The 58435-nt window shown below is 31.9% G+C and overlaps 3 protein-coding genes across 4 annotated transcripts; 2 read left to right on the top strand and 1 right to left on the bottom strand.

Annotated features, from left to right (window-relative positions):
- Positions 1–11593: 11593 nt before the first annotated feature.
- LOC147064056 (post-GPI attachment to proteins factor 2-like) lies at positions 11594–21713 on the bottom strand. Of its 2 annotated transcripts, XM_085959213.1 has the most exons (6): positions 21299–21682; positions 21013–21144; positions 16880–17041; positions 15942–16047; positions 15094–15300; positions 11594–12565 (listed from the first exon to the last, which is right to left on the bottom strand). In XM_085959213.1, the coding sequence occupies exons 1-6, from the start codon at positions 21371–21373 to the stop codon at positions 12429–12431; spliced, it is 819 nt and encodes a 272-aa protein (XP_085815339.1). In that variant the 5' UTR covers positions 21374–21682; the 3' UTR covers positions 11594–12428. The 2 variants fall into 2 exon arrangements, with proteins under 2 accessions (XP_085815339.1, XP_085815340.1); XM_085959214.1 differs by lacking the exon at positions 21013–21144 and having other exon boundaries at positions 21299–21713.
- A 267-nt stretch (positions 21714–21980) lies between these two features.
- LOC147064055 (mitochondrial inner membrane protease subunit 1) lies at positions 21981–25593 on the top strand. The gene is made up of 2 exons (XM_085958917.1): positions 21981–22174; positions 22345–25593. Exons 1-2 carry the CDS (start codon positions 22070–22072, stop codon positions 22693–22695), a joined length of 456 nt encoding a protein of 151 aa, XP_085815043.1. The 5' UTR covers positions 21981–22069; the 3' UTR covers positions 22696–25593.
- A 9625-nt stretch (positions 25594–35218) lies between these two features.
- On the top strand, positions 35219–53994 carry ZnT63C (solute carrier family 30 member 1). Its single transcript, XM_085959212.1, has 9 exons — positions 35219–35450; positions 38133–38314; positions 39527–39749; positions 40022–40249; positions 41925–42100; positions 43875–43987; positions 49190–49313; positions 49740–49844; positions 52949–53994. The coding sequence occupies exons 2-9, from the start codon at positions 38138–38140 to the stop codon at positions 53108–53110; spliced, it is 1308 nt and encodes a 435-aa protein (XP_085815338.1). The 5' UTR covers positions 35219–35450; positions 38133–38137; the 3' UTR covers positions 53111–53994.
- Positions 53995–58435: the final 4441 nt, after the last annotated feature.

Below are 58435 nucleotides of genomic sequence, written 5' to 3'. Positions count from 1 at the left end.
ATTTAAAAAAAAAGTCACCGCCCATCCCATTTAAGGTTACATGTAAATTGTACGTAATGCATTTCACCGTGGCACAGTTTGCGGTGAGCTTTCTATCGGAAAGAGATGACCGTATACTATAAGATAAGGTATCCAATTTTATTAGATTCAATATGAATATTAATTCAATTATCATAGCCGATTGTGGCAAAATTCATAAATTCAATAATGAAAACCTAACCTAACAAAAAATTATCCAGTAATCGGCTATTTCCAAAATTTGTTTCCACTGGCTTCCTGTAAACCGACAAGAACCATGTTTTATTTAGACATTAATTTTATCTCAGTACTATACGACCTAAAGAGGTTGAACAGTCTTTAATATACGACCATATATTATTACCCATACAATATTTCGGATACGGTGAACTGTGTATGTACCTACAGATTTCCAGACACGCCCATTTATTCATGTATTTAGGTATTATTATTTGATTTAAATGCACACAAAGAGTAAAAAAAACTATTCATGATATAAAACGACAGGTACCTAGACACATATTACTTTAATAAACACTTAATATGAAAGTTTTAATTTTTTTTCAACTTTTGTAATTTTGATATAAGGTGAGTTAGGGTAAGTGCGGCATAGAAATCGATTAGATGAACTTTAAGTGGATGGTGATTCTTAACGGATTGTAATATCTCTTTGAAAATTTTGTTGACTTCTAAACAATTTATCCCTTTTTCAATCACTGTAATCATTACATTAAAATATTTAATGGTTACTCATAATTCAAACGTTTTAATGTAACAAGCGTCTAGTTGCATTATCTCTCAAAATATTGTCAATAAACGAAATATGACAACATAAGTATTATCGAATGTTTGAAGTACAATATTTTGATAGTTCATGCATGTAAATTTCATTAAGAAATAGAATATATTTAATGAAATCAAAAAAGTTGGGTAAGTGCGGCATACTTAGTACTAGGGATGTGACTGTGGTAAAATAAAAAGAACAAATATTTTTTTTGATATTTTATTTGCCGGAACGTTTTATGTGTAGGTACAACATAAAATCCTTATAAGTTGATTATTCTTTAATTGTAATACGAAAACACAAAATCGATAAAAATAGTTTTGAAAAATCACATGTCAAAGATTTGAATAAGTTACATACAACGTAAAATCGTTAACAGTTACTTATTCATTAATTGTAATTGGAACACATATAAAATTTACCATAATCGATAAAAATAGTTTTGAAAAATCTTGGGTTTGGGTTTTATCAGTCCATTCATCCCATACATACTTCCCCTTAAATACGATCAGGGGTGAAATTTTATCCCCTTTCGCATTGCATCCTAATAATACTGCCGTATTCTCTTTTCCTGCAGAACTGATCGTCCTTGTGGAAGGAAATCCAATTTCACCCAGAACTTTGGTTCTACTTGGGTCTTTTGGAAAACTAGTTTCATTAATATTATATATATTTTCTGGTCTATTTTGAAGGCACAGGTTTGTAAGTATACCTCCAAGTAGATCATAGTATTCGTTGATAATAAAGGATCACAAATTTTCTTCCTTGCATATTCGACGGCTTGAGGTTTTTTTCGGGAATTCCATTTTTGAATGGTGTTTTCAAATTATTTTTTTACAACATATTGCGAAACTAGTTCAATAACTTCTTTTTTCGTTAAAGCAAATCCATATTTCTCCATAACGTGTAAATTCTCTGCAATTTTTCCTTCAATTTCATGTGATAGAGCTGATGTTCGTCCCATAGTTTTTGACTTTGCACCTCGCCTCCCAATTATGTGAGACATAATGGTCATCCTCGGTATTTTATATTGGTTAGAAGCTTGGTAACCATTTAGACGACAACTTTTTACTTCTTCAACTGCTTCAAAGAGTTCGTCCTTTGTATAAGAAGCACCCCCTTTTGTCTTCCGAACATAATTTCCTGGGAATTTGGAATCTGAAACAAATTATTCTCCAATTTAACTAAAATATTGATAAAAGTGAATTTGTCAATATAAAATATAGTGACTATATGCGAAATTAAATTCATTTATTACATGTCGAGGAAATCAATGTGATAAAAAATATCTAGCCCCACAAAATAAATAAATAAATAAAAAAATTGTATATACCCACTGAAATCGGTTATGTACATTATTGCTTATAGTATTGTACGTAGGTATAGGCTAGAATCTGAAATAAATAATAAGTACTAAATAAAATGAGGCGTAGAGTTACAAAACCCGCTCTGGGCCATTTAAAAAAAAATAGTTTTGAAATTGTATCATTCGTTAATATGAATGACAATGAATTTTAATTCAATTACCTATGTTTATTAATATATCGTTCTCGTAGATTAGCTTAGCTGTAATAACGATACATAGTTAACAATGCTGTGCTATCTTGTAGAAATTCCGTTATTTTTATAATACGTTTTTACAATAAATTTAAAAAATCCCACTATTACCTATTTGTATATAAAAAGTAGACTTTTATTTGTCGGATTTGGTTTTCTGAATTTAATACTATAAAATAACTAATATACCTAAGTAGATTATAAATAATATTGCTTAAAAATATTATCATTTTATTTTTACATTTAATAAATAGGTTGGTGGGTAAGGTAGGTTTCCCACATTCATGGAATTTGAGTGACATGTAATGGGGTGATTAATTATTTAAAGGCAGGGACTTAATTCCGCTGGGTTTTTTCATTTATGCTCTTGATATTATTAAATGTGTTATTGTTATTCTAAATAAATAATAATGCTTTATATCAACACAAAGCATTTTATTTCCAAGACAAGTACATACCTACTACTATTTTAAAAAAAATATTACATACCAGTACAACAGCTAAATATGTAGGTGCAATGCGAAAATTATACAGCTGCCAGTAGGTAAGAATGGCTACAAAATATTTTCTAGATAAAGTAGATTCTAAAATATATTACATACTTAATTAAAATAAATACGGACCTCTACTGAACTATCATCTCCTGTCGACAATGTACCACTGTGCACCAAACAGCGCTCTTTTTTAAAAATTCCGCGTCGAATGCCGCTCTGTCAGGTAGCGACTGACAAAGACCGCTCTTGGGATAATTAAATTGGATGTTAAATAAATACGGCTTATACATTGGATTTGACATTTTATTATACTTATACCGTATGTAACGGAAGAAATATAACATCTAAAATTACACTTAAATTATCATAATATCCCCAAAACAGTTTTTCGTGATTTACTTAAAACTCAAAAAAGTCTCTGGAGCGGGTTTAGTAACTCTACGCCTCAAATTAGAAGTTGTGAAAAATGCTACACATTAGTTACAAAAATTAATATTTTATGATTGCATGGCACATCACTAGCTAAAACTTATCCATACAAAAATATAACAGTGCATGGGGGAAGAGCGTCGGACGCTCTTACCCCAATGATATTTTTTGGCGGGGGAAGTGTGTCTAGTCTAATAAAACATAATCATTGGCAATAATCGCAAATATTAAATTTAGACAACAAAATATCATTTAAGATAAAGGTACTTACCAAAAATCACTTGTTTAGGACGAAAGATTGTCGAGATACAGATCGATTAAAGAAACGTGTCGATCTCGACCGTTGACTTCAAATAACTGACAATATTTGAAATGTCATACTGACCTTAAACAATGCTATTATACTGCCATCTTTGGATGGTGTGTGTGTATTTACATGTGTAATAGATACCCACAGATGTCACAACTTATATTTAAAACACTAAAAAGTTATTGACTATAGACGCTCTTACCCCGTAGACGCACTTACCCTAACTCACCTTACTTACAACATATTTATCGTAACAGACATTTTCAATTGAATAACACAATAATAACGAAATATATGTGCATATTGTTGCGTACATAAAAATTTACTTTGATAAAAAACTAACTGGTTGGTGATATTTGTACTTATTTATTAAATATTTATTATATAGATAAGTACGTTATGAGATGGGGTAACTTTATCACTGAAAAATTTGCTATGTTTAAAATTCATCAACTGTAGGTGTCAAAAAAGGTTCTCTATCGATGACAAATTTTGAATTGCTTGTGATCGCTTCATAAATGAAGAAAGTGAATAACTTTAAAATGAATTATTTTCAATACAATATTATTTATCATCATCAGCTGTGGTATACACCAATATAGTATATATTTTTTATCGAAATACAAGATTTTGTACACACGGCGGCTGATGTAGCGTAGCCATCTATGAAACTATGGGTTGCGGGTTCAATCCGGCAGATGGGAAAAATAATGCATATTGTTTTTTCAGCGTGTACCTACTCGATCTACTGAATGAAGTTAGTGGGTTGGGCGAATGGACTAAATAATAATTATTCCTCATAAAGAATGGTACGTTAATAGGTGGGTATAACTTGCACTTCGTAGAGATATATGTTTTCAAATTAGGACTGAAAATTGTATCCATCTAACTATCATTATTTTATGTATGCGTATTGTTCTTAAATCAGTTGTTTGAGACAATTCAGTGGCGTAACAGAATATAGGAAGCTCCATAAAGACAATGTTTTACTTAACTCCCTTTTTATTTAAAGGATATTGTGTACATATAGAATTATTAATCCAAGACGTTCACAAATGATATGTTATTTAAATAAGAGTAATTGAAGCAATTTATAAGAATACCTAATAAAAAGCAACATGTATACGTCTCTAGTCAGAGTATTGATAAGTCGCGCAGCCCTTGTTATCGGTAGGTACTTGAAGTAATATAATATATATTATAAGTATGAGTATTTCATGCATTATTGTTATTTTTAAGTTAATAAGTAAGGAATTCAAAGATATAATATTACATACCTATGTATAAGTAAGTAGATATTTAATATACAACAAATATACGAAATGTACAATAAGAGCTTTAGAAAATTATAAATCATCAAATTAACTATTTTTTTATTCAACGAATAATTCACAAGATTTGACAATGTAACATTTTTAATTGAAGATAGCTACATAGTTTGAAAGCACATCAAAGAAAACTGAAAAGATCTTATTAAAAAATAATACGATGCCCAGCAGGATACAAACCTGCGCCCACTGGATTCGCGCCAATGTGCTCTGCCAACTAAGCTACCTGCGTTATATTCAATTGCGATGTAAATCATTCATCACAAATATATTCAGCTAAGCTGAAATTTAAGAGATACATCCCTCCACAGCTATTATATATTTTCATATGATACATTTATTTTAAATATGTTAACATATTATTATAAATATTATTAGCTACCGCAATGGGAAATTTTGTTGAATAAATTCATATGAATAGTCTGTAGGTAGATACAAGTTTGACATACTGTCCACGTATTATGATGACGAAGAGTTTTGATTCTTGGAGTAAAACATGCAGAGTTGTTCGAGGTAGATTGTAGATTTACCCAAGGGCCAAAACATCCTCCATGCAAATAACATCATATTAAATAATAGTAATTTGGTTTGCAGAATTACTTAGTGTTTTATCAAAATCTATTGTGATATTTCAGCCAAAATACATAGTAGAGTGCACAAAATGTAGAATCGAGTGCGATGATGGCATCGCATGCACAAGTAAAATCACTGCCATTTGAATTCACACATTCAGTTCGGATGCGATGATCTCTGGAAGTTCTCACATACTTGTTATTTTTTTCTCCGCCGTAGATCACATTAAACAGTTAATGAACTACTGTGACTGTATTCTTCAATAATTTGTCTAAATAAGTAGGTACTAAACTATACTAATACCATCGCTTCTACATAATGAAAATTCCTCGGTATTCATAAAGATACTATAACAATAATATTTATTTCATAATTCATTGTACCTACTACATCGTACACCTATTTTTCTGAAAAACATAGGTTCCATAAATTATTAACGCATTTTTTAATTAAAAAATGTTGTAATATTAGAGTTCGTCCCCAAAAAAAAAGATCTCCGGCTGACCGGAGTCTAATTATCACCGATTTTGATAAATATAACAATTCATGTGACAGAAAGGAGTAGAATCACGTTGAGGAGGCCTTTATCCAGCAGTGGATTGGTCCAGATTGATGATGATAAGGACAATAAAAATAGGTAGATATTAAGTATACAATATCACAAATTTTGATAACAAAAAAAATTCGTATAACCAATAGGAGTAGCATCAATATAAATATTATTTATTATAATATCACCTGTTGTTATAGGTATACTGTCTTTCACGTAGTAATATCAGATTTTTTAATAAATAAAAATATCTTTTATTCTTTGACGAAAGAAGACAACTTTGACTTCAGTACATTCAAATTTGCCATATCATGACTACATTTTAACCTATGGAAATTGGTAGCCTCAAATATCTTTAGGTAATTATTTAATAAAAAGAATAGTGTGCGAAAAGCCATAAAGGAGTATTTAAAAAAATCAAATTTGGAATATCAAGTTTATCTATGGAATAAATGCTGTCAGACAATGTGAGAATTGTTCCAAAATTATAGTTTTTTCACCAGAAAAAAATTATGTTCGCCAATGCGTACATACTATAATTTTAATTAAAATAACTGGTTCCAATTTGTCAATAAAGGATAAGAGGGTCTTGAGTGATGAAAACGATGAAAAGCGAATCGTATACGGTATGTAAGAATATGTGGATTTTAAATGTCACGTTTCCGTAAAATCATCGGATATTTTTTAAACCTGTTCGATTCAATCGGTAGATAATTCGGCAGCACACAGATCAAAGTGAAGATGTGAAATTATCGATAAAATGTTGTTTAAGTTTTAGTGCGTTTTCTAAAATGTCTTAGGATAATAATAGTATTAGATAATATTTTAAATAATTTGCAGCTGAGTTAATAACCATTTTCTCAGCAGCACTTTGAAGTTTTTGGTCCCCATATTAATACGGATTTCCTTAATGTCATTCATTGAAATAAACAGTTTTTTCTTGTTCATTTCACACAAAGCTTATGAAGGTAGAGATTGGAGAAAAGACATAATAGATATTTGAGTGTGATGGATTAGGTTTGATGATTAATGATTAAAAAACTGAAAAGATCAATTATAATATTTACTTTAATGAAGAAAAAGTCAAATTACATGTTACATAATATGTATTAGAATTTACATTTGAGGAGCTTCCAAACAGGCTCCTGTAATATCTTATTATATTCCATAGAGACAACCGTCGACTATATAAGGCAAAATGTTAAAATTTCAATGGAATATATTGTTTACACTGTTTTCAAAAATATAATAGCTAAGGTACTACCGTAGTCATCTTACAATAAAAATTAGTAACTAATGACTAATCTTCTACCTTTGGTGATAAGCATTTCAAAATATATTTGAATCAATAAATTCTAGCTACAATGTATTTTTATACATTACAAAAATTTGTAATATCATTATGTATAGGTAATACCATCAGTCAACCTCCGAATAAATTATTAAATCACAAATAATAAAAATAAATGACTTAGAAAATAATAAATAATATTATTATCATAAATTAGGTACATAAATGAGTTTTGAGATTAATTTTCATAAAATATATATAATTATATTATATTCCCAGTCAGATAGGATAATCACGAATAAGTATATATAAGTTATTCAAAAATAAAAATATTTATAAATTTAATATCATTACCTCCTAATCTGACCAATTTCAAATGGTTTTCTTTTACAGTAAAACCTCGATTATCCTGGCCAACAAAAACCTTTTTTACTTTGGAAAATCATTTTTTCACACTTACTTTGAAAATTTCATGATTCATTCATGTTTGTTTTGCGCATAATCGAGGTTCTGATTTAATAACCTCCCTCCTTGCGTCACATTCTCAATTATGAAACATTTTTAACCTCCCCCCTCGTTGAAAAAATAATTACTGACGATTCCACTTAATCGGGCCACCACTTAATTGGGACAGTCGCTTCTTTTGGCCAAAACCCAAAGAACAGAAACAAAACCAAGGAGCTAACAGTAACTTAAATTGCTTAACTGAGACAGTAAATTTAAGATCACTATACATATTATTGTACACATAAAAATTTAATGTGTGATTTCATAAATACCAGCACTTCAATTACAAATTGCGTTGCACATGTTTACCTATCATGTTGGTGTGGCGCTGCGCCGGTTGTAAGGCCTCTAGGAGTCTACCACTATCATATCAAATTCAGTTCCCACTACACTGTCTCGCGTGTGCAACGTAAGTTTATATTTTCTGTTTGTCACTTTTATTAAAAAAATTATGTTGCTTGCCATTGCATGAAATAACTCATTTTTTTTTTGAAAGAAAAATATTTATTGTTTAATTCGTGCAAATGGGGTAATCGCTCAATTGGGCCAAAATGCCCTAGTCCTGATGTGTCACAATAAAGTGGAATCGACTGTAGTTGAAAATGATTCGATTCTAGTACACATAGATTATTTTATTCTCAGAAAAAATGAGTTTATAATATTTTGTTGGCTTTGTGACATTGCATTTTCTACAACCGATCTAACCCTTTGTCATAAATTGTCACATTATATCAGACCCCTTTCCCCGCTAGTGATACCATACATAGACGACTCCCAAGCAGACTTGTACATAACTTTTGTTACATTCATTAAATTAATTTTGGCAACATTGTATTGTGTCATTATATTCTAAAGACTTTATAACCGGGGGAGAGGTTTTCAGATCATTGTTAGCATCACAGTCAAATACAATGAAAAATAGCAAAAAACACATGTTTCTGGAAATGTATTAGTAATTAAATTAATGTGGTAAATTACCATTTTAGTATACGGGCCCCAGAGATTGCAGCCACGGTGGCCTAATTGCTAATGAAGAGTATACAGAATAATGGCACTTGTAACAAATTGAAATTAGTGAAAAAGTATACATATAAAAGTCCCAAATTTTAAATTTATATATTTTTTTTAATATCCTCAAAATTCAAATGTTAATTAAAAATATACATACCTACTCATATTTCTCTGGATTAAAATTCCCTTAGATGTGTTACCCATAGAATAATAAATAACTTCCCCTTTCACTAGTTTCAATTTGGTTTTGCAAACAGCAAACTTTTGTATAAGTAACCCACTTACCTTGTGATAAAAAATTATTTTCAAAATATATTGACAAATAGTATTATAATATATCATTGTAGTAACAGGGTTATCTTTACGGACAATAGAAAAACATCTTCATTTAGAGAATCAAAGCAATTTTACACATTAAAAATTTTGTTAAAAAATATATTGTTAAGTAGAATGAAATAGTTTTTATATCTGTTAGAAATAAAATACCATCACTCCCGCTATATAAAACGGAGCACATGGATCTCCAGTGTGATAGAATGCAAAAAGTCTTTACAAACATTGTTTGATGGGCATTTTGAATATTTTTGTTCACCCTACGGTGGATGACAAAAAAAAAAATATCACAAATTAGGATAGGATATATAGGATAACACTAATGGTTCAAATACATTATCATCACGTTACGTGCTGTCACAATAAGCTGCCGCTACGGGAAAAAAAGTCGTTTATCTCGGTATTTAAAATGTCATCAGACTGGTGCGCCCATCCCGTGGCACATTTTGAACCTTTAAACGAACATTGTCAGTTAGCACAATCTGCCGAAATCGCCAGAACAACAATGAGGTCACCTCACGCGTACCGCGCTACACCATGAACCGCACTGGTCTGGGAACGTTTTTTTCTATTTTCTGCAGGCCTGCACATTTTCGACTCGCGTGTTCTTTGTTTTTAGTAGTTTTCTCAGTGGATTTTCTATAAAATTATTATCTATGCCTGCTGTTTACGTCTATTATCTATGGTCTACTGGTTCGGTTCTGTTCAAATTATTATTTATGGATGCACTATCGCAAGTAATTTTAACGTACGCACAAGTAGAAACTAAAATCATTTGAAATTAGCATGAATAATAAATAATAACTCAAAATACTAATACATTAGAGTCGGCACTCTCCATCATTGAATTTATAGAGATAGTGATAATTCCAAAAATTCAGCGGAATGACGAAACCGTAGACAAAATTTGTCGCCGTGCCAGCACGTGACATGATCATAATGCAATCGCTGCTTATAGTGTCTTTTAATAATATTTAATAATAAAAGTTGTTTACATATTTATGAGAAAGGAATAATGTTAAAAGCAAAAACACGTAAAAAATATTCTTTCTAAATACAGGCACAACATCTGAAAAGTATTTAATATTTATTATCTTAACTAAAAATTGTATAAAGTATTGTTGTTTTTTTAAATACGTAACCATAATATTAATTCTAATGTTAATTAGTTTACTTACGTGCAATTACACAACACAAATAATAACAACTCCTAGAGCTTTCCTAAATACAATACAGTAGAACCTCGTTAATAAGAACACGGATAATTCGAAATTTTCGCGAAAAAAAAGTCCCTCGGACATTATTTTCATATAAAACCATACCTTTAATTCGAACCATATAAAAATATTCAATAAATCGTAATAAAGTACACTATTTCATGAGCCAGTCATTGAAAATTGTGACAGACTTTTCGTAAAACATCATAAATTACTTATTTTAAGAAGATAATAAAAATAATCCTGACATTTTATGACCCATAAACACACACGGAACCGGAAATTTGGTAGGCACATCTATGATCGTAAACAATATTGATGAAAATCAAAAAAAAATTTTTTTTTAATTTTAATATTTTTCCCCCATACATTTCATAATTCGTAATTCGATTTTCGGTCCCGTGGAATTCGTATTAACGAGGTTTTACTGTATGTTATGTACCCGAAATAAAAATACTTACAACTTTATCGATTCTTAAATAGTTCAAATCTCACTTTTAAGAAATTAAATTAATATTACAGTGTTACCTCGACTAGAACTACGGCTGTGACAAACGTTATCTCAAATTGACTAGAAGGCTTTTAAGCGTAAACAAAGTTCTGGAACTGCTAAAAAATTTCATCCAGCGATAACGTCATACGGCTATATATTTGAAATGTTTTATTTTATCGCAATTAGTCACGTGTAAGACCTGCAAGCGTTCGAAATATAATGAATCAAGTAGAAAATAAAATTTTATGAAGATTCTAAATATGCAAAGGTTACTGTTATATGTTATACGGCCAATAATATTATTACTGAGACAGAATTAATTAAATCGTATTAGAAAGTTTTAAAGATAGATTCGGATATTTTATTTACTCACTAAAAGAAAAATAATATTGATTATATAATTTGGAACGTACATTTTTTTAGCTAGGAACTACAAAGTGGGAATTTTTTTAAATGGAATTATACTACAATTTATTATTAATTGATTGAATTTTGTAGGTATCATATTTTTACTATTTAAATAAAAAAAACAGTACTAAATATACTGTATATATATATATTATAATTATTTTCGAACTCCTAAAATTATAGGTTTCAAAGCTTTATTTCATTAATATAGCAGTCATGTTTATACATATGGTATGCATTATGAAATTTAATATTCTATTCGTTTTACTGACCTCTAATTTGAATTTTTTGATTGAATTTCAATTGCTTAAAATATGAACGTGTGCCACTATTTAAACACACGCATCTTTAAGTATATAATATTACTATTTTCGTAAAATGAAAACAATAACGAAGGTAGAGTTAATATTTGGGGTTTTAAATATTCTAGAGCCGATGCCCTACGATGAATTATAACATACTATGCCATTTCTGTCAACAGAAAGTCTTATTACAATTTATTTGTCAACATAACATACACAGAGAGGGCAGGTACCGTAATAATAAATTTTGTATTCACTAATGACTAAGGCTATCCAGTCTTTCAAAAAATACTTTGACAGCCAATTATAATATACAGGAAAGATTAAGTCAATTTTAAAACAGCGAATTTATTTAAAAATTTGTCGACCTATCATTATTAAGGAAGCCTACATTAGTTTTTTTTTAAATGTGTAATAAAACTATTTAAAGTTTTGACTATGCGATTTTAGTACGGAAGCAATTAATCTCTAATGGAAGGCGAGAGATAAAGTGAAAATAAATATTGATTCTTAATTATTCAATATTCATTATTCATAATGTTGCATCGACAAAAAAATGCGAGAATAATATTAAAAGGTCAGAATAAATATATTTTGTTATTTGGACCCAAAATAGAAAAACCACCTTTTTCCGTCGTACCAAAACTTACAAAGCCGGATTAAATAATTTTTCACAATGTTTTCTTTACTTTTAAATTTATTGCCGAAACAAAGTGTAAACTCAGGATATTATAAAAAGTTAAAGGAAAGATGAAGTAGCGATAAATATAAGAAAAGATATGCATAAGAGACAATAATAGCTACGTCACAGTCCAAACACACCCTATTCTTCTTTTTTATGGTGCTCAACAAATTGAGCCACTTGGATCTGATGACGCGGAAAGTCTAGAATCACTGTTGCGTGAAATGCCATATTGGAACAGGCAATTATGTATTCGCATAATGAGAACCAACTGAATGCTAGAAAAGAAAAACATCAATATTAAATTTATTAATCAAATACCACATCGATAACATTTTTACTGTTGTATATATCAGAAGTGCGTTTGAAACCGTATCCGGAAATTCGTACGTAAACAGTTCACCGCAGGACACTTATTCGTGCGCCGCAGTACGTGAAACATGAGTTCGTGTAACATTTAATCAAATGACGAGTTCTTCGTTGAACATTTCACCATGGAGTATATTTGTACGTATGCTACAATATGTGGCAAATTTTATGAGATGTCTTTACTAGGTTAGGTTAGGTTAGGGTTAATCTAATTGGAACAGTACTATTTGAAAACTATCGCCGCATTTTGTAAGATACGTACAAGTGAAATCTTCAACAAAGAACTCGTCATTTGATAAAATGTTATACGAACTCATGTTTCACGTACTGCGGCGCACGAATAAGTGTCCCATGATGAACTGCATACGTACAATTTACATGTAACCGTTTGAAACATTTCATTTAAACTTTTAATTTACCCACTGGAAATATTCAATATTGATTAACCCTCGAAATATCCACTGGCTACAAAGTCTCTTGACAAGTGAATTACCTGACAGCTCACGCTACCTTTGCTCCTAAGTAAAAATAATTTTGCTTTTTAAAATTTGTCAGTCAGTTAAAACCATAAGACATTTTAGACTACCGGTCCATAAAAAGTATCTTCATTGACTTTGACGCCCTCGCAGGGGCTTCACCTTTTCTATGCCTCACTATGGCAGTATCTGACAGGCCGCAGATTTTAAAGACACACATTAAATGTAGAGCAAAGCTCTTACTAAAATGGCTATTATACCGATAAATTGTGTCTTGGTATTTCATAATTATGATTAACAGATGTCACTACCAGTGACGTTCCTAGACAAAATGCCGCCCCTAAGCAGTGCCAAAATGCCAACACATTTTTTTATACAGAACTTTTTATCATCCTTTCATGACTCCAATATCTAAGAAATGTGTTTTATGGATACATTACTAACAAGATATATACTTACCACTAAATCTAATTTAAATGTCATCTCTGCTTCAATGTATAATATTGCGAGTTTACGGTTTCAGATAGGTAACTAGGTACATTAAAAAATATACTTAACAACTTCCAAAACTCGCGAATAACTGGCAAACATATTTGGATAAATTTTAAAATCAGGTATGCCCATGTCATTGCTGTTTACCAAGAACGTGACGTCCAAAGACAGCGGAAGTATACTAGACATCGTGAACCCGACAAAAAAATCATGTGAAAACTTTTATAGTAGGTACCTAATTAATACATTTTGTTGCCAACCAGTGAGCTGATTTTTTTAAAATGGAAAGACATTTCCGTTATTACTTATATATCTACCTAATGATTCTCCTCAATTTGCCGCCCTTTGGGTAACTGCCGCCCCCAAGCGACGCTCAATCTGCTTACCCCCACGGGACGTCATTGGTCACTACGTGTTTAATTTTTTGGATTATGCAAAACAATCGACAATGGCTTAGTAATTTGAGTTTAAGTCGGACGAGATAACTCGAGAAATTTGAATGTGTGGCCTGTCGATCACGGTCTCATAGATCGAGAAAACTCGCTGAAGGCATAGAACCAGTCAATCCCCAGACCATTTCCCTGGTGGTGCGACCTAGTATCTAGTGATTAGGCAGAGTACTTTGTAGTGTCTTTTCCAGGGTTGTCAATAAATTTTATTAAATTAATAGAATATGCATATGCCATTTACTTTGAAAAGAACAAAAAAACATTAAACCAATAGGCGCGTACTGACTGAGAGAGCAGCCTCGAGCATTTGCTTCGTGAAAATCAGGAGTGAGGCAGCTCGCGAGACAGCTCGCAACAAAATTAACGCGAGACAGCCGCACGCAGCACCTTTAGGCATCGATAAACCAATAACGATTGGCTCGGTCGTGGCAACGCTCGGGCGAAGCAGCGCGTGCGTTTGCCTCGAGCGAGTCGCGTACTGACTGACTGAACATTTTGCCTCGCCAGGCTTTTACATATATTTTCTATGGCGAAGCTGACTCACGACCACGCTAAGCTGCTCGCTCAGTCAGTATGCACCTATTCAGTTCTAAAGTGAACCACTCCAGAGTAGTTTAGTAGAAACAAGATTTAAAGTTAACTTCTCTATTCTTCATATGCATAGTACTTTTAGGTATATGAATTGTGCGTGATGTCTTTTTTTAATGTCAGTAATTTATTAGAAAAATCAATATTATGAAATAAAATATTATCCAAATTTGAGTTTTAAAATAAAAATTTTCCATAATATGTTAAAGAAATCGTAACTTTTTAATTAAAGTTATAGTAATACTTACTTGTCTTATATATTTATTTACCTACTAGATGGCATTACCAACACAAAAACAACAAAAACTGGACTTTATTCGTATTAGTACTGGACAACAAAAAAATCACGAAAGATTAAATTTGATTGATTATTTAAAACATAAAGACATATCGAAGACTAACATTTACTTAATAAATGTAATGGCTACGTACCCATCGGTCTACACAGAAATCGATGCCGCAAGAAAAACACAACCAGTCCAATGGTGGAAATGACTGATATGAAAAATAAGACCCATACAGTTCTATTTCCGTTAAGTGGCTTCTTGCCATCTTGTGTCATGCTGCCGACACTCGCCCGGCACCACATGTGCAATAATGACGACATCATGAACACAATGAATATCTTCTCATGTACGGCTGAAAATATAAAAGACATTACATACTTATAACATTTAGGTAAGTTTTCCAACAGCCATTATTAGTTAATATAATATTAATCTAAATTGTAGTAAATTACGAGATTTAATAAATTTGGTGGGCAATATACATTTAGAGATCAAGCAAATTAATATTATTAATATTTATTGGCTTTCAAGATTTTGTCGTATCTGAAATATCGACTGTTGGAGGAATAACCATAATAATTATGGGTATTATTATTATACAGAGTTAACGTTGTTCGGACTACCTTCATCTTCAATCAGTCTGTATATTGTCGGCTGTTTGCCTTCTTTTTACATTTTATTTAAAAGGTTTCATTAGAAACTATTAATTTTTTGTATATATTGTGTGACCCATCAATCACAACTAGTAAAATAATTCTACTTTCAAAGACATTTATTTACGAAAACATCTTATGATGTAGAGTCCGATTTCTATAAGCTGGCGTACACGTCATTACGGTTCTTTTATGAACTAGTGAAACTAAATTCCTAAATTCCTCCTGCTTCAGCATGTTAACACTGCATTACGTCCGCCTCACGCCGACTCCATCGTCGATGCGACGCTAGCGACGCGATGACGTGTATGCCAGCTTATAGAAATATGTATACACTTACGATAATTTTCCCTATTCGAAACATATGTAACCCCAGTAAGAGCACACACTTCAAGCAAGTTCAGCCAATAGCAAGCGTCTCCGAGTTTTCTCATTTTCGTCTTGTGCTGAAATTTTGACATAATATTATTTTATTGTTACCCATCAGAGATGTCAACATAGTACATTTTTTCAAGCAGGCCCGGTCTTAGGGCAATTGGGTTGATTGAGCCTAATCGCAAGGCCCGTGAATAAAAAGAATGAGACAATAAATTAAAGTTGTTTTTAAATTTCAATCAAATATTAGAGAAAGAAGATAACATTTATAAAAAAAAAAAAAAAAAAACCCTTATGCAGTAGAATCTTAGGACTCTCGAAAATACTTGAAAATGACATAAGGCTATTAATGACAACTACTGAAAAACAAATTCAAAATAAGCTCATTGGCATCGTAAAAGATGCAGTAACGGGGTCTGTTTCCAATGACGAATAATCAGCAGCATACGTTTCTCAAACATGGTTTGTACTAACTTAATTATTTATATGAGAAAGATATCGAGTTGTGCTTGGATATGATTAGTGTATTTTTGTACCTAATAAACTTGACAGTGTATGTGTTAATCAAGCCCTCAGAATGACCCATGGGGATAAAATGACACACAATTTTCTGACCCACATCGTCAAACTTTGTCACTATTTGTGAACTCCCCCCGAAAAACTCATTGAAAATTTTCAACTAAGAAAAAATTTGTTTATTTTTTGTTGGTTCTGTGATGTAATGTTCTCTATTGATCCCCCCCCTATCCTCATCGTTACAAATCATCACATCATATAAGACCTCTTTGCTTCCCTTAGGGCGTGATGTCATATATGGACGACCCCATATTTATATCAACTTGCTTTAATTAAATTTCAAAATAACTGATGTCTTCTGGAATTATTAATTAATAATTAACAAACCTCCAGATTTGTAATAAGGTTGGACCGCTGAACATGATATGTGTGGTAAAGAGATCCAATCAAAAAACGTGGGCCCAGATGCAGAGCCACACAGATGCGCCACAAATATCTTTGAGGACTTATGCCAGTAATGGCACTTATTGAAGGAATTATATTGTAGACCTGTAACAAAAAATAAATCCATCAATTATAAAATTATGATTCACATAATCAATTATTTTCTTTCCATTACTGACAAAGACTAAGGTTCAGATGCATAGAATGTCAAGTTAATGTCAAGATGTTAAATTGAAATAACGACGAAAACCATACAAAACCATCAAAATTGATGCATTTTTTTTAAAAATTCGGATTGCTCAATTATTATTAAAATATCATTTAATTGACATACAATAGTAAAAGTATGAAAACCGCACAATTAGTTTATATAAACTTTAAATGGTTGCTTTAACAGTGGTTATACCTAACATTGTATATTATATTTTTTTATTGACATTGCTAGTCCTTCATGTATGCATATAATATAATCGGAACCCAAAGTATTTTTGTTTTGTCAGAAACAAGTAAACGATATTAAAAACTGTATTTCGCTGCTAGTGGTGCTTTGGCGCACATTGCATGTTGGCATTGCATACCGTAACACGCAACATGTTGTCATTAAACAGTTAACACTATTTACCTGAATAATGGCTGATTACTGTTTAGGGATTAGTACACATTCTATGCATCTCGGCCTAATATTGCAGCGAAGGGAGGTAATTCAAATTAGATGAAGTGGTTACTGTAATTTGTAAAGGGGTGAAGAGTCAAAAAGTCACATCAAGCGAGCAAAGATTATAAGCTTGTAAGATAATTGCTTTAATTTAATATAAAGGATAATTATTTCATTATGCATATTACATATGCTTATAAAATTAAATGAACCAAGTAGAAATCAGAAATTTTACAATTGAAAAGAAAAACTTTAAACATGCAAAACGGAAATATTAAAAATTATGATGAAAGCATCGTGCATACAAAGAAATATTGTATAATAATATAATGTAACACTATTATAAACTAAACCACAATAATTATTTGCGACTCACTTTATATAGCATTATAGCACCTTTACAAGTACATGGATTTATTTGCAGCAGTAGTGTGTATCTATCGCGATAGTAACTGTTTACACGTAGAAGTGCTGACTGTCTCGCCATTCTCATTCTTCAAAAGTAAGCTAGACGCGATGTTGTCATTTTATAGTACTATTTGAAAGGTCGTGAAAATCAGTTAACCTCAAAATGAGTCTGTGCGATGTGGTTCGTTTTTTTACCGACAGGTTTGCCACTATTGTTGGGAATGGGACGATTTGGCACCGCGAACTGGCCGCGGGCGATTGGCCGCCGGTACAATCGGACGACGGCCCAATTGGCCGCCGGGAGGATTGGACGCTGCACGGTTTAATTAAATGCGCAAAGGAGTAAACGTACATAACGATTTGTTGGAGTAAGTAAGCAAGTCAGTTTAATATGCTTCTATCTTCTCACTAGTTGTACCTTATACATTTCGCGCTTGACACATTTTTAATGCGGATTGAGAATAATTATTATGCCTTATGATGTTTATTAAAAGAAAATAATTCTTCCCTCCTTAGAACTTAAAGATGTGTATAATCAATTAATTTATTGTGTATACATGGGTACTTATTTGTATTTACAACAAATATTAAAAATAATGTTAGATGTTAGAATGAAAATAAAATTATATTTCAGCGTTTTATCAACATAATATTATAATAAAGCTTGAACATGTATATTATTATGCATAAATACGTATTTTAAGATATTATGAAATTACAAACAAAATATTCAGTAAGTTATCTGCTAAGTATAAATGTTTCAGTAGTTTGATTGATAAACTACTTAGGTACTTACTTGACAGGTACCTACCCAATTTTTATAATATTGATTTAGATTGAGAATTATTATGCCTTACGATGTTTATTAAAATAAAGGAAGTTTTTCGTTGTTAGATTTAAATATATTTTACAAATCAATCAATATTTGCGTGATTTTATATTACATTTACAATTATTTGATTCTTTTGGGGTCCGCTTGTATCCGCAGCCAGTTCGCGGCACCAAATCGTCCTAGACCCCTATCGTTTTCCTGTGCAGGCCCAGATATAGAACAAATCCCAACTGTCGTGTGAAAATTCAGATGCTTCCGAACTTTTTTGATTCATCCATGCAATCTTGCAACTTGCATGATAATACATGTTCACATGTGCATTTTCTTGTTATGGCCGCGATAACACGCATTGTCAGCAGTAAATCCATGCGCGTGTAAACGGGGTATTATGGTGAGACTAATAAATACACTCGCAATGTTAATGTGAAAAGGTTGGAGTGGAGATCACCTCTCAGTTGATCACGGATAGCCACTGATGATGATGTTTGACTTAGTATGATTCAGGAATTATTTAACAATGGACAGATACTTGAAAATATAAAATACAATATAAAAAAATATATTAAACTTGATTAAAACAAATATCAATTAAGCGTGTAGGCAGGGGTGGATTGGTAGCCAGAGACCAGCCGAAGTTTTATTACATACAACATTGAAGAGATAACTACAGTCGAACTTGGTTATTACGATCACGGAAATAGCGAAATCTCGGATGTAATGAGGAAACATTCGTAGACATTTTAGTTTATGATTTTCTCCATACATTTATTCACTTTTATAACGAGCTACTACGGGTGTACCGAGCAAACCTGTTAATGTGTCGATCATTTAAAAACAACATTTTCGACCCTAAGCTATAAAATCTGACTGGGCAGTTAACTAGACTGATGCCGCCAGGATCGGATTACGTTTATGACACTAGTTAAGTACCTAATTGGTGTTTTTGCCGACAACATTGAAAAACTATCCACGCCAGTGTTGCCATCTTTTTCTATATTGATTATAGTACAAAAGTCTTAAAATTATAGAATTTAAAAAAAAAACTATAGTACAGGAACATTTTTCGTCTTGAATCCTTCAAAATTATAGTATTTTTGGCATATTTGCATAAAATTATAGTATTTTACATTTTTTGCGGATTCAAAATTATAGTATTGTACTATAATTATTGTACGGTTGGCAACACTGATCCACGCATATGGTTGAAATTGCATGTAAAAAATCCAAGCTTTGTGAAGTCAGTAGGTAGCTAACAGCGCCGGCAGCTCAGCACTTCATTACAATAAACAACTTCTTTTGTAGTTTATGATTGCCATGCTTGTTTCGGGGATGTTTATGATGGTTTTCAGATTTTTTATGTTCTATGCTTAAAGAGAACGTGGCGCGATAAATAACAATATAACGAGTAATGCTTATAACGAGCAAATTCAGTCAGTCCCATCTTCCTCGTAATAACCAAGTTCGACTGTAAGTATATTATTTTAAAAACAAAATGTGGCATGAAAATTAATGAAACCTAATATTGAATATTCAAAAGCTCGGCTCGGCTTGGTCATGATAAAAATGAAATAAACACGACATGGCGCTAGAAATTACTGAGTATGATTTCAATCAACAGTTTCAAATTTCTGTGATGTCATATTTATTTGGAATCTATACAATTATGATTTGGAATAAAAATGTTTAGCAAATAAGTAATTTTGCTTTTGGACTCGTCTACCGGGAGTTATCCCGGAATCCCGCTGGATCAATATGCCCCACATTATTTAGGTACTATCTAATTAATAAAATTGTACAATCATTCTCTGGAAAAAGTTCAGTAGTGCAATTAAAAACTGATAAAAGAGGAGGGCGATGTAATTTACCAAAGCAGAAACAAAAAATGTTATATTTATTTTATTACTTCTTATTTTGTATATTTCCACAAACGAACAAGGATTTTAACTTTTACCAAAATACATATTTCCATTAATAATAATTATTAGAGCTTGCATTCTGCTACAAGTTATAGTTATGTACCTGAGGTGTAAATATCATCGAGACAATGTGTATAAAAACAGGCAACACATTAGCTATACCTAAAAATGAACGTAAAGCTAATATCATACAGTTTGGTATATCACTAATAATACGCATGCAAGGGAAAATACGGTGGTTTTTGTATATTTCTACAGTAAATACCCTGCAGTGTGTTTCATGAATATCATCTTGTTGAAAAATTGACGCTGTAACAAAACAAAACAGCAAGGCCCCCAACGGAAGCCACAGTGCTACGATGCACACATTGCGGAGTCCACAGCGCCATAGCATCACCTGGATCACCAAAAAACTGTCAGCATTCTCGGGGATGAGTCAACTCTTTATTGTCATTTTAATCTCATGTGGTAAATTGTCATGTAATCATGTAATATAGTGACATCTGATTTCACAAATAAACAGTGAACATGAAAAATAAATGAATGATTACCTCACAGTCAGCAGACTCGTGTTGGTTCTCTGCCGGTTTGTGAACAGGGGCAGGGGAATTATTTGTTGAAATCATTATTCCAGTATTAAAATAGCGTGTTAAATATTACACTTGTGTTATACAAATCGGTCCCATAATAAAATATATCGATATATGAGAAATTTGTAATATATTATTCGTTTTATATTGAATGCACTCATGTTAGTAATTTCGATATATTTAATTATATATGAGAATAATTGTGGGTTCATACAAAATAATAATGAAGATATGTATTAAATACTTCCGAAAGAAAAAAATACGCACAACGAATTAGCAAACCGCAAATATACGGATGCGCAAACAACCCCTATATAACAGGTAAAATAATTATATAACTGAACTGACATATACTTCTCAATCTCCTAATACGCATACTATAGTCATTGTCATAGTCAGCTTTACATCTTTCACTTGACAGTAGCAACTTTTCCTTATTTTATTAAAATTTATTATTACTAGTCTAGTTAATAATATTAACCTTTTTGGTAATGTGCTAAATAATTTAGGATTATTTTTAAGTTTTTGTCATATTGCAAGCGGAGCCAATTTTTTCAAATACCTAGTAGGTATAAAAATACTTCTGTATTTCGAATTTATGGAAAACTTTTAGTGTTGTGGCAGCCTTTTTGTCCCTGATATTAGTCTATGGTACGGGCACAGGCAAGCTTAAACGTCATTTGATCTCTTCAATATAATAATAAATTTAAAATACATACATAAATCAATGAAATGAGTAGTAAATATTTATGGAAGTTCGCTGGAGCGTTCGGATACGTCATTCAATATGGGTGCATAGCGCACTGTGGTTTTGAATATGTCGGAGACCTTGTTGTTGTGAGTTAAAATATTATAATTTTGGATTTTCTCCAAAAAGTCATTTTACATAAGGATTGTGGTTTCCTTATTATTTAAATCTCGAATACATTTATGCATATGGATATACTTATTATTTAAAGCAGGAATACTGTACATATTCTTAAATTCTCATCTTTTACATGTTTCAGTGCTCCGGACCTTCTATGGAGCCAACACTGCATTCGAACAATGTCCTTCTCACTGAGCACATAAGCCCTCGATTAAATAAAATTCAAAGAGGAGATATTGTAATCGCGAAAAGCCCGTCGAATCCTTCACAAAATATATGCAAGCGTGTGATCGGACTGCCTGGCGATAAAATGAGAGGACAGTACTCCATCCGCAGTCAAATAGTACCCAAAGGCCACGTGTGGTTGGAGGGAGATAATAGTTCAAATTCGGCTGATTCACGAATCTACGGTCCAATTCCGCAAGGATTAATTAGGAGTAAAGCCATTTGTAGAATATGGCCTTTAGATTGTATTAAATCGCTAGTTTAAAAAAAAAATCTGTATGTTGTGTCATGACAATGCACTTAGGCATGATAGACCTTTGATCTGATAAGTTTATTTTTTCCATAAATTCATCATGTTTCTGCTGAAGGAATGGAATTGTAAAAGCAATCTATTGCATTGGCTGTAATGAATTATATTGAATTGGTTCTATCATCCCCATATCTAAAAGTAGGTACCTACCTTGCTGTATTCTTTTGTTACATACTTTGCTTATTTTGATTGTATTTGGAAACCGATGAAGCTGTAATCTAAATGTTTCTAAATCTACTTTAATAATTTATTTAATACTCAACCTTAAAGATGAGATATTTATTCTATTATACTAAGGAACAATTTCAGAAATTGAAACTACAGTAAACTCCCAATTAAGTATACGAGATAATAATGGAAGAGGGGGGGTATGGATAATCAAAAAACACTGATAATCTGAACCATTATTTTTTATTTAGTTTTAAAATACTATTACAGATGTAGACTATTATTTTACATGCTTAATACGTATTATTAAAGAAAATCTGTGATGTTTGTTTTTGAAAATCTTTGTTTTCACATATTTCAGTTGTTTCACTTGTCTCAGGTTCGATAGAAGTCAATAAATCTCTTTCTACGCCTGAAAGAATTTTCATCCACTATCGAACAAGTATTGTTGGATTTGCTTTGGACCAAGATAGAGTTAATCCATGTACAGTGGAACCCCAATCTACCGTTCTCGCATAAATCGTTTTCCCGCATTGATCGTTCATTTATGAAAGACCCGCCAAACACCCATAATAACAATGTTAAATAATCCCGCATTAACCGTTCCCTGATCTATCGTCTAAATATTATGGTCCCGTCACTAATATTATCCCAATTGACCGTTTTTGTTGAATATTTTTCATTTCGTTTTCGTAGAATTGTTTTTGATACTTTGTTTGCAAATGTATTATGGTCCCGTCACAAATACTATCCCGATTGACCTTTTTTTTTAATATTTTTCTTTTCGTTTTTATAGAATTGTTTATGATACTTTTTACTATGCTTTGTTTGCACAGATCGGTCGGCGCTCAATCTCGCCTGACCGTTCAGTCGCATTGCTTTGTTTGCACAGGCCGTTCAGACTTGCCTCGCATCTCGTATCACGAATTTTTATAAGTCGCAACTAAAATGCCCCCCGTGAAGAAAACTAGAACTCTAACTGAGAAACTTAAAATAATTCAAGACGTCGAAATTTTTTTTTTATATATCCCGCATTTATCGTTTTATTTTAGAATCCCTTCGTAGGAATCGTAGAAATCGAATATTTGGGGTTTCACTGTATAACATGCAGTGACCGGCACTGTCAAGATTTTCCAGAATTTTGATCAAGTCTTTAGCAAGAGTTTTAAGAATATCATTATCGTAATGTTGCTTCATTGTTGAAATAACTATTTGATATATGGGTTGAATAATTAAAGATATAACATTAGGTGGTAAACAATTTGCAGGCATACGGCATTTCATGCATGAATATGAATCATATGCTGTTATGAGAAAATCAGGTATTACATAATAACTTAGGTCATCTTTATAGGAAAGCCATTATATACATTTAATGCAAGTGTAATTTTGTATCATTTCTCTTACCATGTGTTAACCCACTCAGAGAGATGACAATTTATTAAACACTATTTAATGTTGTACATAACTATTTAAACTAGCGGTCGGCAACCAGGTAAGCCCACATCTACATCATGTTATATGATCTAACTCTCTATCTACAGTGGAATGGCAAACACAAAGGCTCTTTTATATTATTGAAGATTTACAAACTTAATTTGCATCGGAATTTAAGGGAATTTCCGCAAAACAGCAAAATCCGAATGTTTTTAAACTTTTATGTAGATGTCAATGATGTACCAAACTAGGTACATGGAATGGAGATTTAAAACATAAAAAGTAAAAGTTACAACGTAATAAAACATTACAGAATGCATTTTTAATGAAAATATCCAACAATTATGTCAATGTTTACAAAAAAACAAGAGGTTAATTATTTTTGTGAAGAAAGTAGTCATATTCTGATAAAAGCATTTTCTGACATGATTTTTAGAAATGATAAATGTTTTTCTCAACTGTCTGATAAACATAATATTATGCATGCTACAATTCAAGATTGGATCTCGGATTTTAAAGTGGTTATAAGTAGATAATTTGGCAAACGGAAAGCAGCAGCTAAAGTCAGATAGAGAAGGTCGAAGAGACAGAAAACAGTGGCGAAGGGTGGAGGTAGGCTAGAGATTCAACATAAGTAGTGCATACTAAACTTTAATAGCCACATTATGTATATGTTTTCATTGAATTAAGACTACAAATTGTAGGTAGTGTTGGTAAGTTTTTAAAATTAAATTACACCTTGCATAAACCAAGCCATAATAGATACCTAATACTCAAAAAATATTTATCTGTCTATAGAATATCAAAAATTATGCCATTAACTCATACATAATTTTAGATATTTTTTATGTATTATGGTTTGGATTAGGCAGGGTTTACTGAATTTAAAAAAATATTTCCGTACCTATATGGCAGAAGCATATAAGTCATTTTTTCGCATTTTACAGGAGAAGGTTTTTAAGGTTTAAAGAAGTGTCACAAATCAGGATATGATGGAAATTGGATTGTTTAATGTTATTATTATAAAAAAAACTAGTATATTTTTAAAATATATTTGATAAAAAAAGAAAATCAAGTAATTCAATGAGTTATTGGGCATTTAATGACATATAAGGTTTTGGCATAAAAATATTTTCAACATTTTGACATATAATAATTTACAATAATAGATGTTTTATTATAGAAAACTTATGAAATTAAAACAAGATCTTGGAAATTAAATGAACACATGATAAAATGAAACTAACAGTATTAATAATAGTTGGTAAAAACTAATATATTTTTTAAATATATTTGATAAAAAAAGAAAATCAAGTAATTCAATGAGTTATTGGGCATTTAATGACATGGGGTTTTGGCATAAAAATATTTTCAATATTTTGACATATCATTTACAATAATAGATGTTTTATTATAGAAAACTTATGAAATTAAAACAAGGTCTTGGAAATTAAATGAACACATGATAAAATGAAACTAACAGTATTAATAATAGTTGGTAAAAACTAATATATTTTTTAAATATATTTGATAATGATGGCTTTTTCAATACGTGAATGGTCAGTGTCACATTCAAGTCGCGTATGGCCTAGGAGCAAATATTTATGATCCATGACCTGGATAGTTGGTGATGTACTTATAGAGCTGTAGTTATTATGTTATTTTTATTTTGTCCCGGACAAGAATCAGAGGATGCAATAACACTTTCAACAGTTGGACTTATGGTGTTCAGAAGACTTATCACACAAAACGCTATTTCGTTGGCTCCCCTTGCAGCTATTCCCTCGTGCCACATATAACATGAGGTTTGGTTTGATGTGCAATTTCTTACGGTCAAATTATATGTGTACAATTGCCTTTTATAGTATACTATATTTGAGTTAAGAGAAGGCGTTGGCAAACACTGCTGCAGGTCGAATACTAAAAAAGCAATTTCACCTTCAGATTGGAGAGCTTTGGTCTTATCGTTTTTTTTTTAATTCATAGTCTTCATCTGCCACTTGCAAACTTGTCGGTTTCCAATTTTTGTTTTATTTGTAAATCTGTAGCACATTTTAATTGAATATTGTATGTATCACAAGTTTTTCATGTGTTTTTGCTAGGTACTTTAAATTTATATCCGGTGTTTTTAAAAATTGAAGCATAGGTACATACTATATGACACAGGAATTAGATTTTTTTCCGTTTGCATATAACAATACATTTCAAACATTTTTGATATGTTTAGCTGCCCAGACAGATGTGCGACAACGTGAATAATGACTTTCATGTTTAGGAAAGCTTTTTATGTGTGCAGTAACTTCTTCCCTTTCGTTTGTTTTCTTGTTTATGGGATCGTATTTTCCACGATTATCATTACCAATAAATCCTGTATCTTTATTTTGTTTGCAGTGATTCCAATTCATGTTGAAACATTTTTTTGCATACTTATTTTATATTCCAGTCCCTCTGTATTGCTAATTTTATAAATTCAATAAAGACAGCTGCCAAAAATGCAGAATACCATAGATAAGTCTGCGCATGCATAATTTTATAATATGCCAAAAGCGTATATGTCTGACATATATGCTTTTGGCTTGTTAGAGCTTGACATTTTATGACATGTATTGTTTTTCCAAGTCGTTTTACGAGAAATCTATAGGTTTTAGAGATATATGCTTTTGCCATAACATAAAGCAGGCATTTTTTGACATATTGGCATTCAAATCTCAAAATCGCCAAAACACGACTTATATGCTTTTGCCTTATTGGTACGGATTTATTCAATGAAAACATGACTGAAAAAGTATGCACAATTTTTGTCGGATCTATATATATCTATATTATGGTTTGGTTAGGCAGGGCATAATCGATTTTTAAAAACTGACCAGCACCTTCTGCAATTTGTGTTATTAGTTTTATGAAAACAAGTATCACAGACAAAGTTTTGTGTGCACCATGTCTGATCTTAACAGCCTAGCACCACCCCTCGCCGCTGACAGACAACAACACACAAACTGCAATTTGTTTTCAATCTCATTTTTATTTTTGCTCTCAATAATATTATTTCATTTGGCGCGTACTTTAAATATTTCTGTGTTTTCCAGCCCTATTATTAAAGCCAAAAATTTAATGAGATCCAAACGTTTGGCAAGGTTGCCGACCTATATCTAATATAAGTATATTATATAAAATAATATTTTTAAAAAAATGGTGAAAATTACTTTGTTAGCCTATATCTCCACTTATAGAAAATGGTGGGATATAGTTTGCAATTCTGGTCATTTTAATACATTATAATGAGTTATATGAACCAAACACAGTCGTGATGGTGTTGGCGTTATAATAGGTCTAGTCATATTATTTGTGCATCTATGCATTGTGTTTTGTTTTATTGTCATATTTTTCATCTTTATTGAATATTTTCTATTTCTTTATACTCCATATTTTGTTGAATAATAATTGTATGTTATAAAAAATAATTCATTAAAAACTGTGTTTCTATTCCGTTCTTTGTAGGACAAATTTATGAGTTAATTAAAAAATGTCATAATTTAAACGTAATCATTTAATTTCCCATATACAAATGCCAGACGAGGTAAGAAAAGAAACTGTTTAGGCACAATAGTGCCTTGATTTCCTGAACATGCGAGAAAAACTCTGTAAATACAGACAAATTTTAAGGTATTCAGAAAAACCAACTGTAAAAAAAATATGCTACCAAGAAAAAGTGTGAGGTTTTTTAGGTATTCCAGGAAACAGAAGTTTTCGTCTTTTTACACAATGAGATTTTTTTTAATCTAGATTGATCAAGAGCTCTTTAGTATTATTTACGAGCATGAATGAGAAACCTATTAGGCTTACATGAAAATTCATAGGCAATGAACCAATTTATTAAAAGAATCTGGCATTTTCATGAAAATTTGAAAGTCAAACGCGGTGTGAAAAAATGCTAGATACGAGGGTGGGTCAATAATTCCTTTGAAAAAAGCATTAAAACAGTTTTTATTTTTGTATTTTTTTTTATTTCTCAACATAATCTCCTTGGAGCTCAATACACTTGGTTAGACGTTTCTCAATTTTTTTTAAACCGTCAGAAAAATAAGTTTTCGGAAGGTCCTCAAAATAAGCATTTGTCCGATCGATGACTTCTTCATTTGAAAAAAAACGTTGTCCACTTAGCCATTTTTTTAAGTTTGGGAAAAGGAAAAGGTCACTGGGGGCTAAATCTGGCGAATACGGTGGGTGGTCGACCAATTCGAACTTCAATTCTTCAATTTTAGCCATTGATCGTAAACATGTGTGAACACGGGCATTGTCCTGATGAAAGAGGATTTTTTTCCTGTTTAAATGAGGCCGTTTTTCTTCAATTTTGTTTTTTAGCTGGTCCAATAAAGATGCATAATAATCCCCTGTTATTGTTTTTCCTTTTTCCAAATAGTCAACGAAAATAATTCCACGTGCATCCCAAAATACAGTAGCCATAACCTTACCAGCTGATTTTACGGTTTTCGCCTTCTTTGGACATGGTTCGCCTTTCGCAATCCACTGCTTTGACTGTTCTTTCGTCTCGGGAGTATAGTGGTGTATCCATGTTTCATCTACAGTCACAAAGCGACGGAAAAATTCATCCGGATTGCGTTGCATGAGCGACAACAGGGCTTTAGAGGCCACCACCCTATTGCGTTTATTGTCGACTGTGCGCAAACGCGGCACCCATCTTGCAGAAATTTTTTTCATGCCCAATTTGTCATGTAAAATAGAAATGACGCTACCTTTTGAGATCCCTGTAACCTCAATTATCTCACTCAACTTTAATCTTCGGTCACTTTACACCATATCGTGGATTTTATTGATCATTTCTGGTGTAGTCACCTCTACAGGACGTCCTGAGCGTGGTTCATCCTTTGTTGATGTACGACCACGTTTAAATTCATTTAACCAGTTATAAATAGTTGCAAGTGAAGGAGCAGATATGCCATGAACTAAATCCAACTCATTTTTTATTTCCTTTGCTGTTAACCCTTTTATATTAAAATGTTTAATAACAGCTCTAAACTCAATTTTCTCCATTTTTGTAAACAAGCAAATTTTTTTTTTAAATGTACGAGAAACACACAACAACCCGACCAATCTGATTGAAACTTCGCAGCATACTGAATCGGTAGTGCCGCTGCATGAAAACAAACCGCTTACAGTACTAGTCGCGCCACCTGTCGGCTTTTCTAAGGACTTATTGACCCACCCTCGTATAACGCCACAGTTAGATACAAGCTTAGCAAACTGGATGTGGCAAGAAATACTTCAAGTTAACATTGTCTTAAGGGTTCACTTCCATTCTCACTCACCCCCTGGTGAAAAAGAAACAAAAAAATATCAGGAGAAAAGTAATGATATTTTTATGATGTCTACCATGGGAGACAATGTGAGCTAATAGTCTATAACGGTTTAATCAAATGTTCGAACCTTCACACACTCTTGGAATGAAACATTTTAGTTTGAAAAAACATCTGTTGTTGCTTGCCAAAAGTCTCATGTGACTTCGTCTGCAAGTCGCTTGCTATCCGAGTTGCGGTTATGCATGCGGACATGCTACGAGTCGGCCATTCCTATTCAGACGTCGAGATTCGTATTCGGCAGTCCTCAGTAGCCACGTCCAAAATGGGAGATGAGTGCAACAGCATTTACTTCGTTCAAGAAAATGAGAAATATACGTGTATGTATATGACTATACTAGATATGCCTAATTGACAGATCAACCCAATATTTTCGCCGACTACTTCTTTTTTTAATTTCTGCGGTACCAATACATAATAATCGCTGTTCCGGTGACTGATATTCTGATGGCATTTGACTACTTTGACGTTTCGAGAGGTTACGCGCGTCGCTGTGCTAGGCTCCTATGTGCGTGATCAAATACGGGACATGCTTGCGACAATCCTACAAGGTCTGATTTATGACAGTGACGCAGACGTCGATGTGACGTAGTCGTTATTCACAAAACACACATCATCTTATGGACATTCGCACACTGCTGGAGTGAAACATTTTAGTTTGAAAAAAACAGCTGGTGTTGCTTATAAAAAAATCTCATGTGTCTCTGCTTGCAAGTCGCTTGCCATCAGTCACCGTCAGTATTGCAGTTGCGTCTGCGCAAACTGTTACAAGTCAGCCATTTTAATCCGAACGTCACTGGTCTCCTACGAATGACAGGTGAGCGCACCAATATTTGCTTTGTCCAAGAGATTGAAACATAATTTTACATGCATATTATGATTATACAAGGAGAGACCAATTTCTGTGCTCAATACATTATAATAATCGCTGTCTTGTCGTTTCATTTCTTTGACGTTTCGAGAGGTTGCAATCGTCACTGTCTACATGAGTGCAACATTCCTACAAGCTTTGATTTATGGCTGTGTCGCAGACGAGGCAAGTTTAGATGTGCGAGCCAGATTATGATGCTTATATTCAAAAATAGGTACCTAAGTATTATAATCAGAGCATTGGAGCAGACCAGTGAAGCAATGAGGTTTTTTCCGGAGCCGGAGCACCTGAAGTTTGAAGTGTTCCGCTGCTCAGTGTTATTGAAATTAGGAAATATTTTCATTCGATTTTAAGACAAAAATTAAATAATAAAAAAAATTATTTCAAATTTACTCATTTTTTAACATTTGTATACATATAATACCTATTAAATCTTTTTACCCGGAGCGGAGCTGGAGCAAGTATTAGGTCTCGGAGCGGAGCAACTCAAAAAAGAGTCCGCTCCAACCCCCTGATTATAATGCCTACTTTATTATTAAATTAAATATTTTCCTTTGATTAATTTATTGTATTGTCTATTAATTGACTCTAATGCAATTGGACCATTGATAAACAAAAATACAATTTTCGCTGATGTCCAAAATAATATATTTTTTTCCAACAACTGATCAACAAGCAGGTAAGTAAAGTGCTCGTGATGTAAAAGTATTGAGTACTTATACTATAATCCAGGGATTGCCAATGCGGTGCCCGCGTAGAATGTCCGCTTTCACCAATAATGCCAACTCAGCTGACGAAGTAAGAAAAAAGGCATTTCCATGAAAAAATGTTGAATTTCCTTAAGGGGGGACATGCTCGTCGAAGGTCAAAATTGAGTTTTTATTGTATTTTCAAACCATGATCCTGGACACTCCTTAAACGTTGTAGATAATCTATTTATATAATTTTGAAGCCTTATTATCCTTTATAGTTATTTTAAACATTTGATGACTGCATGAAGTATTTTTGTTACATAAAATAGTATTCTTTTAAACCTCTCGCTCTAATGTTTTAGAATATAGTCATATTTCGGTACAGAACTGTGCAGTGGTGTTAAGATTTTTTACATTTATTAATTTTTAAACGCATTTATAAAACCATTAGTATAATTTATTACGAGATAATTTTTGTAAAATATTCACGATAAAAAATTATTTTGATAATCTCTGTGATCCCAAATTTGACAAGAATTAGGCATTTTATTATTCAAAAAATCGGCAAGATTAACACATTTGAAGATGAATCTAGAGATATTTATTATAAGCTATGTCTTTGACCATTCAAGTGTGATAAAAATCTTATGAATAATGATTGCTTTATAATAATTATTGACCTAAGAATAAGGTAGTGTTTTTTTGAAATACGCCATTTCTTTTGTCATTCCCTAGTAGTTAAGCTACAACATACGGCCGTAGCCATAAAATGACAAACTATAATTAAAGTAGGGAGTAAAATTATGTTAACGCGCGTGTTTGAACATGTACTTAACCGATTTTTTTTAAATTTTTTTTTAAACGGTACATGTTCAAACACGCGCGTCAATATCATTTTACTCCCTACTTCAATTATAGTTTGTCAAATTTATGGCTACGGCCGTATGTTGTAGCTTAACCACTGGGGAATGACAAAAGAAATGGCGTATTTCAAAAAAACACTACCTTATTCTTAGGTCAATAATTATTATAAAGCAATCATTATTCATAAGATGTTTATCTCACTTGAATGGTCAAAGACATAGCTTATAATAAATATCTTTAGAATCATCTTGAAATGTGTTAATCTTGCCGATTTTTTGAATAATAAAATGCCTAATTCTTGTCAAATTTGGGATCACAGAGATTATCAATATAATTTTTTATCGTGAATATTTTACAAAAATTATCTCGTAATAAATTATGCTAATGGTTTTATAAATGCGTTTAAAAATTAATAAATGTAAAAAATCTTAACACCACTGCACAGTTATGTACCGAAATATGACTATATTCTAAAACATTAGAGCGAGAGGTTTAAAAGAATACTATTTTATGTAACAAAAATACTTCATGCAGTCATCAAATGTTTAAAATAACTATAAAGGATAATAAGGCTTTAAAATTATATAAATAGATTATCTACAACGTTTAAGGAGTGTCCAGGATCATGGTTTGAATATACAATAAAAACTCAATTTTGACCTTCGACGAGCATGTCCCCCCTTAAATCTTGTAGATTTTGATGAAAACACATAGTCCTAAAAATGTATTTTATATGCAATAAAGAATAATTACTTACAGAGCAATTTTGTTCGATTACAGTAGATCAGTGTGTCGTGAGATAACTACTCAAAAGCGTTCAAAATTTTTTCGAAAACCTTTATTGCAAAAGTGTTATTATTATAGCATTTTAATTTAACAATTTATTCTGGTATGTCGCGAAATTCTAATTAGTTTTAACCGAAGGTTTAATAAGACTGCTAGACACGTCATATTAATTTGTGTTTACATAATAGGTAGGTACCACATATTTTTATGTTTATGCTTTCAATCGACAAATAAAAATATATTAAATCTAGATACCTTGCTGCCTGAACGATTTTCAAATTTTGTATCAAGTTCTTGATGAAAACTAGGTTGCCAACCAAAGAGATTGTCCAAGGAGTCCAATCTCTTTGTTGCCAAGTTTTAATAATATTGTGTCATTTGGAAAGATATAGGATTAATAACAAAAAAGCGAAACAACACAAGTATTTTTTTTAAATCTACCAATTTTAGGATTTTTATTATTGATTAATAAAACACAAAAAAAAAATGTATTTATTCCACGTTTTTTTGATTTGGACCGGTTCGGCCGCCTCAACGGGTTGGTTGAAACCATTGAACTCTTTGTCGTTTTAGTATTTTAAATTGCAAATTGATGATTGCAATGATCCATTGGCAAAGAATACGATCGTCTCAAAACCCTCTTAGTCCAGTCAAATTAGACCGAAAAATACGTTATGGTTGCAAAAGTGAACCCAGCGAATCACAGGCAACTGACTGTCCAATGGTTCCTGTCATTCAATTGCATTGAATAAACATTCATCAATATCTTAAAATGGCATTTTATAAATAATAAATAATACTCACACATGCAAATTGATATCCCATCTTTCTTGGAGTGTTTAGTAGATTTTTTTACAATTTTTAACTAGGCACATTGGCATTTTGTAAGATAATAATAACGGTGGAGTCGAAACCTGACAGTCAGAAATTTCGTATGGGCAGACCCAGCGGTGTCGCCAGACCGCTTGCAAGCAGAATGTTCATTTAAGCGTAGGATACCGATATTAAAATATGAATTTCGCCATCCGGCAGACCCGACACAAAGTGAGTGTCATTTTATTTTCTAGATGCTTCGTCCATATTAATGTCATTGACTACAACACTCAAATGATCGATTTGCACTAAGGAAAAAGTAGTCTTCACGTATCAATATACTATTGTAACCAATTAATCGTAAAAGAATACAAACACTATGAAAATTAGGTTTAATGATTTTAAACAATATTTTGGCAAAACATAAGTATGTATTAGATACCTACTTTCAGATTCAAATAATACTATAAATACCTATTTAGAAAGTGACGTTAATTAAAACTTAGGTAAGTGTGCCGTAGATGCCGTCATGAGCTTTTATGATTTTTTTTACGAAAACAGTTAATGCCAGTAGACAATTATAATAAATACCTTTTTCTGTCGGCACATAGGTTTTTCGATCCAATAATTGTTAATTTAAAATTTGAAATGCTCATAGATTTTGATACTTCATTATCACAATATAAGATTATATTATTAGGTACCTAATATTAGGTTGGGTTAGGTTAGGTTAGGTTAGGTTAGGTTAGGTCAGGTCAGGTTAGGTTGGGTTAGGTTAGGTTAAGTTGGGTTAGGTTAGGTTAAGTTATATTAGGTTAGATTACGTTAGAATAGGTTAGGTTTAATTAAAAAATGATACTTTTTACCAAAATTTATATCGATGAACCGAAAAAGATATACCTAGGTGGTGTTATTTGGTTGTAGATTTACATCAAATAATATATGAACGATAGCAGCACGAATATACACATATTTATATTACTGCGTTAAACATTAATTATATTGACACCTAAGCATCATTTTTGCGATTGCCTTCTAATAAATTGTATTGCTGCTACAATTATTAGTTTGACATTTGTGAAGTGTAGGTAGAAACCTTTTCTTTGTGCGATATATTATTTGTCGGTGAAAACAATTTTACAAATGTGTGCAGTTGTCAAAATTCAGTGAATTTATATTTACAATGAGTGATTTATGATTTTTGTTTTGTGAAACAAACTATTTTATATGATTTCATCTATTTTTTTGTGAAATCATTTAATATACGTGAAAACTACTTTCCAAATGTTAAAGTTATTTTTTTTTGTGAATTTTGATTATTGCATTGTGCGATTAATTCCCACCCTTATTTATTTTTATTATTATTTTGAAAACAGCTATCCGAGTATACCTGGCAATAGATATGTGTTTATTTTCTGTATGTTGTCGTTCTGAGTATTGCTAATCAATCAGCTAAATATTTTTAGAAGAATACTGTCAAATTTTGACAGGACAGTTGCCATTATAATAAAAAAATTGTCGAGAATGTTCACGATTTCGAAAATGGCTAAGTAAAGTATTGTCTCGTTTCTGAGAAGTTCATTAATCATTACATATCATATGACGTAGATGCCTTTAGTCGAAGTGGTACCTGCTAAGTGAATATAATAAACATTTACGTTTATATCGTCTTGATGACAACAGTGATATTGTTTTCTTTATAACGTGAGTATTTTATTTTGTTGCCGATCATTCAAAACATATATAGTGCGCTTTATGAAAAACAGTGGCTACAAAAATAATTCAGTGAGATTTTTAAACACAATTGCAACTCATCCCTTTTCAATACAAGGCTAATTAAAAATGCACGTCTTATTATTAATTCTTATTCAGTTTAACAACGTACATTATTATTATTTTCGAATGTATCGTTCCTATTACTTTTGATCTACTTACAAAAAGTGGGAAATATTTTCTATTGTCTTTTTTGTGGATTTTATTTATATCTTTTTTTAGTAACCTAGATAATAGAGCCTTGATTATAATAAAAACATTTAACCTTAGTGGATACAAAAAATGCATCACCAATTGATTTTATTTCCTCTTAGAACTTGAAATCCGTGAGTCACTTACTAGAAGGCATTGAAACATTGTGTTGATGCTTTGAGAGTTTCATTCTTTAACTAAATGCTCAGTGAAAATATTTTTCCTTAAAGTTTACTCACAATTAATTATTAATAGCCAGGTGAGGATTTTTTCACTAGCAACAAGTTGCTTATTAATCTCTATTTTATTATATTGAATATAATATTGTGGGTACAAGTGATCGTAATATCTATTTTGCATTCGGTTGAAATGTTTAATTTATATATTTCCCAAATTGAAACATGAACATAATAAGAAGTTTCATTAAGTTGACGGAGACCTAAATTTCAAGTTCCTAGACATTCTGGGTGAATTTGACAATATTCTATTCAAAAGAGCATTCATTAATTTTGTAAAATTTCTGTAATAATAAACCACCATTCCTATTTCATTAATTAATCTGAAGTAATATTTCAGAATCATTAAAATATTATTAAAATTATTACTCACTCACTCCGTACATACATAAAGTATTTACAATAATATTTTAAAATTAATTTCTAACTTGACAACATATTGACATTTTATAGTTAGCTTGCTTAGAAAATTACTAACTTAAAGCTATACCTCAGCTGAGGCATGGTCTAAAAAGATCGTAACTATGCGACGCGTGGATTGTGCTAATGACACATGTCGAACAGAACATAATTTGTCATAGAAAATTCAACATGCGTCCATTTAGTGTTATGTTTTTGTTATATTAGTAATAATAATAATATATTCATTGACATGTTTGCTTTGTTTTTTCTTTACTTTCACTTTTTTCTTATGACGCCATCACAAAAAAAAACGTCGTGCTCCCACCTCGAATGCGGCTCAGCGATTGGTGACAATGCAAAATTTCGTCCGTCCTATTGTTGAAAATTATTTGCCGTTTCACTTATGTGTGCTCTTGACAACAACATAACAAATTAATATAATAAGTTTTTGAAAATGTACAAGTTTTGTTCACAATATTCTGTATTAACCTGGACCAATTATTATCGATGACAACTAAATATTCTCTGTTATACCTAATTCAGTGGGAAAACACTATTGACAAAATTAGGAGTGATTTTGTTGTTTTAAATTATTGGAATATTGCCATGACTGTTTACGTACATTGCATTCAATGACATGGTGGATAGTATTATTAGATTCCATCTTTAGAAAATTCCAGTGACTTTGTTTTTACATTACTATTAGAAAAATCATAAAACATTATTTTTATGTTAATTCGTGGGTTATAAATATTTTACAAATTGGCATTTGTACTCTAACAACTTATTTAAATTATACTTTCCTATGGCTGTTTAGACATAAGTAATCTTATCTTGTAGGTGTACTTATAATTTTATTGTTTCTTGTAATCAAATAAAAAGGTATTTAATATGTCCACTGAAGCTAATTGATAATTAATTATGTGAGTGAATACTTTGTACCTCCTATTATGTCTAAGTATCAAAGTAATCTTGAAATTATTCTATATTAATGTAAATAGTATTTATCTTGGTAAATAAGTAATTTTCTCAGTGAGGTAAATGAAATGCCATTCATGTTTCCGCATTCAAGTACATACATAAAGTGTTGTCTTAATTCAGCATAAGTTTGAAATAATCAATACTTTACTGATTATCTTGTTTATACCTACTTTTATTATTAGTATATGTTTTGCAATCACCGTTTATAGCACTTACCTATTCAGCTGTATGCAGTACATAAATACTTACTTGTGGTTTTGACGTGATAAATAAAATTAGGTACCTATACGGTTGCCACATAATAATAATGTGGTTTTTGGTTCTAGATTTAATAATCTCTAAGTATTTTGTGAAAAACAATGTTCATTTAAAATCTTTTTACATCTAAAAACATCAACTAAATTACCTATACTTACCGAACAATAGAGATGTAAATCTAAAATATTTATCTCAGAATACATCAGCGCATAATTTTATTCATTAGTAAAAACAATTTCAACAGTGAGTCCAATTGTACTTCATATTATTGTGAGGGTGACATTTTCAAAGAGAAGAACACATTTCTTATTCACACATTTTCACATTGAAAATTTTTATATTTAAGTTGTGTCCCAATTTTTAGATGTATTTATAGATAATTTAATGGCTTCTTAGTGTTGGCACTAAAAGTGTTTCTGTGCATTCAATTTGCACTAAGTAAATGTGATCTCTTTGTATACTGACAGAACCGATTTTTGACTCTTATAAGTATAAGATTCGCTGATTTCTTTGTGTCTATTTTTGTATTTATTATTTTTTACAGTAATTATGAGCAAATTTACCGGTAAAAAATGTCGACTGTTGTCCATGTTATGGCTGACAACCATCTTCTTCTTTGTGGAAATTGTGGTGGGCTATGTGACGAACTCCATGGCGTTGGTGGCGGACAGTTTTCACATGTTAAGCGATGTTGCAGCTCTGGTTGTCGCTTTTCTTTCAGTGAAGGTGAGAATCATTTAACAGTATTCAGAATAATAACATTGGAAACTTTAAGTTTCGTAAAGAACTATTCACTCAAATTGGTGTATAGGTATTATTGGGATTATTTGTTTTTAATCTTTGACGATAATTGCCTGTTATCTTTATCATGGTTTTTGTGTTTTCAGTTGAGTGTTGTATCTATATCGATTTTTTTTGTTCTCTAATTAGGTACTATGACAAATAACTTTTAAAATACAATGGAAATTGTATTATTTATTAAAAATCAAGCTCAATTTAATAAATAATTGCTTAACTGTTTACTGCGTTTGCAATAATAATCAGCTATTATTTAACATTATCTGAAAATGGTGCTTGGATGTGGCATATAAATTTGGTACCATCAAATAGGGTTACACTGCCTATTCACTGGAATGTAAATTGATAGTATTTCCTATGTAGAATAACTACTGTAGTAAGTGTATATGACTAATAAAACTTTCTTAAAATCAATCTATAAATCAATAATACATTACAGTAAAAATAGACGAAATATCTCCATTAAACGATAATAAAAATTCAATGGAACCTAATACCCCGTCCCGTTTACATGTGCATAGATTTACTGTGAGCAGTAAGAAAATGTATGGGGAAACATGTATTAATCCTGCAGTTGGCAAGATTGCGTGCATGAATCAAACAAGTTTGGAAGGTTCTAAATTTTAACGCGCAGTAGAACGATAATGGCAAACCTGCCGGTAAAAAAACGAACTAGTACTCATTTTGATGTTAACCGATTTTCAATACGTCCTGTCAAATAGTACCAAAATTGACAACATCGCGCCTCGCTTTCTCTTGAAGAATGAGATTAGACAGACAGTCAGCACTTTTACATGTAAACAGTTATTGACACGATAGTTTAAAATAAGGACTATTGCCGACAGTAAATCCATGCACGTGTACAGGCGCTATAAGGTTCCTCTTGATATTTTTTAAAGAAATTAATATTTCCAGTGCTTAGAATCCTTCTGAGATTTTGAATAATAATTGCTTTAACATGAATAAATATGACACTGAGAGGTGGGGAAAACCAGACTTAATAATTTATTCATTCACTATTTAATATTATGTCATACTACTACTTTTTTATTTATTCTAGAAGACCGTAGAATCAAACAAAACGTGTTTAATATTATTTAATTGTTTTTTTTATCCAACTATGTTATTGTTTATTTGTAGATGTCACCTAAAAAGTGGTCAAAAAACACTTTTGGTTGGGCACGTGCAGAAGTGCTGGGTGCACTAGTAAATGCGGTATTTCTTGTTGCGTTATGCTTCAGCATAACTGTAGAAGCATGCAAGAGATTTATCGAGGTGGAAGAAATCCACGAACCAAAACTCTTGGTGGCTGTCGGAGCTCTCGGGTTGTTAGTGAATCTAATCGGACTTTTCCTGTTCCATGGTGAGATTTTTTAATTAATTTTGATATCTGATATTTTGACTTCTTTTTTACATTGATGATGATAAATACTGGAATAGAAGAATACCCAAACATTTCAGATGTGTGGTGATATAGAGAGTCTCGGTAAGTAGGAGCTGAGGAAAATTTACCATGTAATTTACGCTACCTACTGTTACCAAAAAGTTATTCCTTGTATTATGTAAATTATATCAACGGTAGTTTTAATTGTCAATAAGAATGTAGCTAAATGACATGTTATTTTATTTTGGCAGAGCACGGAGGAGGCCACGGTCACTCGCACGTGGCCAGTAATCTGTCAGAACTGGTCGGCACAAACGTCACCGACGACAATGAGAACGATTCAATGTATTCAAAGACCATATCGGGAGTTCCCACTTTGCCCCCCACGGTTCCTTCGAAGAGTCGCCATGGTCACAGTCATGACGCATCACAGATGAATATGAGAGGAGTATTTCTTCATGTGCTTTCCGATGCATTAGGTGAGAAAAAATTACGTTATAGTGGGACTACAAGTAAAAGTAAAATGTGCGGATACAATTTCGTCCTGTGGGCTAGTAGGTAGGGTTACATATTTTCTATGATCGCTATTGCCGCTATCGTGTTAGTGTCTCTCTTGGCCCTCTGCCGTTTTTTGTTAACTTTACTTGAAATGTGATACATTTATAACAATTTATCTATATTTTTAAATTAAACTGATATCATATTGAACTAATCTCTTGATAAGTCTATTGTGCATGAAATGTGTACCACTCAAACTAAGCCTACATAAATACAAATATTATACAGGCTATTCTTTTTTGTCTTCTATTATAATCATTGAGATGCAACGTAAATGTGATAATCAAATTTGTGCATTGACATACAGTGAATATCGAACCTTACTTATAATGTAGTCCTTTGTATAGCAGTGTTTTATTGTACATGAATCATGTGTTTGTTGTCACAATAAAGATAGCATCTTATCTCGTTTATATACTGCAGAATAAATATATGCGGAATTCGTCTGACTTTTTTTCAAAGGAAAAATGGGATTCAATATTGAAATCGCCTTTTTATTTGGTTAATAAAATTTTTAGATAAAATCAGTAAAAGAGGAAACTTAAATTTATCAAACAATTGCGGATTTTAGATTTTCGAGTGATTTAATACCGCCATTGTAACTGCATGATTTAAAGTAAATTACTTTCGCTCACATAGAGCTGAGTGAAACATATGGACTTCCATAGAATTAACTGATTTTTTTTTACAAAGAATGTTTGATACCCATTCACCCAACCTGTTGAATCCTTGCTCTGTATTGAACACATATCGAAAAGACAGATTAGTGTTTGGTTCCAGCAGCGGGTAATGGGTGTTCTTCCAAATTTAAACTATTATATATTCATTTCATTTCCCAATACAGCTATTATAGTTATATTATAATTTTTGAAACTTTCACGGTTGATTGTTTTAATAATAGATTTTTGGGTTGTCACCGCGTGTTCTTTTTTCCTCGACATTTTGGGCTCGTTACAGAGGCTATTGTCAAGAAAACTCTCTTGCGGTGACAACCCAAAAATCTGTTGCCATGTGTTTATCTATATGCCGTCATATCTTTATCGGTCAACACGTTATCCTTAATCTACAATGACTTAAATAGTGATATCATGTGTAAATACATTGTGTATTATAATTCCATTATCTTTGCCCTACAATCGATGTTTTAATACCTTTTGGTATTTATGTCAAAACTAAGCGAGGATGCATTAAAAATATCTTTTGTGTAAATATGGAGTATGCAATAAATCATTGACCTCATTAAACGGATGTATTTTTTTTATTTATTTGCCAAGATGTTGGATAGTGTACTTATAATTTTAATATTAATATAGATTTGAATATAAAATTTATCTATACCAGTGGAAAGATACTTCCTCATCAATTTTATATTGACTCCGAAGTGCAATAAATGTACATTTATTTTTAAGATGAATAAAACATGTAGATTATGTATATAAAGCAACAGACTTTAAACCAGAATGTGAGCCGCCATTTTGTTTATGGGGCTGCCAGTAGAAGACGAAAATATTGAATTGGTTACCAACAACACATTCAATCGTTCAATTCGAAAATCGAACCACCTGTGAAATTCTTAATACATTGACATACTTTCAGGGTCCGTGATCGTAGTGTGCTCCGCCTTAGTGGTCTGGTTGACGGATTGGGAATACAGATATTACATCGACCCCGCTCTGAGTGTCGTTCTCGTTCTTCTTATTCTTCATTCGGTGTGGCCGCTTTTGCGAGAGTCTGCCCTCATACTGCTCCAGACTGTTCCGACGCACATACAGGTAATAATTGAAAAAAAAAATTTAAAAGAAAATTTTATACACAGAATTTCACCAATCCGACACTATATAAAATTTGGTGCCGGATTATTGGAATCTATGAATTGTGTAAGTACCACAAATATATAACTAAGCATTTGTGCTTTTGTTTAAGACAATATGTGTTTTATCTGTTTACTTTTCAAAAAGCAGTCAAGTTTTATGGGTAGTAAGTAGGACAACATAATTGTTTACCATTATAATCTCTTATTGATAGTCATTTTCTCACATCAAACTTTGTTTAAAAACTCTCGGCTCCGATAGTGTCAGACCTCTGAAGTGCTGGGTCAGTGATATTCTAGTGTTACCGCAGAAATACTACATTTTGATTCTAATTTTATCAAATCAGGTGTCAATGTAATAAAATGTGCATAACTAGATAGAATTTGTTTACAGACTTGTTTACAGTTTCCCAAATATTTTTACTCAAGGAACCCTTTTATATGTTATGTAACATTGCATATAACATAAAATAATATATATATCCATTTGGTGATTACCCGTATATACACATATAATTTTAAATTACTCGACTGTAATGATCGACCTTTCATAAAATTAATAATCTTGACCGACTCCGTCTAGCTGTTTTAAAGGTAATTGAAATATTGTTACGAGTCTTCAATCCATATTTTTTCAAATCCATTCGGGAAATGATGTACTTAATTTTGTCTGTCTGCACGGTAAATACAAATTATTTATCATTGTGGTGATAGTGTAAAACTGTCAACTTAACCGAAAATGAAATGTCAAATAATTATAGTCAACTAGATCAGTGATCACCAACCTGTGGGCCGCATACAGCCCCTGAGATGTTTTCCTACAGCCTAGCAAAGCTTTTTTCAGTAATAATAGGGTGAAAAAAACACAGATCAAATTAATAAATAGATTTTATAAAAAACACAGGGTTTTGAATGTGTGAGTGTCCTACAAAAATGAAACACATTCTATAGTGTGTTTTGCAACCTTCAAATATACCAATATTGAATGAGCGTCGGTGCATAAACGGACAGCAGTTGTCAGAATGAAATACATGCTTAGAATGACGTATTTTTGACACCTGTTTAAGTTTATCCCATATTCTTCCACACTCAAGATCGGTTGCCTGTTACTCCACACCCGTTGGGTATTTCAGCTGCCGTTAATTCTGTGTTCCCTGGGTGAAAATAAATGTAATTTCATTGTTTTGCAATATTATCAGTATAATAATACAAAAAATATTAAAGTGCTTAACTGCAGCCCCCAAAAAGTTTTCGGTCCACATGAAAAAACAATTGCTCATTGCCAAACTAGATATTGAAAAAGTGACATAATTTTATTGTTATTTGGTGTATTATTTTCAGAATAGAGATAGGTACTTACTGCTTGGTGTGTATTTTAAATATATTCATAATTATTGGTTCATTATCTTATCTACCGATTGAAGGATGTCTGTTTCCGTTAATATTTCATTTACTAATTATTTATAATTTGGAAACCTCTTTGTTATTTTATTTCATTCGACTTATTCACTCTGGATAAATAATATATTCTCAGATGATCTTCACTGAGTTTTAATAGATCATGACATAAATTAAGTAGGTATATTTGTAACCATCACATATTTTGAATACTTTCAACGGTCGTCAGCTGTCAAATTACTAGCATTGTCTGATAATTTATTCAAGGACCTACAGAGTGGCTAGTGAATAGCCAAGCATTATCAATATAATGTGTTGAATTAATCAATCATCTATAGGTGGATGCGATACAAAGGCGCTTACTCGAGAGGGTGGATGGTGTGATCGCTGTTCATGAATTTCATGTTTGGCAACTGGCTGGAGATCGAATCATTGCCTCTGCACACATACGGTAAGAGATTCTTTTTATTATTTTAATAAAACGGTGGTTCACAACTCATGACCGGCTTTGCCGCGCCTCACAATATTAAATTCTACCTTTGGTTTATTAGTCGAAAGCTGTTTAAATTATGCCTAAATATTTAACTTCCTGTCTCTATCTCATTCTAGCACTATTCAGAAATAATAGGCACCATACTACTTGGTATTTTTGGTAACCGTATTCTACTAAGTAAATGCTAATTCAATTATTAAATTAATGAAGTTATATGTGCTTTGGTACACATCGTATATAACGATGAATATGTATATTATGTAAAATTGTGAGTTCAGTATTTTTCACTTTCTTTCCGCTCCAGCGTAAGCATTCTCACTATTGCTGATACTGAGTTGCATATTCTAAATTTGTATCTATATAGTGTAGTGCAGGATGGAGAGTGACACTCTAATCTAAGCTTGAGAGGGAAAAGTATATAATTTTCCATGGCACGTCTTGTCCCCTGTGCGGCACGTGAACTATTGGAAAATATGTTGTAAAACAATAAACATTTTATATGAAATGTGTACTTTCATTTTTATATATACCACATACTAGTTAAATAATTTTGTGATCTTAAAATATTAAAAATTCTGTGCCGAATTTCAATATGAGAATCAAAAGAATTCGTCTTAAATTAGTTTCTTAATACTACCGACTGATTGCTCTCGATTGAAATTGATTATAAATATGCAAACATTTTAAATGAATACACTTCTATAATTTATGACTTATGTGGATCAATGTCAATTTCAAATTACAATAATTAGTGAATGTCTGCTCCAACAATTGTCACTTAAATAATAAAATTATTGAAATATGTCATAACTTCTATAATACGACAATTCATTTAAAAAATGTTCAACATTGTTAATGAATCGATACATTATGAATTTGTGACAACACATGGATTATTTAGACAGGGTGTTTCCGGTGTCACTCCAAAATGTAATATTCATAAGAATAAGATGAATAAATGAGTACATACCAAAGAGATTGGACAGTGCTCTGATTGGTACATACATATCGGACCCGTGTGTTACATGTGTACTGGACATAAAATAACATACTGCATTAAATGACAAAGAGACTTATAAAAATCTGCAAGAGATAAAAGATAGTTCAATACGTATCTCCAGAAAACACCTTTTTATTAATGTCAGTTAAATATAAAATATTTACTTGTATTTGAGGTCTCTATGGGGTAAATATTAATCAGAATCTCATATTATGAACATGATAAAAATGAATCTGTTTTTAACCTGTCTACCTATAATCGATTAAGAATATAAAATAAATGTTTTCCACTCGGTTGATAATCATTAAGGGGGGACATGCTCGTCGAAGGTCAAAATTGAGTTTTTATTGTATATTCAAACCATGATCCTGGACACTCCTTAAACGTTGTAGATGATTTATTTATATAATTTTGAAGCCTTATTATCCTTTATAGTTATTTTAAACATTTGATGACTGCATGAAGTATTTTTGTTACATAAAATAGTATTCTTTTAAACCTCTCGCTCTAATGTTTTAGAATATAGTCATATTTCGGTACATAACTGTGCAGTTGTGTTAAGATTTTTTACATGTATTAATTTTTAAACGTATTTATAAAACCATTAGCATAATTTATTACGAGATAATTTTTGTAAAATATTCACGATAAAAAATTATATTGATAATCTCTGTGATCCCAAATTTGACAAGAATTAGGCATTTTATTATTCAAAAAATCGGCAAGAATAACACATTTCAAGATGATTCTAAAGATATTAATTATAAGATATGTCTTTGACCATTCAAGTGTGATAAACATTTTATGAATAATGATTGCTTTATAATAATTATTGACCTAAGAATAAGGTAGTGTTTTTTTGAAATACGCCATTTCTTTTGTCATTCCCCAGTGGTTAAGCTACAACATACGGCCGTAGCCATAAATTAACAAACTATTTTTGAAGTAGGGAGTAAAATGATATTAACGCGCGTGTTTGAACATGTACTGTTTAAAAAAAAATTAAAAAAAAATCGGTTAGGTACATGTTCAAACACGCGCGTTAACATAATTTTACTCCCTACTTTAATTATAGTTTGTCATTTTATGGCTACGGCCGTATGTTGTAGCTTAACCACTAGGGAATGACAAAAGAAATGGCGTATTTCAAAAAAACACTACCTTATTCTTAGGTCAATAATTATTATAAAGCAATCATTATTCATAAAATGTTTATCACACTTGAATGGACAAAGACATAGCTTATAATAAGTATCTTTAGAATTATCATCAAATGTGTTAATCTTGCCGATTTTTTGAATAATAAAATGCCTAATTCTTGTCAAATTTGGGATCACAGAGATTATCAAATTAATTTTTAATCGTGAATATTTTACAAAAATTATCTCGTAATAAATTATACTAATGGTTTTATAAATGCGTTTAAAAATTAATAAATGTAAAAAATCTTAACACCACTGCACAGTTATGTACCGAAATATGACTATATTCTAAAACATTAGAGCGAGAGGTTTAAAAGAATACTATTTTATGTAACAAAAATACTTTATGCAGTCATCAAATGTTTAAAATAACTATAAAGGATAATAAGGCTTCAAAATTATATAAATAGATTATCTACAACGTTTAAGGAGTGTCCAGGATCATGGTTTGAAAATACAATAAAAACTCAATTTTGACCTTCGACGAGCATGTCCCCCCTTAACAACAAAAATTTATTTTAAATGCACTTATTGATGTATGTCCCCTAAAAACGATTGAAGATTTGCTTTTTATATTCCTATAGTAAGCCTTTCTCAAAGACTTATACGCATTATGATAACATATTGATTTAGCTGGACATGCCATGATCGACTACAAACTAGTTTAATCCAGTATCTATCAGACCGAATCCTATCTGTCATATTAAAATATTACTATATCTATTTCTGTAAATATATTTGTGTTATCTTTTAACATAATTCTTTCACTTATTTTTAAACGTCTCTTGTAACTTTGAGTGCTTACTTTTTGTGTCGTCTTAAACACTCTGCACTCGTTAATGTTAATTAGGTCAAAAATGTGTAAGAACCAACCGGCCGATGCATTAATATCAATTATTATTATTATTAATTTGCTCTTGCTCCGTTCGCTGAAGTTATTCTTATAAAACGAATTGAGTATGTATATGAATTCTCACTTTCTGATTAGGAGAAATGGTGTCACTGAAGTATGAACAAATCAATATAATCGTCACTTTTGTGTAACTTTTAATCGCTATATTATTAATTAACGTCATTTTGCGTAATCATTTAAAATGATAAGATCGTTGATTTGTGACATGTGATTTGATTGATGATGTCATTAATTTTTTTATAAAATTACACACTATCTTCTTATTTAGGTCAATATCACATTAATATTATATTGGATCAATAATTAAAGCGACGCATATTCACCTGTGATAAATGATTATAAATTTAGTCCACCAAAATGTCGATGAAATATGTAGGCTTGTAGAATAAAATGATGTACTTGAAAATGATAGATTTCGTAATCATATAACGTGGTCTAATTTTTTTCAAAATATTACCCACTCATTTTGACATGATTGTTTTTTTTATTATAGCATAATTAAAATAATTTTCTATTAAGTAATTATATTCTTTTCAATGACGATTATTTACCTACTGTCCAACAAGATCTTCTTGGCTACATGTTAAAACTGTGAAATAACAAGCAGTAAGTATATATATGAGGTGTTTTCAAATAAAGTTACATTCTCAAATATTGTGAATTATTCATTCAATAAAAAAAAGGTTTATTACTAAAATATTGTTTTAAGGACACTGTATTATTACCAATGCTTCGTCATATCGTAAAGAGGCATTAAGCTGAATATTTACAAACATTATCCATTGTGTTCATTCCATATGTAATTTTATTTACTCCATACACATATTCTATCGTTTTTCTTGGTATTGTTATCATCATTCATTTTGCTGCAATATAGCTAATCGTAGAAACCATATTTGATCCTAAGGCCGCGTCCAGACGCGTGTAATATAACGCGAATTTGTCGTATGGACATAGCTACGATCCTTACATGTAATGCTCGCAATGCAGTTTGCAGCGATGTTTGCGCTGATCCAACGGCTGTCAGTTTTTAAAACGAACACAAAGGCGCTCACACATTATACGTTACATTACATGCGTCTGGATCCGGCATAAGATTATATGAGCCTTCACAGAGTGGAGGATGTACGAGAAATGGATGTTAGCCACTTTTAGGTGGTAAACCTAAAAACCTATTAGGTCCATACTCTGAGTGAAAACCCACATTCAAATGCAACGTTTGAATTTGCCAGACCCAGGATTCAAACAAAGGACCCGCAACATTATAAGCCTGATGAATAACCGCTCGGCCATCGTGCATTCCATAATTTAAAATCATTTCAATCGTCATACCTAAAATGTAGAAAAAACCTTATATAGAGATAGAGCCTAAATGTATAAAATTGAAGCAAAAAAAATCTCTGGTCTACTGATTAAGTTAGCTACAAGTGATTTTTCATTGCACGTTCATTTAGAGAGAACTTCACATTTCTACCATGATATCCCACTATTATTTCATATCCCACTATTATTTCAGATTCACCCAAATAGTGAATTATGTACATGATTCAATGTCTAGTTATTGCCAAAATAAGCTTTAAATATTCATAGGAATGGATAGTGTATAATTAAATTCAGCTTAATTTAACATTTTACACATCTTACATAAATTATTGCCGTATCAAAATAGAGATTTAATTATAAAAGTTAGCTCTAAAATATCTGTGGTATGCAATATACTTTCTTGTCAATTTTATGTTGGCTGCCAAAAGCAATATTATTGTTAAGATGAATAATCACATAATACACTAAGAAGTGCATATTATGTAGGTTATGTAAATATAGCATCAGACTTTAAACCAGAACTCGAGGCGCGATTTTGTTTTTGCCAATAGAAGAAGAAAATAATGAACTTGTTACCGATACAGCCATACATATAGTCGTTACACTTATGAGCAGGCGTTTATTAGTTACTTTTTACTATATTATTTTATATTAGTCGACATGTTTCAATATCTCTTAAAAATAATAAGGTTTCATAATAAATACTATAATTATTATTTTAGGTGTCGAAACTTATCTGAGTACATGAAAATTGCAGAGAAAGTGAAGGAATTCTTTCACAATGAGGGCATTCACTCTACAACTATTCAACCTGAATTTGTAGAGCTTCCAGCTGACGGTTTAGAGGTTGGTTTTTATTTCCTATTTCAAATGTTATTTTTTCTTTTTTGATTTCATTAGTTTCCATGACTGATTAAACAATATCCACTCCAGACAGAGCAAATGGAACAATATTCAGATATCTTCACAATGGGTTTTTATAAAAATTAGAAAAATATAATGATGTTTATATGAATTTTTACGCTACTATGAAATCATAAAAAAATATATATTTTCATGTATCTCATCACTATTGTTGAAAAATCATTAATAAATATAGATAATTTGAAATTTTTAATGCTCACATTCGGGCTGAGCTATTGCACCCATAAACATAAAAAAATATGAAGAGGTGTTTTAGCAAATATGAGTATCACGTAAGCATTCTGTATTTTTTATTGTCACCGATTGGTGTTTAAAAGTGATGTGCGAGTAAATAAATCGGTTTTCCAGGGAATAACGGGCGGCAATAGCAACGTGGAGCCCCCTTGTGCTCTTCACTGCCCCACCGCCGATCCCCCCTGCCACAACGCCACCTGCTGTGGAACTAACAAACAGGTGAGCGCAATACAATCTTTTATTATATTTTTTCTACAGTTTTGACCACTTCATGATAATTTAGAATAATTCATATTTTATTTTTCTTTAAAGAAGCGTTATACGAGGGTGGGTCAATAATTCCTTAGAAAAAAGCATTAAAACAGTTTTTATTTTTGTATTTTTTTTTTATTTCTCAACATAATCTCCTTGGAGCTCAATACACTTGGTTAGACGTTTCTCAATTTTTTTTAAACCGTCAGAAAAATAAGTTTTCGGAAGGTCCTCAAAATAAGCATTTGTCCGATCGATGACTTCTTCATTTGAAAAAAAACGTTGTCCACTTAGCCATTTTTTTAAGTTTGGGAAAAGGAAAAAGTCACTGGGGGCTAAATCTGGCGAATACGGTGGGTGGTCGACCAATTCGAACTTCAATTCTTCAATTTTAGCCATTGATCGTAAACATGTGTGAACACGGGCATTGTCCTGATGAAAGAGGATTTTTTTCCTGTTTAAATGAGGCCGTTTTTCTTCAATTTTGTTTTTTAGCTGGTCCAATAAAGATGCATAATAATCCCCTGTTATTGTTTTTCCTTTTTCCAAATAGTCAACGAAAATAATTTCACGTGCATCCCAAAATACAGTAGCCATAACCTTACCAGCTGATTTCACGGTTTTCGCCTTCTTTGGACATGGTTTGCCTTCGCAATCCACTGCTTTGACTGTTCTTTCGTCTCGGGAGTATAGTGGTGTATCCATGTTTCATCTACAGTCACAAAGCGACGAAAAAAATCATCCGGATTGCGTTGCATGAGCGACAACAGGGCTTTAGAGGCCACCACCCTATTGCGTTTATTGTCGACTGTGAGCAAACGCGGCACCCATCTTGCAGAAATATTTTTCATGCCCAATTTGTCATGTAAAATAGAAATGACGCTACCTTTTGAGATCCCTGTAACCTCAATTATCTCACTCAACTTTAATCTTCGGTCACTTTACACCATATCGTGGATTTTATTGATCATTTCTGGTGTAGTCACCTCTACAGGACGTCCTGAGCGTGGTTCATCCTTTGTTGATGTACGACCACGTTTAAATTCATTTAACCAGTTATAAATAGTTGCAAGTGAAGGAGCAGATATGCCGTGAACTAAATCCAACTCATTTTTTATTTCCTTTGCTGTTAACCCTTTTATATTAAAATGTTTAATAACAGCTCTAAACTCAATTTTCTCCATTTTCCATTTTTCCATTTTCCACAAGCAAATTTTTTTTTTAAATGTACGAGAAACACACAACAACCCGACCAATCTGATTGAAACTTCGCAGCATACTGAATCGGTAGTGCCGCTGCATGAAAACAAACCGCTTACAGTACTAGTCGCGCCACCTGTCGGCTTTTCTAAGGACTTATTGACCCACCCTCGTATCAGATAATTCTTCTACATTTTAGTGTCCCTCACTATTGAGGATTCTTACTCCTTTTATATGTACCAGTTTTGACTCCCCGGCGATCCTTGCATTGGCGATGAGTCTTTCCAAATTATCGTTTACCCTTCTAGCTATTTGACCAAAGAACAAGAAGACAATGTTAGTTAATAGTTAACATGGAGTCAGATAAATTGTGAGTTTTTCTGCCTCGACTTCAAAAAATTGGAATCCGCAATGTTCAGGAGTGCCCATATAATCTGCATGGTTTTTTGAAATTGCCGCACTCAACCAATTAAATAGAATCGATTACCGGCGTAAAAAACTATTTTCAATTATATTAAGGCAAATAATGTTGCTTTATTCACATTTATACCAACTACCAAATTGTTGTGTGTATTATCAACACAATATTGAACCTACTATAACATATTATTGGAAGATTAATTAACATAACTAAAAAATCGCCAATGCGACTTTCAACCACATGGAAATGGTATGGACAAACGTACACTCTACATTACCTTGTAAATATGATGGTCAACACAAAATTATCTATGAAAGAATTCTATAACTTCGGGAATCAGACCTACGATGAGTGTTCGAATTGCGAGCAAGCAAGCAAATGCGATTGTATTAACTATCACTTATCAGCAGGCAGCCGATGGAGTAACACGTTGTATAGTGTTGCAAATTAATGTTTCTGCTATTTTCGGAACATATGTTTCTATGTAAAACTAATAACACAGAATAATTATTTTTCGAAGGAATTCAATTAAATAAAATATAGTATGCGATTGTACAATAATACATAATATGTAATATTATTAGGTATCGTAGATTAGTTTTCTTGAGGATCCTCCGCATCTACAGTATACATGGACCAAACGCTACTGTAGAGTACTAAACTTATTGTTTGAAATATAGCTCTACTAATAAGAAGAATGGTACATTTTACCAAATTGGAGTTCAAAATTATAATCATCAAATTGAATGCAAATGATCACTTATGCTGACCTGTTTTGAGATTTTACATATTTTATCTTTAAAAATGTCTTCGCACAGGTATTATGTACCAGTGGCGAGGAGGGTGGAGGTAGGCTAAATTTAGTGTACACTATTTATGTCGGATCTTAACAGCCTACCTTTGCAGCATCATTTGACAGCTATACATGTGGCACTAGAAACACTGCGAAATTGTGGTATCAGACAGGAGAGGTTACCGAGCAAAATGCGAATCTATAGGAGCGCCACATATAATATGTTTCTCACAACTTATCAACTCGGCAATCAGTTGTTCCGTTATATCACGTAGGTACTTGGAAATTTGAAAGATTTAAAAAACGTAAAATCCATTCTCAACTTACATTGTAGTTATGCTATATGTAGGTACTTAAAATACGTAAAGTATACACTTCATAACTTTGCACTCTGCTTTACATATAATATTATCTATTTTTATTACTTCATATTATCATAATACTTGTGAATATCATTTGATCTAATTTTATGCAATGTAATCAGGTAAAGAGACGTATCCGTGTGGTAAAAATTGCAAAAAAAGTGCAAAGTTATAAAATATACTCTAAATGAATTTTTGTTGTCATTCGGTGTTATTGGTTGTCCTCTCGATGTGGAGCATGGTCAATTCAGCTCAATTCAATATGATTGTGACACTATAAAATTTTAAATTCCAGGGCCGTGAGACGCCATCGACGTCGCCCGCCACCACCCCGTACCTGTGCCGGCAGCGGAACGTGTCGACTTCCTGCCAGCAACCGGACGCGCTAGAGAGCGGCGCTTTGCTCGCACCGCAAGAAGCGGCGGCCGCACCCGACAGCCGCGAATCGTGCGTCTGACATCCGACGCGCCCGCTACCAGTCTCGGTCCTCTCGCCTCGCCTCGCCTTCCTCTCGCTCGCGCTCTGACGCCTCCCAGTCGCGCGGGCGCATCTCGTTCACCTTCGACGCGTAGCGAGCGCATCGTCCTAGGCCCGTACTTTAAGTAATTTGATAAGTATTCACCCCGTCGGTGGTTCCTTCGATTTTAGATTGCCTAAGCGGACGTCCCGTCCCGCTGAAGCTCGTCTCGTCGAGATTTCGATCGGTGAAGAAACTGCCGCATTCGCTTGTGCGACAGGCCACCGAGTGAAAACAGAAACTGCCCGTTAGATATTTACATACGTTTATGTATATATATGATTTGTGTAATATTGTGTATTATTTCTATTAATCGCCGCAAGGAGTAATTAATATAATTAGTGAAAATAAAGATAATTTCTCCTCTTATTAGAAAATCATCACGGTCTTCGTCTGCACGATTGCGCTATCCATCAGTATCTTTTTTTCTTAGTCAACATTACTTACAAAATTAATTTACTTCATATAATCATGTTTTACTGTGATCTTTCGTAAGAGACTTTCTAATGAAGTTTTAAATTCACCAAACCATGTTTTAATGTCATTTTTAGATAAATGCTTTATTTTTACCGATTGAAAAATAATTTACTCAGTAGAAATCCATTTTACAATAGTAGAACATTAAATTCATAAATCTAGTTTTTTTTAGTCGACAGCTGTTTATACATTCATATATTATAATGAGTCATGACCTAGTCTTGATGATGCCATCGACTAAATAAATATATTTGTGGAATTTAATATTGCTGAGTAATATGTATTATGCTACGTATTGATTCATTTTTACCTTCATATTATTATATATTATTCCAATCACCATTATGAAAGAAAAGAAAAAAAATTCCAATCCACTTTTTCAGTAAGATATTATTGTTCAGTTTGGATGCAAGATGAATAAAGTTATTATACCTTTAAATACACTAAAAGTGCAATAATTTTTAAAAGCCTTCTGACAATACATAATTAATGTGAAATTAAAACTCATTGCATTTAATATTTTATTCCAAAACACATAGTATTAAGTAACTTGCATCTATAGTTTTCACTTAATTGAATCAAACCTATTCGCATACATTCATTATTATTAAAAAATAATTATATTCAATTACCTGATACCACCATTATTAAATGTAGATTCGTTTATTTCTATTTTACTGATGTGTTGACAAAAATCAACTCGCAAGTTTTTACTCGACCGACCACATTAAAAGACTGTAATGGTCTATAAATGAATAGTTCAACATCTTATGACTTAACTAGTTGTTACTGCAAAAAAAATGTCATCTTACATAATCTGTAAGTGCTTTAATTATTCCTGACAATTAATATAATAATCTTATAGAATTATTCAATATTTTATACGACTGTAATTTGAATCACTGTCGAGTCTTGTTGAAAAATGCTTTTTCACAAACTACCATTGTACTATTAAACGCACTTATTAGCTCCCTACTTCAGTTGACAAAAATACAATTTTTTATTAAATTAGTACATAAATTAGAAAAATATCTATCCATAGCAGATTTAAATATTCTATGTATTTTACTATAAATCCCCAATTTGTTAATAATGGATATGAATCTTATGTGACCTGAAATATCTTGAAGCAGTATTTAAAAAAATGATTACAATAATAATTCCACCATTTTTACTGTTTGTTGCTGTTTTTGAAATAATTTATCCATATATTTATTTATTATTGATTTATATCTGAATATAATAATGGAATGTATCCCTTATTTTATTCTCATAATATTCCCTTTTGTCAACTGATTATATATCTTTAGACTATATCGATGGTGCAGATCACAGACCTTCTTAGTCAAAAAATAAGATTTTACAGGGGAAGGTTAAAACTGATTTATTTGTAGCATAATACGATGAATATGACATAGGAGTTTTAATTAAAAGATCAATAAACTTGGCTATATTTCTCTTTGACATAGAAGGTTTGTGATCTGCAGCATCGATATCTAATATTAATTTCTTTAATCGGTATACATATTCTGTATAGCAGACAGACTCAGCACATAGTATGGCACAAGTTATGCAAATAAAAGACAATGAACATTGAATAACATGCGCTGTCCTCGAGCAGAAGTTATATTAATCGTTATTAAAAAGGTCTGCGATGCAGATTGTCTATATCTGTGAAATAGTTTTTTGAAAGAGATAGACTTGCCGTTTATCGGATTGTGATAATCGCAATTTTAAATGTATTAATAATATTAAATAAAGTGTATTATTTACTTATTGTAGTTATGTAATTTCTGAAAAGGTCAAAGTCATACCTATACCTAAGTGTTTTAGGGCTGTGCATTAAACATAAATCTCATTTGAAAGTGTCAAATCATTAAATGAATATTGATTTTTTAACACGAGTCAATGTAGTTAGTAATTGACAAACTATGTTCATAATATGGCTTATTTTTTGTTTTGGACATAGTCCGCAAAGACTTTGATAATTTTATGTTCTTTATTTAGAAAAATGTACTATAGATTTCAATATTGTCAATCTAAATTTTGTTATGAATTGTGAAAATATTGTATTAATAAAAATGTTAGTAAATATAAATGTGAATTTTATTTACCTTCACATACCTAGCGGTAGAGTTGGGTATTTCCCAAGAATATCTCAATCCCGAGATTCGGGATTTCTCGAAATGATGAAATTTTGAATTCTCGAGATTCGGGAATTCCAGAAATGAATTCTTGAGATATCGGGAAAATTAATAAGAAACCTGTAAAAAATCCTAAAACCAGTGTAAAAACAGGCAAATTCCAAAAAAAAATATTTTTTTTATTTAGGTAAGAAGCCAAACAAATAGAAGTAGGAAAACATAACTAAAAACACAGACTGTCAAAGGCTGCGTCTGACAATCGCGCACGGTTTTAAGACACAAAATTATCTGGTGTTGAAAAATTGCGCTCATTTTGAGTAGACGTTCACTCAATTGTGTTAAATGCCCCGATCAGTCTTTGAACGTTTTGTGTTTTCTATCCACTTTTTTCATACCATGTCCACTGTCGTTCACAATCACGGGCACGGCATCAGCGTCAGAATCGGAAACTGCGAGGTCTTCTTGAATAGTTGTGGAAAAAAGACAGACCAGCTACGCTTTGGCTTCTTTAGTTAATTCTGTTTTGGAACACGTCTGGAAGAATGCAGATTTCTCACGGTCACGACAGCTGTTTACCGGATCGTGCAAATAATTAAAGGCAGATAACAAAGGGCTTGATCTACGATCTATTAGTTTTCTTTTTAGGCTGGATAGGAACAATTTTGTGAACACAAATTTGAGAATAGAATCCGCTGCATCTTCAAAAAAATTGTTTTTTCAATTAATATTTGATAATAAAAAAATCCCGAGAAAAGATTCTCGAGATCTGGGAAATCCCGAAATGTTAAAAATTTCAATTCTCGAGATTCGGGATGGAAAATCTCGAGAATTCCCGAAACCCAACTCTACCTAGCGGTCATATTGTGATTATGGACACCACATCACTCGGTGACTGTCAGAGCCGACCTATGATCACATAAACTCGATGGGTGTGGTAAAGGTTTAAAAGTAAATATTAAATCCTACAAATGTTTCTTTATGCAAATACATATTCTCTTGAGTCAATTTAATTCATCAATATCATATTATTGTAAATGGGTAACATTTAAAAAATGCATGATCAATAAAGTGCTGCAGACTTCCGCAGTTGGTTGTTATTTATTGTATTTGATTGTTCGGCTGTCACCGTGTATTCTTCTTCCTTCATTTCTCGCTGTTAACTAGATTGTCTCTTAAGAATTGAGGTGTCTGCAATGAGTACGAAATGTCGAAGGAAGATGACAGCCAAAAAATTAAAACAAATTAAAAGGTGATCCTATATGCCAACAGAGAACATAGCGGAAAAATACGAACCTTGCAATTTGAGATTTTTTTTTGATAATTTACAATTACAACTGTATTAATTAATAAATATGTATCTGAAAACATTAAAAAGATTTTTTTTTTAAGTCAAAGATAAACTTACAATTGATAATTATTAATAATTAGTCTGATATTTTGTTAGTAATGCATCCACGCAACATATTGGGCTCATGAAAGAATGATAAAAAATTTAAGCGGCATTCTGGGACTGCCTAGGGGCGGCATTTTATCTGGGAACGTCACTGCGTGCAACGTGTGGACAGTTTGGACTGTCTACTGCCACCTATTGTCAGAATATCAAAGTAATATTTGGTGAGTGCATGCATAGGTGTATGCCGTGTAATTTAAACCGATTTACCAAAAAACAGCATTATCGCGATAACACTCGTTTTCCGGATATGGGCTCAATTTGTAGTAGGACATCAGCTCTCAGCAGCAGCTGCAAAATAACTCCTGTTCTAATTGGAAAGAGTGGTGATCTTCCTGTTTTATTATCTCCACAGAATTATTAAACTCATTATTTCGTTGTACCTAATCATCCAAACATTTTGAACATTAGATGGATTAAGACAAGTTATACATACCTAGCTTGCCGACAACACCGAGTTGAGTCCCGTTTAATTGAGGCTTTCCAGCGATTAGGAATGCACAAATTATACAGTTTGATTTCTTTACAGCGTATTGAAAACCTGTACTATTAAAAATCTACACAACGTAATACAGATACGACAATTTCAAACGTTATATTTTTCCTGGAATGTCATAGTTCTGTTTCTTCATGGAACCAAATACAATACATAATGCAAAAAACGTATTTTCAATAAAATACTTTTCTCATTAGTGCATGGAATATCATTTTACTACATTTACACATGTATGGATTTACTGCTGACAGTACGTATTATTGCGGACAAAACAAGAAAATGCATCTGTAAACACGTATTATCGTCCAAGTTTGCATGATGTAGATATCAAAAAAGTTCAGAAGCTTCTGGATTTTCATGCAATAATTGGTACTTGCATGGCGGTGCGCATGCACAGTAGAACAATAGTGGCGAACCTGCTGGAAGAAAATACAAACTACACCGCAAAGAATATTTCGAGTCTACCGATTATCTACGAACTTCTCTGAATCTGTCAAATAGAATCTTCAAACATAGCGTCTCGCTTGCGCTTGAAAAATGAGATTGGAGAGACAGTCAGCACTTTTACATACATGTTTAAAATACACACTAGGTATTGATGTAAGTAAAAACATGCACGTGTACAGGCGCTATTAGACCGTGTTCATTTTATATTATCTAATATTTAAAATCATATTAAAACTCTCTTTCCTTCCATA

Source organism: Rhyacophila brunnea, unplaced genomic scaffold, assembly GCF_057557595.1.
Source record: "Rhyacophila brunnea isolate RB1 unplaced genomic scaffold, BYU_Rbru_1.0 scaffold_8, whole genome shotgun sequence".
Taxonomy (NCBI): domain Eukaryota; kingdom Metazoa; phylum Arthropoda; class Insecta; order Trichoptera; family Rhyacophilidae; genus Rhyacophila; species Rhyacophila brunnea.
This window is presented reverse-complemented; position numbering and strand designations above follow the sequence as displayed.

Bases quoted from the DNA above. Each gene is read 5' to 3' on its own strand.
- LOC147064056 (XM_085959213.1), bottom strand. From the start codon at position 21,373: ATGATTTCAACAAATAATTCCCCTGCCCCTGTTCACAAACCGGCAGAG. The intron at 17,042-21,012 runs GTATTTACTGTA...TTTTTGTTACAG, and splicing joins TTCATGAAACACACTGCAGG to GTCTACAATATAATTCCTTC. The intron at 16,048-16,879 runs GTTTGTTAATTA...TCAAAATTTCAG, and splicing joins ACCTTATTACAAATCTGGAG to CACAAGACGAAAATGAGAAA.
- LOC147064055 (XM_085958917.1), top strand. From the start codon at position 22,070: ATGAGTAGTAAATATTTATGGAAGTTCGCTGGAGCGTTCGGATACGTC. The intron at 22,175-22,344 runs GTGAGTTAAAAT...TACATGTTTCAG, and splicing joins ATGTCGGAGACCTTGTTGTT to TGCTCCGGACCTTCTATGGA.
- ZnT63C (XM_085959212.1), top strand. From the start codon at position 38,138: ATGAGCAAATTTACCGGTAAAAAATGTCGACTGTTGTCCATGTTATGG. The intron at 40,250-41,924 runs GTGAGAAAAAAT...ACATACTTTCAG, and splicing joins TGTGCTTTCCGATGCATTAG to GGTCCGTGATCGTAGTGTGC. The intron at 49,314-49,739 runs GTTGGTTTTTAT...TCGGTTTTCCAG, and splicing joins TTCCAGCTGACGGTTTAGAG to GGAATAACGGGCGGCAATAG.